Genomic DNA, 72,089 nt, shown 5'->3' with positions numbered 1-72,089 from the left:
GCAGCACACGGTCGGCACCAAGCCTAATAAAAGTCCATTCACTATTATTTTTTTTAAATTTTATATTATTATGTGACCTGTAAAGATAAAAGCAAGCTAGAATGATTTTTCGGAGTACTTTCATAAAATGTCCATATCTCATAAACAACCGGTATTTAGGATTTAAAAATTACCACACGTTCTTTTTTTATTCACTAAGTAACAGTATTTCTGTCTTGATTTTAAATACACATTAAGTATTGTTATTTAAGTTGTAGAGCATGAAATGAGTATTAAGAAATTCAAAAATACATCGGTTTGGTCTAAAAAGCCTTTCTTCAAAAGTCAAGTTTTTAGTGTATAGTTACAATTCAGAGCCATATTTCTTCTAAAAGAACCATATAGACGGGCACCTAAGTTAATAAAGAGTTATAAAACCTTATAAACAAAAAAAATAAAAACTAGTAAATTGAAGAATCTTTTAACAAGAAGTTTTCTTTAACAAAATATCATTGTTCTCTATATTATAATTATGGAGGTTAGATGTTAAGTGGTTATAAAACCAAATGTAAAAAAATCAATCTCCCAAAAAGATCTATTTCATTGATTTTTTCAATTTTGTTTTTAATTTTCTTAAAATAATGTGATGGAAAAGGTCACGTTATATGAAGTTACATAAAACTTAAAGTTAAATTTAATTGATTCGATTATATGTGACTAGATAAATTATTAGGAGAATCGGTGTTTTGAAATTGTGAACACAATACATATATTAGTTGTAAAAAATGCCCCACATCTTAAATCGACTTAACTTTATTTAATTTCGAAACTTTATTGTAACTTGGAATAACGCAACCTTACACCGTATATTTTATTTTAATTTTTCTTTTGAAAACTAAAAGCAAAATTGAAAAAATCAATCAAATCGACCTTTTTTTAAAGTTCAGTATTTGAAGTAGTAGTTGAATCATCTATAGGTTTTTATTTTAATTACACAAATTTGATAAAATTTAGCGTACATATAAAATGGTCGTATTAAACTTAATATTTTTTTCAGTAGTAGTAGTTTTCGCAGTACTAATGTCATCCACAGTCACTCCAACCAGCCCCTCAACACCCCCTACTGAATTATATATTTGTATCTGCAAATTCCAAATCATTTTTCTATTAGTTCCGGAGTTACACAATTCCTTGTTTTTTTTTGCAATTTCAGAAAAAACTGCTCATTATTTTACATTATTAACTTAGACCTCGTTGATCCAATTTTCCAACTAAGGTCAACTGAGGGGTGCGGCCAAAGCACGAACTGTATTTGGCGAAACAAAAACCTTCTTGAGTAGATTCAAAAGTTTTGTTTGAAATTTAAGGAAAAGATGTATGCAAATTTTGCATACAACTCCAAATATGTCAAGTACTAATAAGGACCAATGCTTTGACTTTTTTTTTTTTTTAAAGAGGGGTTGGTATGATTTTTTTTTCTCTAAATATGTGCTACTCCATTGAAAAAATATGTTATGGGTCTTTTCATGATTTTTTTTTTAATGATATTTTTTCAAAAAAGAGAAAATCTTTTTGGGTTTTCTTTTCCTAGAATGTGTCCATATTTAATTTAATTATGGTTCTTCTCTTTCTTTCTTTAAGAAAAAATATCACTTGTTGATCCAAATCCAAAATTTTCCACTGATTTTCTTTTTCCCTCCCCTTTAATGCTCAATGGTGGTCACCCTTCCTCCCCATCACACTGGACTCGGATCTATAGTATATGCAATATGCATATTTTCAGAAGTTTTATTTACCAAAGCTGTCATAATTATATTTTTGAAGATACAACAATAAGCATAAAACGTGCGTGAAAGAAGACAAGCAGAGGAAGGATTACAAATATATTTATATCTTTTTATTTTGCCTAGTTTTTCTAAAAATTTAAATATTTACTACTTCTTCATCTTTTCGTTTAGAAGACAAATCATTCAAAAAAATAAAAATCCCTTCTTAGCTTTTAATTTTTTACAAAGTGATCATTTTTTTTTCTTCAAAGCAAAAATTCCTGGATTCGGGGGGGAAGGGGAGGCACTGACCTCCCACCTTTATCTTTAGATACCCCCAGAAGAGTTACTCTTGAGGATTTGTTGTGGAGTTATACCCCAGTGTAAGGTCCTTGTTGTACTCGGAGAGGAATTGAGGATCAGCATTGCTGAAATTCCTGACTATACCATTACAAGATATCAAATAGGGTTTGTGTTTATTTTCTTTTTCCCCTTGGCTCCTCGCAGCTAATTTAATGAAACGTCATGACACCTATGATGCTCCCCCCCCAACATTCTTCAAATTGTCCGGTTGACCACATGTACATATTTCCGTGCGTTTTACCATACCAGCGTTTCATAATTATTTAAATCTGGGTATATTTACTATATATTCGTATTACTTTTGTTTTTACAATAATTAATTATGAGCATAATTAAAATCAATCCCATTAACAATTGCTCTTCAAATTAAAATTACAAAAATATACAAAGATGCATATGAATATTAATGCACTATGAAATTTATGCATTTAAATAATGAGGATTTAATCAACTTTTAGATCAAAAGATAGCTTTTTATAGTTGGCTTAAAAGAAAGGATATAGAGTTAAATTAACAAATTCCAGACGTAATTATTAATGAATTCATATTGTAGGGAATCTAGGGTGGGATTTTAAGAGATTTGGTGTAGTATATGTGGATATAATAATGTGAAGGATAAGGTATTATCCGAACATGAATAATATATGAATTTGTATCATTTATACATAATTAGCTATAGAACATCGGTACTGTTATTGTATCACGCAAGCTTTCCTCCAAAAAGAAACAGACAAAAGGGGCAACGTCATCTGGTAGCCAAATAAGTCAATCATAATAACTTCTTACTTATCAATATTACTTTGTAATACTATAAGAAAAGTGTAGCTATATATTTGTATATGATGGCCAAAATTTTTTCATAGAAATAATATGATACCTAATTACACGACGTGAGATCACCAAGAAATAGTATTTCTGTCCTTTTGGACACGGACCATTACTATAAAACAACTTATTACTCCCTTTATTTTTGAAAAATATTAAATTATGAAATATCCATTACATATCAAATGAGATGAGTGAATCGCAGCTGTTCTCAAAAAAAAAAAAAAAATTATAAAATTTTTTTATAAATCCTTTGCTATTCAATTTTTTTTTATTTACACATAGTGTTGTGTAGTTCGTTATTTATTTAGTTCAGTCCAGTCATAGGACCGATCCTTAGGACTGTTGGTACTTAAGACTGATCTTTAGGACTGTCGGTCCTCGCAATTTTTCATAAAAATATAGATTGTTTATTAAGGCAAATAAGATATATGAAATATGTATTAAGATTATTGCACATATCTTGCAAAACATATTATATTTTTCATGATGATACAATATAATACGAACATATTATATTGTTACTTAGTTATATAATTTATTCGCTTAAATAACAAAATAATTAAAAAGAGAAAAAACACCCTCATTGACGTCACGAGGGATCGATTTTACCTTCTTCAAGGACCTATAAGGGGAATTGGACTGGATGGGACCAAACTGGACTGGACCTCGGTCCTCGGTCCTAATTAAGGACCGACAGAACAATAGTAACACATTATAAATTCGGTTCATATTATTTATGAAAAATAACTAAACATATTTGTTTGTTTCATCCCCTAAGAGAGTATCTTCAAGTGTGAGTAATGTTATTGCAATACCATTTCCTTGCAATTTTTTAAAAACAATCCAATCTTCTAAGAAATTGATCGAGAGGATTGGTAAAGAGGGGGGAATAAATACATTAGGCCCTCTTAAAATGTGGTTGAATATCCTACTCCCTCGGATTGGCCGGGGATAGTGTGGGATTGCTAAAAACAGCCGCCAATTCATCCAATACATCCACGGAACCCCTCTAATACCAAAAAATAGTTTAAACCCTAGGTTTACATGGGCTACTTGGGGCTACCCCCTGGATACTTAAAAACCACTGCCAATGCATCCAAGGGACCCCTCATTTTTTGTCTTTTTACGCGCCATTTAACTCTTTTTTATGGATCCTACGTTACATGCAAATAACATTATTAGTATTTCATTAGTCATATCAGTAATTGTTTTTTCTTTCATTTTGTAATGGGTAAAGTCAATTTTAAATTTCTTTTTTGTTTTTCTTTTTGGAAAGGTTAGAGTTTCTAACGGATTTTTGTTGGAAATTATTTGTCTAATGGTGGGAGTAAACGATAAATCAAATAAAATTTTAATAATGATAATTTTGTTTGAACAAATATTTCTATTTTATAAATTCCTACATAAATACTACAATAAATTTCTTATAATAATTTTTAAAGACCTAAAATAGATGCAAATGATATTATGAATCTTTTAATTATACAGTTTTGTACGGGCAATTTTTGTAACTGGCAATTTTCCTGCATCGTAATTTTCTCCAGGGAAATCTTCTGCGTTCAATTTTTTTCAGGGCAGTTTTCGAGCACGTTCGCCAGCATATCTTCTTCCTTTTAAATGATTATTATTATCTTTATTTTGTAGTACTAAAACTCCCCAAAATTTTACATGAAATGAAGTCTAATATTAATAAAAAACGAGGAACAGATAAGCATGTGTAAAAAATCCAGTGAACCAACCTTTAGATATTTAGTGCTCGTTCAAAAATGACTTTACATACACAAAAATGGACAAACAGACAAACTTCGCTTTAATTTTTATTAATCAGAGGTTCCTACACATTTTTAGGGTATATACCACTTGGCGATTTTTTATGTTACGTAGGTCCCCATATTGAATTCTTTTAAAAAAATTCTTTTAAATGTTTTCACAACTTACAATGTGATTCTCACTTTGATTATGTTCTTTTTAAATGGGACGATTGTAATGAAAAATAAAATAAAAAAGATGTATTAGAAAATCAAAAATCCATGTACATGTTTAATTTGGAACGAAAGGAAACTAAAAATAGGAATATTATTATCATTTTTTTTTGTTGTACTTTGGTACAACTATATTTTCACTTATTATTTTACTTAAACATTAGTTTTAATTTTTTTACATATTAAATACAATATTATTCAATAGTAAACAGTAAAATCCTTAGGCAATGGTGCTCTTGTGCATCTAAATTTATATAACAGAACTGGAACTTTTGCAGTTATGTAATTAATTTTACACTTGATATGGGCTGGTATAAAAATAAGAAAAACCTTTATGCACAAGATGAAACTTAAAATTGAAAAAAACACCACTCAATCACTTGGTTTATTATACTAATTATATTGGTACACTCGAATAAAAAAGGTTGGGATGCCTCCAGTGATTACTTACAGAAGAAACATGTTCTCTCTTCCGATGTTTTACCATATAAACTACCCAATGTTAGTAAGTTGGTAACTACTCTGTACTTCATCCAAATGAATAGTATGTCAGTCTAGTAAGGCCTCTGATTATCTCACAGACCTTGGTTGGGGAGATAAATACAAATATTATTATTACCTACAGAAAATGACAAAAAAAGTAATGATTTAATCATTCATAGTAAGTGTGAATATGATGCTCTGATAACATTTTTCAAAACTTATTCAAGTTTAATCTGAAGTCTCTATGTTCAATTATTTGTAATTGATCTGTTTCTCGTAAGAAGTGTAGTTTAGCATGAAAACACAATTCAAAGAAGTATGAAGATGGAAAAACTATCCAAAACTTTTTTGCAATAATCCATAAAGTAAAAGAGAGATTTCTTTTTGAAACCAAAATATATGATATCTCTAAATAAATGTGACTTAAAACCAAGGTTAATAGAAAAACCAAATTATGTCATCCTGTAATTGGGCTCACTGGAATTGTCAATCTGATGTACCATACTGACTGCTCGACAAAACAGACAGATTTTTACGTCGTAGAGTATAACAGCAAAACTCTAACAGTGATTTAAAAGTGATTTATAGCTACTTTTGGTTAGAATTAAACTCTTTAACATCATTATTAAAAAGTGTGGTGGAAGTCAAACATTTGTAGAAAAAACGTTATGGTCAAGGTTAATAGAAATAGGTATAAGGTTAGACCATCATGTAATTGGGGTTACTAGAATTTTCAATCTGATGTATTGGACCGACTGCTGTGCAAGAGAAGTACATTTTGACAAAACACTCGACCACTTATAGTCTATGACGTCACTATTACTAGAATTTTCAATTTAATGTGTCGCAACGACAGCTGGGCAAGAAAAACAGATTTGGCAAAACACGCAGCCACTCATCTACTATGACGTCATTATTAAAAGCGTGGTGGAAATCAAACATCAGTCGTACACACGTTATGGTATAACCTTGTATTTCTATTGAAATTGACTTAAAACGATAAATTATTAAAAAGAGTAATCTGCTAGAGCTTAGCACATGGATGGAGTAAAAAATATGATAAAAAAATGGTGGCCTAATTTTTATTACTACATGTATATTATTTATCTGGGTTCCTTATTTCTGTGGAAATTGTCTCTGAAATATCGGGATCCCGTAATTAAATAATCAATACTGTAATAACGATTTTTTTTTTTGCTGTTTATACTTTAAGAAGTAAAAAAAAATACATTTTAAGGTAGTCCTACTCATATTATCTCAATTCTCATGTTTATAATTATGAATAATACCAGTTTATTAGTGCTAAAGAGAGATTTTTTTATGTTTTTCTGTAAAATTTCTCAAAATGTACGGGTACTGTAGTGATAAGGAGTCGAGTGTCAGATATGAGAGTTATAGAGTTACATTACAGACAAATCATTTTCGTTTTATCTATATTGGCCCCCATCAAGAAAATATTAATTTTACCATAATAAAAATTGCAAGCATGTCTTATAAATTTAGAAGTACAAATACTTAGTGATATTTTATATTTTGTGAATAGATGTTTGATATGTATTAAATTCACAATTCCATGATTTTTGGTTAATTAATAATGTAATGTAAGAAACAAGTTTTATATTTTATAATAAAGGAAAGTTAAAGAAGAATAAAATTGTAACTAGGTAAAAAATAAAAATATATTGAACGAGTTGGTTTTTTAGAGCCCACAGCTATGATTTTAAATTCCATAACAAGAATAAAATCGATAGTACATAATACCCGAGCAAATTTTTGATTTAGGTGGAGGCTTTATAATTGTGGATTACATGATCCGTCTAGTAGGCTAAAAGTCATTTATTCCATCATTTGATGCTTCGCAAGGTATTATTTATTTTCGATGCATTTATCACATCATTTGCAAGGCATAAATTTTTTGAAACTTTACACCAAGGGAATCTTTAATAAGTAGTGTTGTGTCAGTTATTTTTTATCTGGTCCAGTCCAGTCTTAGAACCGGCCCTATCTGTCCTTCGTACCAGTCCTTAAGACTATCGGTCTATCTTACGTTCAATACTAGAACTGATGTAAAAAGAAGAAACAAAGTTACATGACGTTATCAAAGCCCAAACTAAATCATTTTTAGGACTGAACTGGACTTGACGAGACTAAACTGGACGGGCCTAAAGTCTCCAGTCCTGTCCTAAATAAGGATCAACCTAAAATAAGTAGAGTGAATAATTTTAAAATGAAACTTATATTTTGAAAATAGTTAAATGCAGAATTTCCTATAAATATCCACTAGGTGTAACACCCTAAAAAATCCAAGTAAAATAGGATCTAGGATGGGGAAACTTAATAGGTTTTTCTAGATACATTCAATCTTGAGATCCAGGAGTCTTAACAAATTAACCCAATGTCGTAGGTAAAATTTATTCTCGATAAATTTTTTTATAACAAGACACTTGGTTTCCCTTTGAATTTGGTGAAGAAGTACTCTTTTCCCCTTTTGGTAGAAAAGTGCAATTTTATCCGTCAAGTTTTCTCTATTTTCCACTGCTAGTGGCCATGGCTCCTCACTTTTTTTTCTTTTCTAATGCATAAAGTTGTCGGACCCCACTATTATTTGCGTATGGGTCCATCTATCGGTCATAAGTATAATTACTCTTTTATTATAAATTATTATTGATCTATTTGCGGGCTGCTATGAGTGAGGACGAGGGCCGTGTCCGGCCCCCAGGCCACGAGTTGTCCATCCCTGTTGTAGGTATTCCTTACTTGTCAAAAATCTAACAAAATGTTAATGTATTTTAAGATAAGGGTTATGTAATGTTGAATATTAATGACTGTTTGAAAAACTACTTTCCAAAGTAGCTTTGAACGTTGATACACCTAAAGTAATTTTAAACCCTACCCTTTTTCCAGCCCGGAGAAGAAGTTAAATAAACAGAAAGGAACAAACAATGTTTTCTAGCGTATTCCGAGTTTCTTTACCTCATTTTCCACTCCATATGATCTTAAATAAGGTTGTATACATTTAAATCTGATCCCCTTATACAAATATTTTGTTGAAAGGCAATACATACTTATTTATTTGGAATAATATTCCCCCTCTTTAGATTTTGAGCCATCTCCGATGAATGTGTTTATCTAATCTACATAGAATATACTATAGATCACTTTCTGTGACGTCATACATTGCATCATAATTGAAGGAGACGCTATCTTGGGGGCTCATAGTTGATATTTTTACTACATATAACAAACACATTCCCAATATATCGGGATTAAACTTCATCAAATGGCTTTAAGAATAAAAAATACATATAGATATTATAATTAAATTAAAGTAATTGGTACTAAAAATCGTACTCCTTTATACAGGTTATTATTTTGTCTATTATTGAGGGGGAAGAAGGTCGATAAGGAGCGAGAAAAGTAGGATAATTACAGATTAATATGTAATTTATTTCTATTTTAGTTAATGTATGGTCTATAACAGTGGTTCTCAAATAGGGATATGGTTACCCCTTGGGGTACTTGGAGGTACTACAAAAAAATATTTTGCAAGTCGTACATAACTCAGGGGCGTCTGTAGTACATGGGCTGAAAGGGACATCCCCTCCAAATTAAGGAATTTTATTTTTTAATATATTTGATATTTAAAACTTATTTTAACTTCCTCTGAATTGCTATGGGTTTTTAAATTTTCTCCAAAAATTTAAAATTTGAAATTTTATTTCCTAAAAATTGAATATTTGAAGTTTTATTTCCTAAAAATTGAATATTTGAATTTTTTTTTAGATTTCGTTTATTGTGAACAGCTGTGTATTTTGAATTTTTTTTCAAATTTTTTTTTTGAAAATAACAATGGATTTTGGAATTTTTTTTCCAAAAGTTAATATTTTTTTTGATTTCTTTAAAAAAAAAAATCAAAAAACCAAGCCCAATTTTTGTTATAATTAAATAAGGATTTTGGAATTTTTTTTACAAATATTTTTTTGAGAATAACAATGGATTTTGGAAATTTTTTTGATTTAATTTCACCCCCCTGTCACTGAAGCTAAAAATGTTTTGTGCTTGAATGGGTGTACTTGGGTTAAATATATATATCAAAAAATGTTTGAGGAATCTCTACTCTACAATATGGAAATAAGATTGTTTTACGATGTAACAACATATTTTTTATACATTTTAGGGTCTGATATATCCACAAAACTAGGCAATAGAGGCATACACTTTGGATAGATGGTTAGTTTTTAAGTCCTTTTTTTGTTGGTTCCATTTTGACATCCAAAAGTTTGATATTTTTCTTAATAATAATGAAAAGAGGGTTTTTATTGATATAAATGACGGATATCAACAGTACTGACGTGAAATAACGACGCTCTCTAAAAGGGTATGTACGTTAGAACCATTGATAACCATTGATGTTTATGGTAGAAACAACACTGAATGTGTAGGCTTTTTATTAACGACACTTCATTTAAGTGCAGTAGAAGTAGGAAATCACATTTGCAAATATGGATGATAATATTTTATTCCTTATTGAAAAAGATTTATGTATTAAGTGCTCACTTGGCAGTCGACCACTGCCATTTTTTTTTAGTTATGATTATCAAAAGAAAAAGGTACAGCGATCATTATGAATAATGTAACATTTTTTATGGATTTTATAGTTATTTTAGCCTAGATGTCCGAATATTAAATATTTACTGATGACTGATAATATGCGAAGAGCTTTTGTCAATACGTATAGAAAAGCCTCAAGGTAGTGTTATATATATATACGAGTACATATACTAATTTTACGATTACATATTGTTTCAATTCTTTCAATCTTAATTAAATCTCCATCTAATAAATGATTTGATTTCTCTGACAGAGTGACAGCATCAACAGAAAGCATCATGTTTTTTTGAGATTGTTTTTTCTTGAAAGAAAGGACTTTTTGATGATTCTCATAGTCTCATGATAGAAAGGGCAATGCTACATCTAAATGCCTCGTTTTTGATAGAAAATATGTTATATTATGTAGAATTTGAATTCAGAAAGGTTCATTGTTAAAATGATTCTTTGAAAATTCCTGTATTTAATATTCATGTAACCGAATCATACTTCAAATCTAAAAAATAGTTTCATGGAGTAATAACAATAGCCTTTACAGAATAGTTTTATGTTTATCTTCAATTTAACATCCTACTTCTAACTTTATTTCCCCCACGGAACCTTAAAAATAATGTCGCATAAAAAGGAGTATACTCAACTTTTCATGCTCTCTTTAACAAATAAGCATGACATCCTCATTGTATTGACAACCTAAGAATGAAGCAAAATACTTTTAAACATCTATAACAAGTTTCTAAAATTCGACTTTTGACGTAAGGCAGGACTATAGAAACTGCATATTATATAACTGCACACTCCGTGGACCAATCGTTTTGGATCGACACAGTCCCACGCCATGTGATACACAAATGCATTGCATATCTACACATATCAATAAAGCAAAGTTTGTCTGTATGTTTTCCGTCATTTTGAGTGTATCTTAGGACTGCGTAGAAATTTGATGTAACTAATAACAAAGCAATTGAGCGTTTGCATAAAAATTGAATTAAAAAAATGAATTAATTCTTGTAGGTCCCCTCATATTTTACACAACAATAAACTGTATAGCTAACAATCATATTTAAAAAAGAAAAAAATAGGGAAGTACAAGTAATAAAAAGTTAAAATAATAAATGTAAGTTTAATTGAGGTTTTGCAACGAGTGTGTTTGGTTACAGCTCAGCAAAGGAGCGTTCTAGAGTCTAAAGTACTTCTTAGTTTATCAAATTATGAAAAAAAAGAAAAGGGGAATCCATATATTTAGGTTTGTAAATAGTGTACCTTTTTTAGTGTGGGGGTTTCTTGTTGACAACATGAACATTGGTTTTATTTTCTCAAGATGTTCTATTATTAATGCATTCTTGATAATTTTAGAAGGAACAATGACAAGGAGGAGGGAATAAATAAGAAAGTAGGCAAGAATTACTACGATGTCGGTCCTAAATAATACTCTGAGTCCCACAAGGACATATAAGGATACCTCTTCCACAAATCATTAAGGTTTTTCTTCGTTTTTTATGAGCACATGCAAATAGTCTATCCAATATACCAATGATATTTTGTATGTAGTAGAATATAAATTTCACTCTTCAGGTTGCCAAATGAAAAAAAAAAAAACAAAAAAAACGACAAAATACAATCGATTAGGATCCTAATCATTGATGAAAATCCAGTATATAATGGGAGTCTTTAAAAAACCCGAAAATCAAAATGGTAACCCTAACCATTTGAAGAATGTTTAGGAGGAGCGAAAACAATATTGCTCATTACGCTTCATTAGATCAGCTACAATCAGCTGTGACAAGAAAGGAAGGAGAAGAGGATATAAATAATGAAATTTGCTAAAATTACACAGATGTCAATCCTCAATTCTACTCTGAGTCCAGCAAGGACTTAAAATTATAACTCCGGAAAAAATTCTCAGGGTTTTATGAGCCCACACAAACATTCAAAAAGGGTTTGAATAGAATTGAATCTATTTAGGAAAGGATGTTCACTACTTAGGAATTAAATAATAATGAGAACTGTAGTAAGGAAATTAAAATTCCTTCTTTATACTACCAATTACAAATTAACCGGCCAGCTTAGAATACACAACTAATTACATCATTTCACATAATATTATAAAAGAAAAAAAAAGGGAGTACTTATATTTGGTTAGTAAATACTAAACATTCTGAACGTACGAGTGTTACTGTTGTTGGCAAACTGAACAATGTTTTTTCCTTCTTAACCTGTTTTTTTCTTTCTTGAGTGGAGAAGACTTTAGTATTGAGTAAGAACGTATGAGCATACTCATGAGTAATGGAGAGTAAGAGTAAGGATTTATATATTGATTTACATCTTCTATATTTTTTTTAGCAAAAGCCGTCTGTGCGTCGATGCCTAATTACAATGTACATGACGGATACAACCGCTAGTACATAATAAGGACATACATGTGGATGGTACAATGTAGATATATATTACCTTAAAATAGCTTAAAACTATTTATGTCATTGCAGAAAAAGTTAAATAGATATCTACTTCTATAATAGCTTATATTTTTTTTATCAACGATTTAAAATAAATGGCTTTATTTTTACTGCAATACATTTATGTACATGTGTATCTATTCATTTGCATGCATAAAGTAATATCATTTTTACGTATGAGTTATACTTTGAAATAAAATAGAATATTGAACATTTTATTCAACCCTTGGAATTGCAATTCGGTTTGTGCTTACAATGTTATATTTTGGGGAAATACTGGTAACAATACTTTTAGCCACCTTCAAGCCTTTATTAGAATCCCTTGGACTATTTTTTTTCTGAAAGCATGTGGGATAGAAGGCATTTCCTATCTAATAGCCAAATGTGGATGCTCTAAAGAAGCTGCTCACTAGTGTCGAGACTCAGTCCAGCACAGATTTTTTTTTTCGGTTCGGTCTGAAGTGATTTTTTCTAGACCGATTTTGCACAATTTTTCGGCCCAGACAACCGATATTTTTTTGGTCTCACTTTGTATACCAACTTTGATTCGGTTTCACTTTATGGACCGATTTTTTTCAGTCTCAACTTATGGACCAATTTTTTTTTTTTTTTGTCTCTTATATTATATTTTATATTTTTTTTTCCACCTCAAATGTTATTCATTTTTTTTTTGGTTTAATCTCAAAAGTACACGAAAAGTTCTAGAACAAATACTGTATACATACATATCTGAATTGATTTTTTTTTTCTAGACGGCAGGATCAAAATTAATCCGAGCGATCTGTTTTTACACTTGTATACCGTCATTACACTTGAAAAAATATATGATGTCATGTTATAAACAATTTATCTGTAAAATCGGTCAAACCCGAATTTTTCCTTTTCAACAATCTTGACCTAATTTGTATATGAGACCAGTCCATACCGAGCTTTTTTGTTGGGCCGAATTAGTTCGTTCCAACAAAAAATATAAAGGTCTTGGACGGACCTAGGATTTCAAGACCGAAACGCAACACTAATCTTCACCTCCACTACGCCTATAAAGGTTTATTAAGAATAATTTGTTGACAGAAATTGAAGATAATTCGTCAAAAATACAAATTTAATCCACATTTAGTTATGAAAAAATCATTGTAGCTTTTTGTGTTGAATGGCCACATATACAGTCATTTCCTAAAAAAAATTATTTATTTTTAGAAATTATAATTTAGAATCAAATAAATATAATTGAAGGAATGGATATAGTCGAATATTCTTTAGAAAAAAAGCCTATTTAACATCAATCAATCAATCAAAAATGTATTTTTTATCTTTTTCAAATGAATTTATATTCATGAAATTTATAAAAATGGAACAAATGATTAATTTATTAGAGTTAGCCATCAGCACTGCGACAAAACAAAAACTACTTTTAAACACAACATGATTTTGACTGTTTACCACATAAATGCCAATTTCCTCAGGGTAGCCATATTTTACTTTTAGAGCTTTAAAGTGATTAAAGATTATAATTTAATATGGGTTTTTTAAATTAACTTTATAATCACTCTATGAGATGCTGGCTTGTTCTACCTGCCATTAAATTTCCGTGCATTGTTTTAGAAAGTTGGGAGACATTTATAGTAATTAAAAAGTACACTTTTTTAATAGTGATTCTAAACTCCAATAAATTGTCCCCCTTCTTGCACGGCCCGTTATCATAAACAGTGATATCCTTTCCGGGCAGATGACCCCTACTCCTTATATATACCCATGAGTTTTATTACTTACAGTTAGGAAATGATTAACGCTGCTTTATAAATTAAAAAAAACTAAGACATAATTTCATTTCACTAAAATGCCAAACTTGTTTCTAATATGTCCACAGTAAATTTAATTTTATTTTTTCGATAAAATTATAGAGTAATTATATTTGGTGTCCAATAAGTTTATTAATTACAGCTCATAAAGTCCACATCTGAAATATGAGCTTTTTCTCGAGTACATATTTCGAAGACTTGTAACTCAACTTGAGCGTACAATCAAAGACTTGAGACCTCACTTAGACTCAAAAGCTAAGGCTCGATACTGAGAGTGAAATTCTAGCATAGGGGTTACCCATAGACTTGTCTTTTTTTCAGGAAGTCACTGAGGATAATAGACCAGGGTTTCTTGCTATTCCACATTTTTCTAACCCAATAAAAGTTCAGAACCTTTTATATTTCAGAGACGCTCATCACAGACAGTCCTCCACTATTCAATGGACCGTGAACCTTTCATATGAGATATTCTTTCGTTTGGAGAAATGAACTCTCTATAGCGGATATATTTTTAAGAGTGTCCTCATTGTCTGGAGTGTTACTCTTAGAAGATGAACCACTTTTGGGACAACCTAAGAATGTCATGCAGATATTTTGTCCTACATACTCAGGTTAAAATTCGTGAAGAAAGAGGTAGGTTGATTAAATCTCCTGACGATTTCCTCATTATTGTTTTGATACCTCTCATTTCCCAACCAGACTTCAAGGAGTTTGATGTTTCTAGTGGCACGCAAACTTGGCCATCCTTTTTCTATCAGTCCTCTATAAGTGCTCAATATCTCTGTTTTTCCTTGGATTAATATTTAATCCGAAAGTTGAAGATAACTTTCTGAGTAAGGTCATAATTTTTCTAATTGACTTCATTGTTTTGAAAGGGCTCCCGGCCAATACCAAAGTAAGGTTGTCAGCATAGCAGCTACATTTTGGATGTGCTGGGATCGCTGAAAATCCAATGATATGGTCATCTTGTTGTATATTTCGAAAAAATCTGCCAATCCCTACGATGAATAACAACGTAAATACAGTGTCCCCCTCCCTTACTCCTCTTCTGTTCATCAAAAATGACTCTTGATTCCCATACGTCACAATGGTATGGGAGCCCTCTAAGATTACTCCAACCTTTATAATTATAAAATCGCGTAATCCTTCCTGATATGGTGTACGAATGATGATCTCATGAGATAGCGTGTCAAAGGCTTTGGCGAAATCCAGAGTGATCACAGACGTGTTACTTGATGATTCGAGGAAGGTATGTATAGAAAAGGGAATGTTGTCCATTTCAAAAATCCGTACTGGGAGCAGTTCATATATGCGTCTGTCATACTACTAATTATATTAGTCAATAAATAGGAGAAAAAATTGTAAAAATAATTCTGCATCGTTAACGGTTGGTAGTTCTTCAGGTATCCAGGATCATTGTTAGCTTTTGGTATTAAGACAATCCGTCCTTCCGATGCAATTTCAGGAAAAAACCCAAGAGACATTACTCTTTTGTAAAAAGAGAGTAGAACAGGGATCAAGAGGTACACGTATTTTTTGTACAATTCGAACTTAAAGCCAGATGGCTGGGGGGATTTATTAAGCTTAGCATATTTGACATTGGCATTTTAATCTCAAAGTACGTCAAATGTATTTCAGTTAGATCTTTACCTGCCTCTGATATTGCAGCATCATCGCTTGGTTCACACCTCAAGACCTCCAAAAGGAAGCTGTATTTGTCTGGTATCTCATGCATTTATTATCCTTTTGGTAATCATAGTATGAGTAGAGTTTCGAGTAGAATTTATAGTTTTTTTCTATTTCTATTATTCTCTTGCCGTATACAATGCTATTTTTTTCATCGTAAGTTAGAATGCTCTTGGAAATAGATTTGATTTCGTTAAGGTATTCCCTCTCTCTTTTCGTAAAAACTGATCTTCTTAGTCTGCACAAAACTTTCATCCTGTGTTTAATTTCATTAATTGCACAAGCAGAAACACATCCCCTCATACTTGTTAATTTTATTATTGCCATTTAATAATTTTCTTGCACCTAATAAATGCACTCGGTGGCCGCCTATTGAGAATCCCTGCTATAAAGTATATGTTGAGCATTTTTTGGTTGATTACAATACTATTTAAGAACGGTCGATTATGTGCTAAAATGTTTTGCAAGATATACCATAGAAAGAAGGATATAAAGGGACATAGATTTACTATTAATAAACTGTATTTATTCATTTAAACATTGTAAATTGTATGTAGTCTTTTCGTATAGGCATTAATACATATATATCTAAAATCTATATTTGAAGATGGATCACTTAATCTTTCATTACAAATTTATATCTATGTATACCTACAAGTCTAATTTGAAAATAATGATAAACCCAATTATTTTATATTAACATTTATTACATACTTTACATTAGTGTCAAATATACCAAAATTTTAATCAATCTAATAATCTATGTAGTTTCAATGGAATGGTTACAAATGCTATAGCATCACGTTATTACAAGAGACAGGTCCATAAGATCGATATGGTCATGTGATTTACTTAGTGACAGTATAAAGACAATCGATTAATTATTATTAATAGTTTTACTTAAAGGACTCAAAGGAAAGAGGGACACTCATTATAAGAAAAGCATGTTTCTTTTACCTTCTCGTTGCTGATTGGCTTAAAATTATGAACTGTCATAAATGTCTATTCAAAGGTCTTGAAGGCATTTGAATTAGTACTAGTGATAATAATTAAAGGACTTTAGGGAAAGAGCGGTTAAGGAAAAAATAAATAATGCAATCTAGAAACAAGCAGGACTATGTTCCTAAGACTGACCTATAATATCGTGTTAATGCTGTGACGTATTTGCCCTTATTCTTCTCTGTTCACTAGGGGGTAACCGGCTATTTAAACTGGCTGTGTGCCTGGAGGAACATGTAGAAGCTTCTAATTTTAAGCTAATCAGAATGGATAACTATTAAATCCTAACATCTTTGCCTTGAGTGTCCACTCTTTGCCTGGAGTCCTTCAGTAGTAACCGGCATTTCCTGGAGTAACTGGGCATATACTGGGTATGTACAATAACTTTATCATAAGGTAACACAGTAATAAGTCTATTAAAATGAAGGTTCATTAGGGGTATAAATATTTATTTGTAAAAATTCAAAGTAGTATTTGTGTTTAAATTTTAGCTTCATAAAAAAATCATTCCTTTGCCATATAACTGCTTTACAGACTTTGGGCCTTTTTTCTGTTAGTTTTTGAAGATAGGCAGGTGTGATATCATTCCGCGTATTCTTCAAAATGTTCACTTACTTGCAGGGCACTTTTCCTAATCTTTTCTGTCGAAGTGTTCCCATAGTAGCTCTATTAGGTTCAAATCAGAACATTGAGCTAGCCATTGCATAATAGATGAGATGTGAGAGGCTTCTTTCTTCTCCAATAAGCTTTGCAGAGCTTGGATGTATGTTTTGGGACGTTGTCTTGTTTAAGTATAAACTTCCTTCCAATTAATATATGTCTAAAATGGCTTTGCGTCTCCGGGATAGAATGATAACCATTCTGATGGAATTAACTACCAATCTCTCATACTTGCTAGAGAGAATCATTACATATTAAATTAAGCCTGGCCGAAATAGCTGGATTAAAAAATATTGAATGGATCTTTTTTTTGGCATAATAATTTTCATTGGGTTTAAGTAATTTTTTTTGGATAAAGTCATAAACATTTATGGAAATGACGAAAAAGTAATTTTTCCAAACTTTTCTCGCCAGTGTAGCTACTCAATACTTAAGTGTTAGTGTTATGCCCTCAAGAAGGAAAAAATAATAATAGCAGCTTCATATTTAAAAAAAACAACAATATTGTTTGGATTGCTAAAAACAACAAAATTCGCACGCTAAATATTTCTTAGTATTTAGAACCTAAAGTAAATGTATATATAACATTTCCAATTATGACAATATCTGGTAATAAAACGCTTTTACTACTGATGAAGTTATAAGTCTTTTGCTACAGCTACCTCTTATAGGAAAGGATTCATGAGATTTTAGTGTAAGTAAAAATGGGTAATTTATAAGAGCCAAGGTTAATAGAAATACAAGCCGGTTAGACCATCATGTAATTGGACTTGCTAGAATTTTCAATTTGATGTACCATACTAACTCCTAGGCAAGAAACACAGGTCTTGACATATTATAAAATAAAAGCAGTTCTCTAATAGTAACAGTCAAAGAGGGCGATATATAGCTACTTATAGTAATATTTATTCTCTATGACGTCACATGTGAAATGTGTGATGGAAGTCAAATATGAGAAGGAAACCCTTGTATTTCTATTTATCTGTATAAGAGCTAATTTTTTTGAGGAAGAGATGAGTGCACTCCCATTCCTTGGTTAACCTGTCTCACTTGAAGTCACAAATGTTTTCAATTCTGTTTATCGTTCGATGTTTATATGTAGGGGGGGGTAGGAAGAAGAATAGCTGGAAAAGAAAATGACAAGAAGTAGATAAAAAATAATGAATGAAACTACCATTTTAATAACTTCAATTTTCTTGATTGTATACACGTTTTTGAAGCTTCCCTATGAAAAGGAATTAATTTGTAAAATCCCTTTTATTATAATTTAATTTCTGTGAGTTTATTTATATTTTATTATTTATATGCACTTATTGTTGATTGATGGCGATTGTCTTCGCCTGTTATGGTTGAGAATAAACATAATAGTAATGGAAAAATGAAAAAAACTTACACGCTACTTGGTTTATAGTTTGGGCATGAACAACATACGAGATGCTTCTAAAGAAGTTTGCCGAATTATTTGTGGACTTCCTCGTCCTCCCACCTTTATTATTTATTTTGTTAGTTTTGGCTCATATAAAGAAAACAGTCTGTTTTATGTTTTATTCTGGTGTGGAGGTTCGTATATGGCCAATTCAGAGCAAATGACAAAGATATTCCCGGAGTAGATCATTAGAGCTTGTAAAAAATCGAATTTGTCTTGGGAAAGTAATTAAGTATGTTGGAAGATACATTTTTAATTGTCCCTCCCTGTAAATAAGTTTATTATATGGGGTAAGTTACAAGGATTTGATAAACTCTTTAATAAAACATGATTAGAAAATTCAAAAGTACGTGGACAATATTTGTTATACATAAGTACAAAATGTACTACAATTTTTAAGGATCAAAATTCAATTCCACGCATAGTTCTTTATGAATGAAGTAAATAAAGAATAAAAATGAACCTTAAAAAGAGGTATTGCCAACTTTTTAGTTTCTTCTTACCCCAGTTTACTTTATCCATTAAGGATATCATAAACCCTTTGAATTACTTTACCCCAATCTATAAAATTGATGGTAGGTGAATAGGGCTATGCACCCTCCATGTAAAAGTACTCGATTTTATAGGAAAATATAATATTAATGTACTTGTGGATGGTTCTTTGAATATCCAAGTAAATTACTAAAACTTATATTTATGGACGAAAGTTAAATACTCACTTAGAGCCACCTTTTCAAAGAAGACTTCTTTAAATACATAATTATCTATGGTGTTATCGAGTTTATAATAGAAAACTAGACATTTTGAATCTGTATAATTTTAACTAGTTTTCTTTCAGAAGCTAGGAAAGCTACATTAACTAAACTTTGTACTGATGCTGGCACATGTGTTGCAATTTTTAATGTAGCCTCCATCAACTTTAATAATGGCCTTGATACGCCGTCGGAAGCTATGAAAGGATTGTAATCATGTTATTGACGGTCGTGGAGTTCAAATGATCATCAACTGAAGCGATGAGCTTTAAGATTCGGGGTCCTTGACCGAGCGCCAGCCTCGACATAAAGGAAGAAGACAATGACGATCAGGTTAGTATCTGGAGAGTATGGAAGTAACATTGTTGTCACCCAGAATGGAATATTGTTCTCCAAAAAGGATTGTTGTGTGTGCCACAAAACTTGAACTCGGGAGATGGATTTAGAAATACATCCATAATTTTATATTTTCAATAACAGGCAAAAAAAAAAATGTTTACAAAACATGTAGACGAGGTTTTTGCTAAACTTTTTTTATCAATATGGCCACCTTCATTATCAATCACTCCCCTAAACGTCGCCTGAAGGCCATGCATGATTGTATGACAAACTCATATGACAAGTTGTCCTATACAGCCACTATGGGGGACATCAGTGAGTCCACATTTGAGTGTGAGGTCCTGTTGGTTTCCCTCACAAAAGTACCCCACATATAGAAAAGCCTAGAGGGTTCAAATCTGGCGAGGCAGGGGACCAATTCTCTTTGAACTAGATTGGAGTCATTCTCTCTGCGCAGAACGTTTGCCACTTGGCGGTCGTAAGAGAAGGTACGGCGTCTGGACTACAAATGAAGTTATCCTTCAGGTAGTTGGTCCTCATCCATGGTAAGAAGGTGTACTTAACCAACTTATAGCATCTTAAGACTCCTGGCCTATTTTCTGTCCAGCCTTCAAAAAGAACAGAGGTATCTTTTTTCCATCAGAGGCCACAACGGATATTTGGTGTGGTAAACCTCTTGGACCTCTTCTTTTGTTTTCGCAAGCCAGTAGTAGTGATTCTGAAGGTTGTGGAATTGATCAACTGTGAAAATCATTTCGTCCGAGAAAATTTTCACAATTGACCGATTTGCCTTCGTCAATGTTATGATTTTCTTGCACCTGCAGAGCCTTCTGCCTATCATACATTCTATCAGAAGGTGGCGTGGGGTCCTTGTAAAATAAACTAATCCCAAGTTGTACTTTATAGCCCTCTTGAAGACCCTAAGCGAAGCAATGCATCAACTCAGTGGGATCTTCCTTTATATTTTTCTCCAAACTTAACAGGAATTCCATATCCCAAATTAAATTAAATCTTCTCCAATTTTTTTTCAACTTGCATACCGTAAATCAGGCTTCTAGAACACTTACCAATGTCCGTAATCTTCATCACATCAACACCACCAGCATCTAATAGATCTGAGATGCACTGCCTTTTTGCTTGTTTCTCGCTCATGATGATGAAATGACTAAATGATTAGTATAGTTTGTTTATGTAACAAGGACGGTGGAAACAGAATATCAAAAAATAATAACTAAACCTTTTCATGGTAATGAGAAAATAAACATTAATTAACAATCCAAGTTTTAGTACCCTTCCTTGTAGTACGTTTTGTTATTGCTCAAGATCCTTGAAAGGTAACCAAGATGTATGGTATTAATTTTTGGGTTAATTAAGAAATTGGGTTAACTGTGATTTTTGCAAATTCTGATAAATTATAAAAGACATATCAACAATCACTTACCTAAAATTTTCACTTTTTATGTCAAAAATTTGAATGTCGATAGTCTTTAAAACTGTAAGCATTAAGCAACCCGGGTTTAATGCTGATTTGATAAACAAAGAAAGACATTTAATTGTATGTATAAGAACAAGGTTGTTAGATAACCTATATTTTAAAGTTATAGGCAGTGTAACATGTCTCCTCACTCTCCTCTATACTATTCAGCTAAGTAAAAATATCATGTACTCGTTTTATAATTAATTATAACGAAAAATGAATATTATTTACAAGATATGTGCAATGTTCTTAATGTATATATCATGTATCTTATTCAGCTTAATAAATCGTCGATATTTGTATGAAAACTAGTAGGACCGGTCCTTAGACTGGAGTGGACAGAATAAATAGGATCGACATAACTCTATATTAATATGTAATCAATAGAACTTAAAAGCATTCTTATTTTGATGTGTTACATACATACATCAATCACCCAATCGATATAGCAAAGTCCTTTCATGACATAAAACTAAATATGTATGTATACATTGTGTATTTTTATACTTAATCCTTTATTTCCATGAAAAGGCATGCAAATTCTTACTTTTTATTCATCGTTTGTCTTTACTTATGTGATTATCCTGGCGTGTCTATTTACTAATAATGACGATGGGGTGATTTATATCACTATGTGGATATACAAAATCATATTTATTTCCTTCCCTCAGAAAAATACTTAAACCTAAGAGAAATCTTTGTAATAAGCTAGAAATTAAGAAATTTTTGTTTTCATTAGAAAATTTAATATTTGAATTTTTTTTTCCATAAAATTAATTAATTTTTGATTCTTCTTTTGAGAAATGTGAAATTTGTAATATTTGAAATTTAACTTTTGATATTTTTCGAAAAAAAAAAAATTATTGTTAGGAGCTGTAGATTCTTGAAATGTTTTTATAATAATTGAATATTTAAAAAAAAAAAAATCCAAAAATTTAGTAATTATATTTGTGTCCAAATAATGATTTGTTTTCTTTGTAAATAAATCTTAATTTTTCATTTTTTTTTTCTCAATTATTAAGTTTTCTTCAATAAAAATTTAATTTATTTGTTAATATTTTTGGATTTATAAAAATTAAATAAATTCCTCCAAAAAGAAATTAATTAATTAACATAACTTGAAGGACATACATTAAACTACATAATATATTCACACACATATTAATAGTTATGTACCAAAAATTATAATTGATTGGAATTAAAAATTACAACAATTATAATCAATTGGAACTATAAAAGCTACTATTGTTACAAACTTCTAAAAAATTTAAAAAAAGAATAAAAAACAACACTGCACATCCGTCAACATAAAAACATGTAAACTTCTTTATGAAGTCGTGTTTTTTCTTTCTTTATATACCCTTCGCTCGATCTACTCCTTTTCTCCAATATATCTTTTATATACGTTTTTTTCTGCTCGCAACAGTTTTTATTCTTCATTCGACTATTAAAAATTAGAGGGGAAGGGGAGATTGTATTAACCCAAGGTGACTATATATAAAGGTGAGGCAACAGGGATCTTTTAAGGTTTGTATTAGGCGACTCAACTGTCGTAGTGACGTCACTGTTGTGGCTGTTCATATAATTTAATTGAAGTGAAGTGCACTAATTTAGATATCATAAGCGAAAATGGCATCATTTTGAGGCTCAAAGTGTGTATGTGCCATGTCCAGCTGTCTGAATTAACGGAATGACTGTATTTTTCATTTCCTTAGAAAAATATTATGCTCCAGCGTCTTTGGATCTTAGTCTGTAGGAGAAAAGATCCAATACATTTTAAGTATCAAAGATAACGGAATGAAATTCATTTTAACCAGTCATCTAAATCAAGATTGTCTTCTCTCGGATTTGTGCCATCACAGGAAACAATATTCATTTATCCCCCGTGGAAGCCCTCAGACGACTAAAAGTAATTTTAATTGGAAAAAATCATGAACTTGTCTGAAGAAAATCTAGCTGTTGAAGAGGAGATAAATGATGAGGATGATAGCAAAATATTTACTCAATCAATAACAAGTCACTTCTTTTCGTCAAATATACAAGAAAATGAGCATGATGAAGATGCAATTGAGTCATAGAAAACTTTGCAAGATTCTGGACTTCTTGATTTTCCAATGATTGTTCAGATCAGGGTCTGACTCATATGGCAGGATTTTTGGCAAAAAATTAAAATTAAAGTATTTTATCCAAATCTAGGGGAAAAGACATGTAACTTCGGATTTTATGAAGAAACGTCTTACCCTGGGATTGAATTGGTCTCTAAGGGAGGCCTTATTATACCCTCGAATGAGTTTTTAAAATTTTGGCATTCACTGGAAAAACATTTTAATGCTTTTCATTGTAACGATGAAGACGCAATTGACAAAAAGCCAAACGTATTTGAAAGACTGCATAATCATCTAATTGAATTATATCCTAACTGGCCTACAGAAGTCATCACCTTTGTGAAAACAAGAACAAGAATTAGAGTAAATAAACTTAATAAAAAGCTCAAACTAAAGAAAGTTAGTGCTAATCTGAGAAAACTTAGACAGATTGGTCAAGTAGCAAATTAATATTTATTATTCATGTATGTATGTAAAAAAATATGTATGCTATGTTTTTTACTTATTGCTATTATTTTATTCACCACTCTTATATTATGTAATAAAATGGCAAATTAGATCATATACATAAATCATATTAATATATCTAACATACAGAAAGATTATTATTATTAATATGCAAATTAATGTTTTTTTTTTAAATAATTAGTTCTAAAATTGATTTTATTATTTTATAAAGTATTAAGCAAGGATATTGTCAAGTTTCATAACAATCGAAGTAAGAATTGGAAAGGATTTATTTTTATAGATATTAATATCAATATAAGTTCAATATTTTTCCTTTTAAAAATATTTGTCATGGTCCTAACTGTTGCCATACAACGAATTAAGTCTGGATTTAAAAAATTATTACTTTACAATTATATAAGACAGAGTACTTTTTGCCTCAACAGTGACGTCATTAAATTTATCCTCTTTCCTTGATAATGAAAAAAACACAAGCATAGAATTTTCTTCCTGCCTCACCTATATACATATATAGTCACCTTGCATTAGCCATTTAATTCGTCTTGGATTGCTGCAATTCAAATGACAACTTATGAGATAAGAATTTAATCGGTTCAATAAAGCTAAATAGTGAAATTGTATAACTAATTTGACATATTACTTTGGTAATATTTTGAAGTACTTAGGCTCCATAAGCATTAGATATTACGCAAGATACTAATTTATTTGCTGGTAAAGTAATTTTAAAGTTTTTATGTAGTTGGTGCATGTATTAAGCCATATTTACTTTATGCAAATTAGGAGTAGGTTTGTTTATTGACATGAGGTTGATCAGGGTTTAATTTACAAAAGTTATTATAATAAACTTTTTTTTATGAGTAAAAAAATAAAACACCCACAAAAAATGATCAATCATAAATTTGGTTTAGCTACATAACTGAGATGATTGTTACGTAACTATCTGTTGATTGTTTACTGCTACTGATTATTTGTTATCTTTGCAATTTGTGGGGTTGTCTTCAAAGTATGCGTAACTCTAGGAGTGTTGCCGAACATAATACCTGTTTAGGAGTCATTCTGACGAACATAACCTTTATTTTATCAAGCCCAGGAGCCTACCCGAAAAAAAATCATTCTTGGGTTTTTTAAAATTATAGTTCCGGAATAAATTAGGTACTTTAACGTTCGATTCAAATAGACAAACATAAGTTATGAATAACATTTTTTTTTTTTTTTTATTTTTAAAATTATTTGACCACTACCATTTTGTGTCCAAATGCGTCTCCGCAGCATGTGTCCGTGGAACGGGCAGGCTCGTACTAGTCTTATATATTCAAATATAAACACATATATCTTCCTCCTCCATTTTTGCAGCCTAGTAAAAGTTTTTTTTTCTTGTAGCTCTATCTAATATTAAAAATAAGAAGTGAAGGGAAGATTGTATTAACCATTTAATTTGTCTTGGATGAAGACTTGTGAAAGTTCAATCTGTTGAATAATTTTTTAGGTAGTAACATGAAGGGAGATTGCATTAGCCAGTTAATTCGTCTTGGATTGCTGCAATTCAAATGAACACTTTTGCCGCAATTCAAATGACCACTAATGAGTATTCTATTGAAGCATTGGATATTAAAACTTGAACATTTGAACTTTTTCTAAAAAATTTAATTATTTTTGTTAATACCAATAAATTTTTGAAATTTTATATGAATAGCTATGGATTTTTGATTTTTTTTCGAAAAAATTTAATATTTTAAAACATATTTGAAAATTTACTTTTTCAAAAAAAATCCAATAACCAAGCCCAATGAAAATATATTTCTACAGACGGTCCTGTAAACGTATTTCATCTTCTGTAAGTCTCAATTGAGTAAGTTGTCAATTTAATAAACATTGATTATTTGTCTGTTAGCACAATCACCACCAAGGGGAAATGAGACAAGAGACTAAATAATACTACAAGAAATGACGCTTTGTCAAAGATTTAATTAAGATCTGTGAAACATTACAAAGTGTAGGGCTCATGGAGGGTTCAAAAAACCAACATAGTAACTAAATAACATGATTGGATATTAATCTAAATCCTTCCAGTTGTACACACTCAATGTTAAATAGAGACTTACATATTAATATTAAGTCCTGTAGGGATCTTCATTGAATCTCTCAAACAGAAGAAAAGGAAATAATAGCCGAAATTATGTAGACGTTAGATATAACTTAGACTTTGCAACTGTTGCAATATTCTCTTTGTACAACTAGAATTTATTTGATATAAGTTTCATCGATCCTTGTTAAGAACACTACTAACATGAGAAGCTTTTTGTTCACTCGAGACCTACTCCCCAAAGGTGACGTATGTAACTTAATTTTTTGTTACACATTATGCTATACTCTTGAAGTTTCTTTTAAAAAGTTTTTGACACAAAAATGGCAACATAGAAATATCCTAAAGGTTGGTGTGAAAAAATCAATACTCTTAACTGTATGGGACTAACGACTGCACAACTTTTATTTTATGATGAAGGCCTCTTGCTTTTGTATGAACAATTGACGTTCGATACAACATAAACTACTTTTTTTCTTTACCGAGTGCCATGGTTTCTGTTAATTTAGTTTATGCTCAACTTTATGTTATAGTCTTGATATATCTGTAAAATGTGGGTTCAAGAAAAAAAATATATTGTTCAATGATGTTCGACACAGGTTAGCTTTTATATCTTGCTTTGATTTTGTATGAATCCCTGCACGACAAAGTTGATTAAAAAAGTTAAATTTATAAAGAAACGGATAAAGGATTTTAACTTATAAAGGCTAGATACCCTAACTTTTTAAAGTACACACGTCAAAGTTAAGAATAAAGCTAATGTTGTATGGCAAGAATTTTGTATAAAACATTTTTTTTTTGGGAAACGCCAAGAGTATATTATAAAAGTGATTTGACCATTTGCAATAGCTGCGTTCACTGCTGAAGACGGACTGTTTTATATCTAATCAGGTGTGTCCTCAGAATTATATATACATATATATATTTTTTTTTTTTGGGGGTGGGGGAGGGGTTTGATTTTTAGATTTTCTTTAAAAAAAAGTCAAAAAAATTGAAAAATTGAATTTTTATGGAGAAAAGTTCAAAATTTAAATTTCATATATTTAATTTTTTGAAATAAAATATCTATTATTACCTTTTTTCGAAAGATTTTTGATTTTTTTTTCCAAAAAATTCAAAAATCCACAGTTATTCAACAAAAAATTATATATATTTTTTGGGCAACAATTTGTAAAATTTAATTTCATAGTTTAAAATTTTTGAAAAAAAAAAAATTGAATATTAAATCTTCTTGTAAAAACAAAAAAGTCCTTATTTTGGGAGGGCTACATCCCTCTTCCACCCCTTGCAGACAGCCTACCTAATCATTGTGTGATAATTACTTCAAGAGGAAATATATTTCTATTGTATTCTACATAAATTATATTATATATTCATTTAATAGTAAAGATTTTCCATGATTGGATACAAATATTGATTTAACCTTAGGTTAAACTATATTTCTAAAGCCTTACAAAAAATAAAGTCGAGGACTACCTCATCAAGTATGGATTATTACTCAAGGGATCTATAAATAAAAATAAAATTTCTAGTTCTTGGATCTAAACGAGGTCATAGTCGTAGTCTACCCATAAATGTATATATACATCAGTAATAAGTATGTGATCATGTAATTATTTTTTATTACATCCATTCAATAAAATTTTAATTATTTCTTGTAAATTTTGATTTATTATCACGGGATCAATTATAATGTATTAGCATTATTTTTGTTGAATCCAACTGTTGGAAGACTACCACCAAATTAACTCCTTCAATATATAAAATATGTATGATCATTAGGGGGTGTATTCTTGTCAACTTTTACTGCATTTCGATTACTGCCAATGATGATGAAAAGTTGGCTTGTGGTGAGAAAATAACTACTGAAAACTTTCATTGTTAATCGGTTTCATCTTTAAAGGTTTGAAAAAAGCTAAATTATTTAACAAATTTAATTTAAAATAAAGCGTTGTTTATTATTTTGGTATCGAAAATTTTTAATAGAGATTTTTCAAACTTTTATCGAGAATTGCGACCTAAAGATGAGATTGTACAACAATTAAAATTTGCATAAGTTATTTCCTTACCAGATGCCATCTTTTCAAAAAAATGTAATCAAAATTCGTTAAAAGTTGAAAAACTTACCACTCTCAAGAACATTCTCAAAACCTTTAATATAGACATTATATACAGACAGAGATAATTTAGACAAAATAGAGTGCGTCCTTCCAGGGAGAAACATAACGTTTTGTCATGCAACATTAATTACTAGAGAAATAATAGGATACATGTAATTATATTGTTATTAGTCTAAACTCTTTGATATTTAAGGAAAATACTGACTCAGATGTACATTAGGGTGCATCCAACGACTCATTCAAATTTTTCTAAATCAATTTTCTTAACTGTTCTCTCTAATGTGATACTTGGTGATTTATAAATGTAGGTATGTAAAAAATCAGTAAAATTGGAGGTGATCCTGCATAAAGAGACTAAAAAGGAAAGAGGAGACAAGATGGTTAAAATAAAAAGTAAATAAAAACTTTCACGTAACCTCGATAAAAAAATATAGGTTTATAAATACCCTCTGTAGCTCCGTAAATGATTAGGGTGATGTATTTTTGTTATAAAATAACTTTTATATTTTTTTAGAGGATACTTATGATTCAAATACTATGAACTATGGTTTTAATTAATAGTTTATGTTACTGGTTTATTCTAAAGAAATATGCATAACCCTGTCCAAAACGTTGATTTGTATTAAATTACATCAGATGAATCTTAGTCAAAAGATGTGATAACAATGATCTGTGAAAGAGATGAAAAAGTGCATATACTGAATTTACATTTAAGTACTTTTTTTAGTACTAAAAATTGTTGTGGTAAAAAGATTTAAAGCCAACTAAATCAAAATATATTTTATAGATTCGGCTCCGGTGTCCGTTTGACTTTGACTGAACCTCTTGAACAGCTTGACTGATAAGGGCACAACCTTGAAGAAGAGTCACATTTGAAAGAAAAGGTAGAAAATAAGAATATATGGGCGTTTAATACACCTTAATGGGCATATAAAGCGGATTACCCCAAACTTGCAGTAGTATTTAATTAGGATTTTATTCCAGTTATTTTTAATTACTCAATCAAACAACACCTGAAACAAAAATAAAAAAGTTTTGTTTGTATCCCATCCATCTAAGTGTAAAAAAGGAGGGGGACAACCAAATAGGGAACCCGTGTGCGATCTTCTCTGCGCCAGTTTAATTGCTGAGGAGGCTGATGAGACCCTTGGTATCTCCATCTGGACTGTCTACAACTTAAAAAAGTCCAATACACTTCTATACATCCACGAAGAGCCAAAACTTCTACAGCAAAAATATGCCTTATTTCTGACATGCCTCTATGTGGCTCTCCTCTGGTCCTGACATTAACCCCCTAGACTTTGCAGTTTGGGGCGTCTAGGAGAAGAATACCTGCTGCATCTCTCATTCAAATTTGGATTCGCTACGAGCTGCCATCATCATAACAGCGTAGTACGTAGAGGACAAGGCCTTCATCGTCAAAAGATACTAATCTGTTAGTCAGTGGTTCGGGTGGTTATTGAATAAAAAAATTATAAAGAGATAATGTATTTAAATAGAAGACGAATGAGTTTTGAGTTGTCTTCTCTTGATTCCATAACAATAAAGTTTTTCCTAATTTAGTAAGGATTTTCAAGTTTGGATCCCCTACTCTGTAGATTAAATACATATGTAATTAAACTCCCTCCATTCATTGCAGATCCTCCAAATCGATGTTACATCATAATATCCTCAAGACATCCCTGGACACAAATTTGTTATAGAGTTCTATATCTTCTTTATGTACTTAAACCATGCCTTTATGTATGATATCTTTGACATCCAAATCAATAAAGAAGTTATGAGAGAAGAAACATGGAAATTTACGACTCACAACATTTACTTATCGTATAATACTAAAAAATAAAAAAATCTCAACTTTTATTTTATTATTATTTCGGCTATAAATAATTCATGTTACTTGGATTTTCTTTCTCTTTTAGAGGGATGCCAAAATACTATCAAGTTTGATTTTCTTTACACCCTCACCACACATGAGAATAAAAACCTAACATAATATTATATAAAAATCCCCCTCCTTTAAACAAATCCCCCAATAAATATAGTGTACATAATATACATTCTATGTACTAATATAAAAGGAAAAAAATAGACTCCGGAAGGAGCAAGTTCTATCCAAAAAATCACTTCTTCCACCATGATGACTAATCTATAAGCTAGCTGGAAATTTAATATTATCCCCTTCTTACTTAACGTCTTCATCACTCAATATATGAATGTATCTTAACAATGTGTGAGAGGGTCAACTTCCTTCTATGCTATTGTGTCTCCGTTAGTATAGTGCTGTATTGGTCCTTATGTTTGACTGAAGACTACAGTCCCGTCAGGTTCAGTATCGTTCCTCATCTTTTTTTTAATGAGTTTTAATAATGAGAGTACAAAAAATCGGTCCTAAAACTGGACTAAACCGAATAAATGCGGACTAACACTGCTCTACGTGAATATCAAGTTAGAAACAGGGCTGCGGAGTTGTTGGCTTTTTGGAGGAGCCGGAGTCAGGAGTAGAAAAAATCTGTGTGTCTTGCCCAGCAGTGGGTATGATACATCACATTGAAAATCCTAGCAGGCCCGATTACATGATGGTCTAACCTTGTATTACTATTAACCTTGCCAATTCACAGACAATAAGTATTATGAGCTTAGATAGGGATTCTCTAGTATTTCATTGTCATGCTTTTTTTTTTATCCCGGGATGCATTAATGAAGTAACTTAAGCCGTGAGACACGCTATTAAGCAACTTTTTTGATGTTATTTACATATATAGATATTAACAATTACATAAATTTTGCAGGGTACTATTGTGGCATGGTGCACAGATTGATTTAAACATTTGTAAAAAGAAACAGGGAAATAACTTAATTCTGTGATGTAGTAAGCAGCATCAAAGCACAGTCTAAAATTTTTTAGGGAATTAGTTAGTTTTACATTTAGACATGTGATTCTAAATGTGTTATTCAGAGGGAGATGATGTTTTAATGCTGTTCAATATTTTCCTTTGACAAGTGCAATACTTTTTTAGTTACAACCTAAATAGTTTTTTATTTTCCATAGCTGAAATCATGATTATTTCATTCTTGAGGAGAGAACATCTGAGTATAAAGTAACTAGTAGTGCTTGTGCTCATGAACGACGGAGAGTTGCAATGATAATTTGTTGAGGGAGTTATAATCGGATTTTATTTTTATTTTTTTGCGTTCCCGGTTTTTTTAAGTTAGTAAATGAAGAGGGAATTTTTTTTTCTTAAGCAGTTATCTTTACTATTTTATTCCTCATTAGTGAACTTAATTGTTTACTACATACAATTTATCACTGATATATACAAACAAGATTCATAAAAGACAGAGGGTTACCTTGAGGATGGATATGTTGCTAAGTTATTATTGTAACTCCTTGATGGACTAAGAGTAGAATTGAGGATCGAGAACAGAGTATTTCTTGCCTACTTCCTTGTTTATTTTCCTCACAGCTGTTTGTAGCTGATATAATCGAACGTTATGATAGCTGAGCTGCTCTTTTCCAAAATATTCTTCAAATTATCCGGGTTACCATGTTGATGTGTTTCCTTCTTTTTTTTAACATGCACAAAATACACAGAACCCCTATCACTGGTTATAAGTGTCCGTCCTCGTTTGACTCAGACCCGTATTGAGGATGGACATAGAAGTAATTTCTGTATAAATTATTACTAGATATGGAATTACTCTATTTCCTTTCTCTTGTAACTAATGAAACGTCATGACAGCTAAGCTGCTCTTCTTCAAATTGTCAGAATTGCCACGTTAATTGTCGAAACTTTTTTTTTTTTACCGGGAGGTCATATTTTTTACAACTGTAAACGCGAATTTTACTTTGTAAAAAGCGCTTTCTATGTCAGAAAATGCACCAAATATATCGATATTGTTTTTTATACTACAGCGTAGGGAAGCAAAACGTGGACTCGGGAGATAGATTTAGAAATACATCAATAATTTTACATTTTCAATAATAGGGAATAAAATAATGTTAATTAAATATGTAGACAAGATTTTTGCAAAACTTTTTTTACTCAATATGGACACCTTCATTATCAATCACAGCCTTTGCACGTCGCCTCAAAGCTCATACAGGAGTGGATGACAAACTCTTCTGAGAAGTTGTCACATGAAGAAACTATGGAGGACTTCAGTGAGTCCACATTTGGGTGTGAGGTCTTGTTTGTTTCCCTCTCCAAAGTGCCCCGAATAGAAAAGTCAAGTGGGTTCAAATCTGTTGAGAAAAGGGTCATATCTCTTCTGAAAAAAATCGAGCCATGTCATCTAAGTAGAACTTTTGGCACTTGACGGACGTGTGACAGGGTTTGCCATCCTTAGTCCACTCATAGTTCCCTCGGGTATTTGGCCTTCAACCATGGCAAGATGGTGTACCTAAACACCTTATAGTAGGTTTTTTTCTCTCCAGCCTTGAATAACAACGGAGACATCTTCTTTCCATCAGACGACACAACAATGGGGACCATTGTTTAGGCTGGATATTTGGTGTGGTAAACCACTTGGACCTCTTTTTTTATATCCGCAAGCAAAGGGGTTTCCGGCAGAGTTGTGGAATTGATCAACTGTGAAAATGTTCTTGTCCGATAAATTTTTCAAAATTGACCCATTTCCATGTGAGGATTTTATTGCACTTTTCCCGCCTCCTGGCTTTCATACCTTCTGTCAGAAGATGGTGTGGGATCCTTCTAAAATAAACTAATCCCAAGTTGTGCTATATATCCCTTCTGATGGCCCTAGGAGCCACAGAGAAGTCAATGGCGAGGTAATTCATCAACATAGTAGAATCTTCTATTATTTTCTTCTCCAAACTTAACAAGAACTTTGTATCCCTCTTTAAATGATGCCCTCTACTTCCTGACATCCTGCAGAGGTGTTCTCTATTTTTTTAAATCTTGGCTAAGTTAAAAATCAGGCTCCTTGAACACTTAACAATGTCCAAAATCTTCATCACATTAACTGCAGCATTTAGGAAATATGAGATGTGCTGCCTTTTTCCTTGTTGCTCGCTCATGATGATGCAATGACTAAATGATTAGTATAGTTTGTTTATGTAAAATTAAAAAAATGGTGGAAACAGAATATAAAAAAATAATCGATAAACCTTTTCATAGTAATGAAAAAATAAACATTAATTAGCAGTCCACGTTTTGTTCCCCTACTCTGTATATATTGTAAAGTTACGATTGCAAAATAAGTAAAAAAAAGCGCTGCTGCCTCGTAAAAAAAAGGAAATTCATAAAAAGAGAAAAACAAGGGGAAAATGAACCATCATCTTCTATGAATGTATTAAGTGAGTATTTTTGCGAAAACCGCCGTTTTTTCCCCTTGTTCATCGCGAGTGCGCTTTCTCCCCCTTATCATATCGCGATGGTTTTTCCCCTTTTTCTACTTCTATTTTTCATCATCATCCTTTTATTTTTTCACAATGGAAAACGCCGCTTCCTCAGTTACTTTTTAAACAGGAGCTCGAAGAGAGAGAGCAAGAGAAGAAGGGAAGGAATCAACGTACTTATTTAAAAAGGAACTTAATTGTATGGCTTCAATATCCTTTTTGTCAAAACTGGATTTTTTCTATACATAACAATATAGAATATTGTTTTTTTGAATCAATTGAGGACAGAGGAACATTTTTATTTGTATCTTTGTGCATATTTACATAATATAATATCATGGCACGAGACTCTTAAAAGGAAAATGTGAAATCCATCAAGTGCCCTCCTTCTTGTTTAACAAAAAAAAAACATTTAAGATCATAAATAAACAAATAAATATTAACATAATCTCTACTTGGATTATGTTTTAAAACGACACAATAAACAATGACATTGCTCTTCATGTAAACGGAAATCAAATATGGGATTTGGAAAAATACTATTTTTTTTCTACCTTCTTCATCAAAATGGTAAGTACATTATAATTATTATAATCTATTAGCATGATTACTCCCATGTTTGTTTGTCAAATTGAATTCTACTGGGTCGATAGGAAGTTTTGAAACTAAAATGAACAAATGATGTATAATTTGCTGTAGATGCTTTTGATGTAGGCCTCTGCCATGGTATCCCACTGGTCAAAGTCTTTTAAGGCCTCAATATTCGTGTGTTGCATTCTGCAGGCTAGATAACTCTACTTGCCACCAGATTTTTGAACCAAGGGGCCTTAGATCTGGTGACTGGTGAGGCCAAGAATTTGATAGAGGAGGACCTTTTTCCTCATCCCTGCTGTCAGGAGTGATACCTTTTGGACTCGGTGAGAGACATTAACCGCCTCTTTGATGCACCTTGACACCTTAAGACATATACGTCAATAGCCATCTCCGTCATGGAAAAGTCCGGCTTTGACTGTCGCTCCAGAATTCAATTTTCTTCTACGATCAATCCTGAGAAACTCACTCTTATCCAGACGCTCCTTGACACGGTTGTCTTTGAGTCATATTGTGACAAAATACTCCTTTTAGGGGCATTCAAGCAAGGCTGCAATCATTCGCTTTCGTTATTCTCGCTACATGATAATACCTAAACTAATATTTTGAATTTAGCCTGAATAAAAAGGACTCCGGGCTCTCTGTAGAAGGTGGAAAATAATCAAATTGTTGTAGTAAATACTGAGTTAGTAAGTTTTCAAACTAGTCTCAAAACTTTTGCACGACCCAGTACACACCCTATTATATGGTGGGAAAGAGATAGTTATGTAGAGTTTAGTCTAGTGCGAAGTCCCACTCCTTAAATTAAATGTATGCATCAATTTTTGATAAGAACTAAAAAAAAAAACGAAGGGGAAACTTTTCCAAACTAATAATTATCTTTTCAATACTTCTGCGCAGCCAAGTATGGAATATATTTATCGAAATACTGCACAGGCAATTAAGCTAAGTACTTGGAGATAGAGAATGAGAGAATATTGTCAATATCTGTTGAAATATATATATATATATAAGTATGTACAAAGGCATTCGGAATAAAGGGGACAGATGGGCCATTTGTCCCTCTTTTTGTCGTGGAGAGTTAAATAGGTTTCTTTTCGCGCAGGGTTGTAGACCATTTGATTCCATAATTATTTGAACACACTTTGAATCTGTTATATAAATAGTAATGACGCATACTTTTGCGAAAAAATAACAACCCTGATTGCGATTCTCACTCTGGTTATCTGACAATCTCTTTTTCTGTTTTTACCTATGTTTTTTATTTATTTCGATGTATGTACTTTGTATTACCATCTCATATTTGTCGCTCCTGTTTATCACACAATGAAATCTCTCCATCTTACACTGAATACATGTATCATGCATTGTACTGATATATATATTTTTCTGAAATTCACTTTGTCTGTCGTTGATAAACTGTGGAACAGTTAAGGCTTTAACCCTATCGTATTTCTTGCTATTATAAACATTGAAAGGCTTCGTTTTAATTCATAAATTAGTTCCTTGTTTTACATACCCTAATTTTTCTTGGTCCAGTTATATTGGCAAAGAAATAAAATATATCTTTTTAAAGTATGATATTTATATATAAATAATATTTTTTTTTAAATAAAATGTCAGCATATAATAGTTAATATATCCAGACATTTTTATTCATTTTATTATATAGTTTATTATCAACCCTGAATTATTCAATCTCAAGTCCTTTTAAGCAAGTTTTCTCTATAAAATCGCCCTCTTTTATCATATGTATCACTTAGTTTCTTGCCACCATCAATTTCTCACTAAGCATAATAGATAAGGATGAGCGCGGTGCTTGGCCCATGATGTCTTAATTTTTAGAGAGTCCTGTCACATTTTCTGTGAAAAACTGTGAAAGCTCCACTTTTTAAAAAAATATTATGAGTAATATTTATCCTGATTTAATTAGAATTATTTATTGTGTAATTACGTATCTGATATATCCTTTTTCCGTTTTAATTTTAATTACATACGAATAGCATTAATTGTTACATTGATATATAAATATATGTTCTGTAATATTCAATTAATGTAAGAAGATTATTTCCTGATGTACATATTTCATGTTTGATTAGGAATTTGGTAAATGAGGATTTAGCTTTTCGTGTCCACAGGATTGTTTTTTGGAATTGTATCCTCTTAACCATCTAATACATTTATATTACATGAGAGGATTTGTAATTACTCCAATTAATTATAATAACATGTTCTGTCAATGCGTTTCTCTAAGGGATTAAAAGTGTTTGCTTTCTATAACATAACTGGCAAGCTTAACTTAAAAAGCAATATAAATCAATATTTTTGACTATTTAAAACCATTACTTTAATAACTTCCAGAGGGAAGAAAGTCCTCATACTGCAAGTCCAAGTCAAGTCTCAAGTCTTTCTCCACAATTCCAAGTCCTTTTAAATATATCTTTATCGAATTTAGTTACACTCCTTGAATATGTTGTATCTAGTCCGGAGTTCATTTAAAGCGCGTAATTATAATATATGGGGTTGGTCCATAGTATTGAGGTATTTCCCAAGTTTAGTATAAAATAGTTTTTGAGTCCAAGACGATTACCAAGTCTCAAGTCTAATTCCCAACATCACACAATTTCACTGTTCATTATATTATTATTTCAAAATCTTTGTCATATTTTTGCAAAATGAATAATAATTGTTAAATTTTGCCCAAATTTAAGTGATTTTATTTATTGCCATCATGTACCTCATCAAACAAATGACAGTCCATCAATTAATAATTAGCCGCATTTTAAGCTACTACTCTGTTCTCGATTCTAGGTCTAAAGGTCTAACAGGCCTTCTTCACGTATTCCTCTGACATGTCAGCCCACTTCTTCTCCATGGCAGCCTTTAGGCCATCCATGTTCACATAGGAAATGGCAATGACCTTCCTATCGATAATATAGCCAAAAGAGTTTCAGTCTAGTGTGGAAAGAGGCAACAATACAAAGGGCCAGAAAGTCGTTGTCTTCCACCATTTTTGATTTTTTTTCTTGTGAATCCTTGCTGAGGTAGTAGCCCTTCAACAAGATCACTGTCTATATGACCTTCAGCTACATGCCTGTGCCGATCTTGAGGCTCTTTGCAAATCAAAAGGTCCTGGAAGCCCACTGTTTTTTTCCAGTTTTGTCCGCCACTTCCAGACTTCCTCTCAAGACTCTTGTTGTCGTTCTCTAGCAGGGACGATGCGGGAGATCACGTCATAACTCATTCCTACTTCAAGATTTATTTTGGACTCCATCTCTGTTGTCCTTGGTTTGATCAATAAATTTGCTTTTCAATTTTTTTATTGATCCTTCACTATTTGATATTACGGGGGGAAATCGGTGAATTGCTTTGCAAGTCAATGAAGCCTTTCCAAATTTTAACTTACGATTCGCTGGGACATGTTGTATGTATGTACTTATATATTTGCTGATTCAATTTTTAAAATAATTACTTTTTAAGAAAGAAGTAGCATTATTTAAACTGTCCACTTGAGGAAATATTATTTTTATAATTTTATTTGGTTTCCAGCTATTGTTTTTGGTTAGAAAGATACATTTTTGAGAGTACATTGGTCTACCTACCTATATGTGTGTGTACACATATAAAAAGACTCAAATAAACTATTTTAAAAAAACAAAGAAGGAAAGAGGTACTTGGAATTTCTATTTGGATAACAAACAAATACAACCTTTTAAAAATAAAAAGCAACCTATGTTTACTTTTTACCGAATAAAAAAATTAAATGAAATTTGCTTTTTGTCTATATTATCTCAACTGCAATGAGAGTTCATTTAATATAAAATCGCAACGATTTAAGGTATTTTGACATATAATTGAAGCAACTATATGTAGCGTTTGGGTGTTGTTTAATAAATAACTTTGAGTGCATGCTCAGATAGCACTTTGTTGGTTGTTTAAGTATCTAGCCAGAAGTGGCAGGTGTGAGTTTAAAAATAAAATGGCATCGAACAACAAAGTATTTATTCCACAATTGTTAAAAAAGCAAAGTGCCCTTATAGTGATCCATGACGGACGAGGCAATGTTGCGATTCCAACCTTTTGAAACCTGTACGGGTCCTTTTCATTGAGAGTCAAGAAGCAGCTGGATTAGTCTGTAATTGTCAAAACAAAATATCCGGGGACATTTATGTTGTTGGAGACTCAAAAAAGACCCCAGTTGCCTCATGGTCAATCCCAATTAGTGCAACAAGTTCTTTGAAGATCATGTCAAGCCCTGGTTTGAACTGGGAAGCAATTCTTCTGAAAATAGGACTCTGCTCAATATAACAGTACCAAGAAAGTGTTGAACTGAATATCATATTTATTCATTTTTATACATTGTTGCACCAAGTGTCTGGCCTCCAAGCTCACTGGACCTCAACCCCATTGACTTATTTGTGTAAAGCGCAGTTGGGCGACACATCAACGAATCCTCCAGCCTCATAAAGTCCGAGTTAATTCCCAGGATACTGGAGAAGTTATGTTTTTTTATTAATATCGGATTATTCGTTTAGGAGAAAATCCTTTAAAAATCATGTTGGCTGTTGAATAGAGGGCGCATCCTGTAGACTTATGCATATATGTATGTCAATTGATAAAGTGACTAATTCATAAAAATACAGCCTAGTAGTAGTATTTGTTTACACTCATTGTTTGTATATAAGTAACATGTTTTTGTGAAATGAGTTTCTGTCAGTACTCCCATGTTTGATAAGGATGCCCAATTTACAAAAGTATACATATAAATCCACTCTGTATTTTTACTTACTTCGATTTAATTAACTCTATATATGTAAAGCAGATCTACATCCAAATTCAAATTCAAGGAGGGCCCATATTTTTTTTGGAGGAGTTCAATAGCTTGAAATGACAATTTGAGCTGTTTTTTTTTAGTTTTGAAATTTTTATATAAGAGTCCAAAATTTGAAATAACTAAGTCCTTGATTTATTACTCCTTAAGGAGTATTTGAAACTTTAGACAAATAAATCAAACTCTTTCAGATTTGAGTTTTTATGTGCCTTTGTATATATTTGTTCAACAATGCACAGTTGGTAGGATTAGTTTATGCTTATATAATCCTCCTCCTTCCCACCCTCTCAATCGTGTTGGATCTTCTGATGACGTCACCATAACAAAATTTATCCCTGCCCTACATGACAGTCACAGATCTGTGACATTTCAAATATATCACATGGTTATATAAGGTTTGATCACAATGGAGCATAAGCGTTCTATATTTATGTTAGTCTATTTGCAAAACAATCGAAAGGGCGCCATCTTGCGTCAAAATATTCTACTCCCAGAATTATAATGCTATTTAATATATTTATGATTTGTAAATTCAAGCCCTTCTTAATTTATTTATTTTGGGCACTCAAGCTAAATACTGTCGCACCCCCTTGCAGATAATATTAGGTCGGGGAAAAGTAATTTCGTATTTTTTGCTCTATTTCAATGCATTATAAGATGTGTTACAATCATCCGATTTAAATCATGTATGCTCTGTTCCGTTAGATAACAAGTTTGCAACGAGAATCCTACTTCATAATGCCCTTCTTGTAAAATCCCTTGTCCTATTGGTAAAAAAATCGGACAACCAATTTCCATAGGCCTATATTGATGCCAAATTTGTACCCCCAAGCGCGTTGGCTATAGAGAGGAACATGTGTTAGTCCCTTGGTGCCAGGTCCAGACTGTAGGGTGGAAGCATAAGCACTTCCCATCTGAGCTCCCAGAGCTTCTGGCGCGTCATCAAAGATATGTTTGTGGCCTGGCGTTGTCTAGATGATACACGATTCCTCTCCTATTCGAGTTTCTTTTTGTATCCATCCTTCTGCAAATGGTTCAAAATGGTTTTATGATTGATGTTCCTCTCCTGGGCGTTTCTACAACCGCTTCCATGACGGTCTATCTCGATATTTTCCCTGATTTTATAGATATTTTCAACGACAGGCCTGCCAGTGCGTAGTGCATCATAACCCTCCACTATGCCAGAACGAAATTGCTAGAAACCACACAAACCAAAAGTATCGGCCCCGCATAAATTGCAAGTTTTCTTGGTCGTTTTCAAAGTGTTTTACACTTTCAGGGTGTAAAAATGAAAAATATGGCAAATTTCTTCTTTTGAGACCTCCATACTGTACGCACGATAATTCACGATTAGTCAGCCAAGTATAATACTGTTTAAAAACATGTGTAGTATACACTGACCCCTTTATAACGTATTACCATATGATCTGATGTGCCCAATATTAAACAAGATATGCTTAGTTAAAGAAAAGATGGTGACAAATACAAAATTAGGGGTTGTGAGGAAGTTGGATTTATTATTAGGTAGGAGTATTTTTTATATGCGAGGGAACTGTTTTAAGGTATGTTGATGGAGGAGAAAACAGTGACGTATACGTTGACTCTGAAAGGGCCTTTGTAACCCCACGATACTACCTTCAGCTCCTTTGTTAATGAGAGGAGATGAAAACTGTAATTTGGAAATCTTCAAACTCATGTTTGATATCCATATCAACTGTTTCATATACTATGTTATTACAGTTAGGGTATAGTTCTAGTCTTCAATAAAATATCCCTTCTTTCCTACCTAACTTTTTCCGTTTGTATTTGATAACATCATTTTTCGTTTTTTTCAAAATAACATGAGTAAATTGTAGACCCATCTTAAGAATAATTAACCTATTGATGTTAGGTTGATGTATATATTGAAGAAGGGAATAATCTTATTCCCATAACAAGGGTCTGAGTCCGCATAATCATATCATTATTCATTCTCTCTTATTATGAACTATTTATTCCATGGATAAAAGGAGGAAATTCTAATTTATTGCTTTCAGCTTAGCCTTTAGCATTCATCTCAATAATAATCAAAACACTCATAATGAACCAGAATGAATTAAGCATTAGATTTTGTCTATGTGTAAAAATGAGTTGACTCCATCGTTGTTTGTCCTTGCATACTTAAAAAATATGACTTATTAGGTCAATATTATATTTCATAATCCTTCTATAAAGGAAGTTGTTAGAGTTGTAAATTCTAAGGATTTACTCGGATCTGAATTTCTTTGCATTTGGCTTTATGAATAATGTTATTTATTTCCTATTATACTGTTATCATTATTATTTCATTATTGAGATGAAAAAATCGAAGTAATAAGAGTCATACATAAGTGTAAGTCCTAAGAGAAGGATTGATGATCGCCATCGAAGTAATTCCTGCATATATATGTATTTGTTTTACACAAAGAGTAGGATTTGTGTAAAGGTAGGAACAATTCCTTCTACGAAAAGTCTGGTTCGAGTCCTCAAATTTCTTTTGTGCTCATTTCAAGTCCATAATCATAAAACAGGGTCCATAGATAACACACTATTACTCTTTTAAACTGAATGTGCGCAGGTTCGATTCCGGTCGCTCATAAAGGACATATACATTATGTATATGGAATTTGCAGACTTCTCCTATGTCTAGTGGGCTATTTTTGGTAATCAGAACTGGCGCTGTAGGATGAACCAAACGTTGGGTTAAAGTGCCTGAGTAAAAGCTCATCAGATACCATGAAAGGTGTTTGTTGCTTAAGACAGCAGGATGGATGCCATGGAAGTCAAAATCCGCTCTGATGGAGTAATTGTGATACTAGAATGTTTACTCATACGTAACATCTGACTGCATATAATCAAAGGAACATTTAAAAAATATATACTCATATAGGTTCTAGGCATTTCTGGAGTTCCGTATAAAATACTTTTCGAGTCCATTTCGAGTAGCAAGTCATGAGTCCAAGTCTTCCCCTCTGGATGTATGTTTATTCACTTCCTTTTATTGTTGTTTTTTTCTAGCTATTCTACTAAAACGCCATGACAGCTAAACTGCTATTCTCCCAAACATTCTTCAAAATGGCCGGTTTCCCGGTGATTTCTGTGTGTGTGTTTTTTTTTTTTTACATAATGTCACTTCTTATAATTTGTAACTCTAACCAATCCCCTTTTTTATCAACGTGTCTCATTATAACTAATGTTTTGTTAACTGTAGAAACGTATAAAATGCTTTAAACCGCCATTGATCTATTTCATGAACCATTTATAATTAGAAAAGGTAAATTTGCTGTCATTCATTTCCTTTTAATCCAAGTAATACGTTTCAATTTATGAAAATGATATATACATTAATAAAAAAAAATTAATTATTGTTTCTTGTTAAATTAATTATCAATGGGTTGAGTTTATTCTACATACATGTACCATTCATATGCATAATAGAGTCATCTATCTAAAATAGATGTATGAGCTTTATATTGAATAATGTTCCGTTACTGCCTCTTTTGATGAAGAGTTTTTGTTATTACTAATCTACTTAGTGCTTTTTTATCTCTTTATTACCAAGATATTATTATTATTTTCATCGAACTGATTTGTGAAAGAGGAGTCAAAGCTATTTCTCTGTTTTTTATTGTCTTTTAAACTAATGAAGAATAAGTCATTTAATATAATTAGAACAAAATTCAATGGATATGTATTTAAGCAATTTCAGAAGATAGACTTATTATAGAAAGAGCTGTTCCGGGAACGAGGAAGGACTTTTAAACTTGGGGTAATTATGAAAATAAGATTTTATTTGCATTACAACCTCACAAAAATCTATAAATACTCTTAAAATGGCCTTTCAATTATATATTATTCACTGCACTCAAAACAAATTGAACAAGAGGAGTTCATATTTAGAAGATAATTTCCTAACAAATAAAGATATAATCAGACTAAGGGTATTTCCAGTGGTGTAAATACCAGCAGTATGTTTCACAGTTAAGTCTCTCACTTGATAAAAGGGTTGTTTTGGAATGAAACAACAATATGTTATGAATTGATTAATTGTTTTAGGTAATTATTTCTTAGTTACATATATAAATAAAGCAAAATTTGTCTGCATACATTCTGTCAAAAAAATACAAGGAATTGCTTTTTTAAATTGCCCGCGCAAAGGGATTTAAAAACATTTTTCATAGGTAAGCAGTACTGTCTTTCATTATGATTCCAAGTTTGAGCTCAATCTCTACACCAGGTTGCTTGCAACAGCTGGATAATTAAGTCTACCTTACTAGTACTCCAAGATTTTTAGAATGAACGAAAATATTGAACAATGATTTTTCCTTAAATTTTGTGTTGCCAAAGAAATTTCACATTCTGATGCGTTGAAAATGTTAATAAAAGCTTTTGGTGAATCATTTTGATCAAAAACCCGTGCATATGTGTTGTACAAAGTGTTCAAGGAGGGCTGTGAGATCGTTGAGGACATGACATGTTCTGGACGATCTTCGTCCTCTACCACCGAAATGAACATCGACCCATTGAAGGAAATTGGACAAACGATCAATAAGTAGTACTATTTACGCATACAAAGGCGTTTGTGTGAGAAAATCCGTCAAAATTTTATAGATTTTTTTTTTCTTGAAGTAACTCTTCATCGGAGAAGACAATCGCCAGGTAGTCATGATCTTTCAGATCATTAATAAGACTTTTACATCGCTTCATATAGAATTGAAAATGTTTTTTAGTGAAGAATAGCGTCTCTTCAAAACCTCTTTGACCACCTCCTAACAGCATTGAAGACCATTGACACGATGTTCTTACTTTTCTTACAGAAAATCAGGTGCTACAAAGTAAAAAAAAATTGCAAAATGCTCCAAAATTTGGCTAATATAGTCTAAAATCGGAAAATGTGACAATACTGATGGAAAGAACCAAAATACAAATTTATAAAGACTTTCTTCTTTTCTTCATATTGCAAAGTGAATCCGAATCTTCGACATGCTTTATTTTAAAAATAAAAAATCAGTTTGTGTTGTTCATAAAAGAAAATTTTTAAATAATTTAAATTTTCATTTTCGAGACATTGAACATGAAAAAAAAATGTAAACAAAAGTTGGTACTCGATAGCGAGCAATACCTCCCTCCTAAAATCAAACTAAGTTCTGTTTCTCAATTGGTTCCAAAGTTATGTTCGATGATGTATTTTATTACATTTTGTGTTGGATTAACCCCTCAAAATTGAATGGTCTCTTACTGTGACCAAGTTTAATCTTCTTGCTAAGTTTGAACAAGATCAATCGGTAACTTTTGCCGTAAACCTGGTGACGTTCATATGTAGTTTCTATGAATACGGTCGTCGTATTTTAAAGTCTACAAGGTAAGGACTGAAAAATTAGGTAGTTTGAAAAGCCGTTTTCACTTCTACATATTTTTATTTTGTGCCACTTTTATGGCAAACTTCTTAATTAAAATTTAGTAAATCAACCATTTCTACACTGTCTATTCAATATGTCCCCCTCCATTCTGAATGATGGCTTCAATACGGAGACGAACAGAATTACAGCTGGTCTTGATTATGTCCAAGGAGCAGTTCTTCCACTCCTCCTTGATCACGGCCTTCATGGGATCGACATTCGGGTGAGAAGTCTTGCTTTTCTTTCTGCCCTAGACACACCAAACGGGGAAGTCCAGGGTGTTCACATTGGGCGAGGCCAGAGGGCAGCCATCTTCTCCTTGCAGAAATACTGCACCTTCTTGGACGTTTGTGCTGGGGCGTCGTCGTGGGTAAACATGTAGAAAAGTACTCTTTAATCATGGCAAGAAATATTACCAGAGGACATTTTGAATTGTGCAAATACATAACTGCAAGACTTTTGAAACTGAAGCTACACAGTCTTGAAGAGGATTCTAATTTTTGAGACCTCACTCTGTATAAATAGTTAGATATGGATAATGTCATAATTTATTTTATGTGACTGCTGGTCGGGTATTTCAGAGACTCGCTTAATGTATTAAAATTTATGCTTGGCAACTGGATATGACCACTTAGCGTAGTGATACGCACAAATCAGGCAGTCCTTAAAGCAGGGTCGACTGTATTTATATATTGAAATAAAAAGTACATTACTCAATTTTTGTCTGTCCCCTTCTTTTTTGTGTTATTGCAATGATTTTTGCTTTGTTGCATGGAAAAATATATATAAATATAAATTGTTGTTTTTTAATTGGATGAGAAATATATCCATAATAATAAGTTTTACTCCTTGTATTTTTCTTCTATCTCTTTCTCTCTTTATTTTCCTGTCTAATTTCATATATAAAAAGTTTATTGTCCACCAAAAACTGTTTTATTTTTATTTTCTTATTTATGTATTTATTTTGTTTTATTGTTTCATAATGAAATGTACAGATGAAATAGAAGGCGTTATCCTCAACAATGTCGGAGTCCCTTCCTACGCTATCAATGGAAAAGATGCCACCCTTGTATGTGACTATGATCTGGAGGGACAGGCTCTCTACTCTGTTAAATGGTACAAAAATGGTCTGGAGATATTCAGGTACTCTTTGGTTTATTGCCTGTATAAAAACGCTGCTTAAATACAAAATATATGTACTATACTACAAATGTAAATCCAATTTATTTGACGTTGTGTCTACAGACATAAATTTATGATAAAAATATGATATATACACATACATCATCCCATGACAGATTTGTGGATGAAAAGTTACATATTATTTGACTCTGTCAGCAAAAAATTTGGAAATGGTTAGAAATAAAATCCATGTTTTATGTGCGCATATAGTGCGTCAATATGAAAACAATCCTGAACAAAAATCCAGAAAAGGAAAAAATCCTAACTTATGGTTTTACTTTGTGGCATGTGTTAAGATAACCAAAAATAGTTGCTACAGTTTAAATTTTTCATTTTATTTATGAACCATAGTTGATTCCCAATATGGCCCCTTTCAAATAAATAAATCTCATTCTTTTATTGTGGGCATCAATTTTGGGTACTTTATGTGGAATTTATGGGACACCAAATGAGTTAACTAAATAATTTCCTGATAGAAATTGACGATTAATTCAAAGAAATACAAATTTAACCTATCATCTGTTTTGACAAAAATCCTTTTAGCTTTTTTTTGTGCTGACGAGTCAAATATTTAAGTTCTACAGTTTATCCTGACCTGGGAAATGATCCATCAATGAGACCCCAGAAACCCCAATGAATGGAAAGTAAATTATAAATACTCTCAAATTTTATTTTTTTATTTTATATTTTAAGAAGGAATTACTTTTTTTAACCATCCATGAAAGATCAAAAATTAATTCATGCTTCCTTCTACTGCACAACTTTTTGGGGTTCCGGTCTAAAAATTATAAACCGGTCTGAGACTATTATGATTTTTAGGTGACCGAACTGATTAAGTATTTTTAAGAAGTTTGCTCTGGACCGACCTTACAGATAAATTTGCTTCACATCGGTCTTACAAAAAAATAGATCTCCTTTAAAATTTGGTCTAGAACAATTATAAAAATGAATTGTTGATGAAATAATGTGCGTTAAAAAATGTTAAACACCGGTACAATAACGTCAAATGAAGTTAAATTTATTCGATTAATTATGTTCATATAACTCATATACCAAGATAGGGGGAAAAATTGGTCATAATAAGAAAAAATAAATATCACAATCCAGAATAAGTCATTTACAAAAAATTTGTTTGATTAAATTATGAAAATATTTAAATTATATTTGAATCAATTGAGTAAGACCCACCCTTATATTTATGCTCCATTTACAAAAGGACAAGAAAATAATTTATTATTAATCCCTCGTCTTCTAAATATATTTACCATCTGAATATTTATATAAATAAATTTTGCCTATTTTATACAAATACAAGCGTATAGCTACGTTTTTAATTAACTATGACTTAGCTATACCATAAAATACTACGTTATGTCGGATTTTTTTATAATGAAATAAATATATGTAATATTTTTTTTTAAAATAATACGACACTGATAGTCGGGAAGTATTTAAACGATAAATAACAGATGGTGTGATCGACTTCTTTGTCTAACTAAAAAACTGATTTTGGGCCCTTTTTTGTTTCTTATTTGTCAAAAGGTTGCACAATACAATTATGGTAATGATATGACAGATTTACGGTCCCTATTTATGATACAATTAAATTTCAGTCTAGAGTCTGAGATAGCTGTCTAAACCAAAATATTGGTCAAAATCCGTTCAAGAAAATTATTTGAGACCGAACGGAAACAAAATTACACTACTTTCTACGTGAGAAAGTTCAGTTATAATTACATATCAATTTGTTTGTTTAATATAGGACCTTCGTTTCGCATAAATGGAAAACAATTCATAAATAACTTTATCAAAAGTATATTATCAATATATATATATATGTATGAGTTTGTGTTGAATTAATTACATAAAAGAAGCTTATATGGTTAATTTATTATATGCGAGATTTCTGCAAAAATTTTAATAGGTGTGTTACTTTGAAGAAAAAAAAAGGGATCCAATGAGACCGATCCTAATATCTACAACATTTTGTTATAATTTCGATCAAATAACTCATATATGTATATATATATATATTCATGGTAGATTGATAAATAAGTTATTGATATATGTATAGTGGCTTAAATCGCAGATATCGTACATAGATTCATGTAATATCCACATATTTTATATATAGTATCCTCAAGTTGCTTTAAAAAGAAAGAGAGAAAAAAAAAGATATAAAAGGATGAAGTTATTTGTAAGATTTTATTTTATTTTTTTAAATTTTTATACATATAACTTTTTTTTTATTAAAAACATTTATACATAAAGTATATTAAAATAAGTGATTTAGACAGAACATAAATCTAAAAGAAAGAAATAAAAAGTAAGGAGGGTGATATATTTAAAGAAATATATGTATGTATATATCAGAATAGACTTATTCCAACCTGACATAACCACAATCTTTTGCTCCTTCGTCCCCCCCTCCTCCTCCTCACCTCCTCCTCTTTATCAACTTTCAGAAAAATATTTTTATATATATGTATAAATAAATGGTTGTAATTTAAGAAAACAGTGGTATTTAAACTCTGGTCAAAAAAGTTTGAGTTTTTTACAAATATTTTTTTACAAATATTAGTTTTTTGACAATAAATTCTGATGTTGTGTATTTTCCGGTTCTAGGAAAATTACTCACAGGAAGATTATCATCAGAACATTACAATATGTGGAAACATTTCCCGCAGTTATACTTAAACATGGACTAAAAAGCCCCAGGCTTTACGCGTAATAAAGTGATTCATCTACACATATGTCCAATCTATAGTAGGTCTCAGAATCCGAAGATAATTTTCCCATCTACAGAAAAACAGTTCAACACATGTAAATTGCGGTCGTCATTTTTTGGGGGGAAATTAGTAATAATGGGACAATTAATCGGAAGCGGGAAATGTAGAGTCAGGTGCTTTTCTAAAATTGCATGGGGAAAATAAGGCCTTATGTATTAATTCCTTTTCCAAGTTATGAGAAAATAAAGTTGAAATATTCCCGTAAAAATACCATGTGAATTTATGCCTTTATCCATATTATTTTATAAAAAACCTTCATAAAATTATGTATTTTAAATAAAAAAGGTCAAAAACTTAAAAGAAACAAATTGAACAGAAACTGAACTTTAACAAACGTGTTCTAAAAATTTGGGCTAGATGCAGCAAATGTTATTTTTGTGGAATAAGTTTTGTAAATGTAATGCATATTGGCTAATATTTGGGACCGTACCGAACGTTTCTAAGCGTGAATGATCATTGTACCATACTGGCTTAGCAGTTAGACTCACTAGTATGGGTATAACATCAGTCGACCTACAAATGTACTTATCACACACTATATATAAAGAAATAAATAATTATTTCTGCATGATAATATCTAAATAATAAGTCCACCTATAATAATTGCCAGTTGCCAATAAGAAAGATACAAAAAGGCAAGCGACCACATCTTCTTTCAAATATTTGGCATTCCTATTATCAATCGAGGTTGCGAATTGATAAAAAACAAGAGAATTGAGGAACAAACATAAACACAGTTATATACAAAAAGTAAAAAGAAGGGACATTTTGTTAATTTAATTGTACATCGCAATCTTTCTTCAAATACATTTTCTAGGTCAGATAAAGTAATAGTGTTCAATCAGTCCTATATCAACTAGACCATTCTTTCAACTCGTGTATTATTATTCATGGAAATCGTTCGCAGCTTAGCATTGGTATCAATATTTATGGGGTTTTTTTTAAATTTTTATAAAAGAATTACAAATTTAGATACTAAAAAAACATTAAGCATATATTGAATAAGAGTATGCATATAGTAGATATGTACATTATATTTGAATTCCTACATTTCTAACATGATGTTTTGCCTTGTGTAATTTGGCTTTAAATGTGACTTTGAATTTATTGCTCAATTTCAAGCTATTTACATATTTTCATGATTAAGTACCAGATTAGGTTATTAATCGAAAAATGTATATAAGAACGTTTGCTAAAGGATGCTTGAGGCCTCAATTTTGAAGTAAAAAAACATAAAACTTATTTTAGGTTTGTTCCTCACAAGTATTAATCATTTGAGAGAGTCCGTACAAGCAATTCATGTGCTAAGAATAGAGCATTCAAAATGCTAAGAGACCCTGCACATATATACAAAAATAGAAAAAAATTTGCATGTCATGTTTACAAAATAACGTGTAGGGTGTGCTTTATGAATAAGTATATTTATTTTACTATTATACCTACAGAGATTTATATATATTTATTAGGGGGTGGTTTTTTTTCAAATTTTGATTATGGTTGGTCCAGAAAAGTTGTCAATTGAAAAGAAAATAATAATTGCAAAGTTTTATTGATCTACAATGTCAACTCTAGGTCGCATTTATTGAAATTAATCCATTTTTTGAAATATTAAAACATACACAATTAATTACAAAACAAAACATACCAGAGCTCTTTATCTCACGTACAAGTCGAGAAAATGACACTTGAACGTGATCGACAAATTTCCCTTCGCGTATGCCTTGCATTTTGGTGTCTCCAGGACCACCGTCTACCCCGTCAGCAAGTACAATACATTTGAGAGAAAGAAAGTTCTGCGAGAAAGACCAAACTGGAACCGGAGGAGATAAAGACCATATCTTAGGCTAATCCCCTCAAGAGGACCCATGCAAGACACCAGACTGTCCAGTGATCTATCAAAAAGTGGGTGGAAAGAGCCTTGTGAGGGTAGAGAGGTCACTTTTGATACCAGCAATGACAAAAACCCATCTCTTCCGTTGTAAGACTCTTTTGAATTAGTCTTTTAAGTTTTTTTGAAATTTTTTTTATACTTTTGGCCCCTGTACAGCTCTGATGTCAGCTTCCCTCAACATACACCCGAAAGGCATACAGTGTCCTTCATTAAAACACCAACGACCTTAAAGCCACTTTCAGGCAGTACTGGGAGGCCATGACAGAGGACTATATAAGCAGCGGGTGCCAGGCCTTCTGCTGCCACCTTCAAGCCATCATTACCGCTAAGAGCGGTTACATTAATGGTTAAGAGTGTCACAGCTATTGTCATTATTAATTTTGTTGAAATTATATTCTTAATTAATAAATTATATCTTGTTGAAGTTTAAATGTTCAGAGTGTTTAGATTCTAATGGACCATTTGATAAACTGATTATGATAGATATTATTTTAACCTATAGAAAATATAAATATATATATTTTTTTTTCAAAAGCCCTTTCTTTTGCAACGGAGCAAAAAGAAAGAACAACATTAAAAGTCAGGCTGTAATTTACAACGTTATTAACTTTACCTTTCGCTCCTATTCCATTTTTAAATAATCAATTAAGACATAAAGTTTGATTCTTTCCCCGAATTGGAACAACTCCTTCTATTGAAATGATCATTTTTGAAAGAAAAATGAAAATATAAGTATAAAAATGTGTTCATATATTCCTTGACTTAAAAATTAAATGTTAGCATAAAAAAGGTGTTCATCAAAAAAGATACAGAAGAGTATCTAGTTCTTCATATCTAACAAACATAATAATTAGGGAATTATTTAGATCATCACGCGCATCGTTCGCAAAAACAAAAGTTCAAATAAATATACAGGGCACAAGCAAACTAAAAATATATATATATTCCGCAAGTTGGTGTGACAGTCTGTAGCTTTTGTTTGAAAAAAAATATGGTGCATCCTCAAAATATATTTTAGAGGGCCCTCTATATGAGTAATATCGACGCATATTATGTTTATTAAATAATATTATTGTTCAGGGAGTTGTGGGATTTTGCCACAAGATGGCGCCACTCCCTGTCCCTTTGTTTACAAACGAATTTAAGTGAAAAACGCTCAGCCTCAATTAAATATTAATGGGTATATTTTGACTGGTTTTGAATAGCGATTAAAATCTATCCTTGTGTTGCTATAAGTTAAAAAAAAAAGATAAATTTTTTTACAAACATAATTTACTCATGTAAAAAAAGTTATAAAATGTAGTAAATCATATTTGCTCATAGTTGGAAGATAATTGAAGTAAAAGACAAAATTTTCAAAACTCCTAATTTGTTAGCCATCATTTTTCTTTTTCTAAAATGCATATGAGGCGTATGAGCCAAAAAACTCGAAAATCCGAGTAGATATTCATCAAGTTTATAGACTCATGCAGTATCTTTATTTCGTTGGAGTTCAATTTTTCTATATGTAAACGTTCATAAATACAATATACATACATATAGAATACATTTAATATCCATTTATGAAAGAAACGATAATTTATATTTTTTTGAAAGAGGGCCATTAGTTTTAATTAGATCTTTATTTTAATTTGCAAAATCATTATGATATAAGCATTTAGGGAATACTAAAGGAGGTTAAACATTGAATATTTTCTTCATTGCTTTTCAATATATGTATATTGTATAAACTACTTGCTCATAATCAAAGGAAATCAGTATAAATCGTTGCGGATAATCGTATAATAATATTTGCTATTATATTTCATTTTTTATTTTACATCATTGCAATGGATTCCTATCTCATTAGTACATAGTTAGAATACATTCATGCATGAATGCTTAGACCTCCATTATAATCTCCCGTTTTAGGGATACTTTTTGAATGAATGCGAGAACAGATCTCAATGTTAATTTATGAAAATAATGTAATTAAATTTCAGTAACAAAACTTGTCGGATGCAAGAGCATCTTTTAAGCACTCTTGTAAAAAAAAATTGTTTCCGGCCAACCCCGAAAAATAACTTTATAATCAATGAATGCGAATTTTTTAAATCAATGTAATGATAAAAAACTCGCAAATGTCGTCATCATTCAACCCTTTTTATCCTTAAAACAATAGTTGTACAACGTGTTAAGTTTATAAAGTACAATTTTAAGGTCATATAAAAGGTCAAAGGTCAACTTCTTATATTTTTAAAGTTTGTACTATGGTATCAAAGTTGTAGGGTGACTTGTGAATTCGATTTTCTTTTAAATTTTAATGATAAAACTATGTTTGTAAAGTTTCAATGTTCAAAGGGCGTTTTTTGTCTTCTATAGTCATTTGAAAGTTGTTGTTTTTTTTCAACGACATTCCCTATTTATAAAGGGATTCAGAGGTTTCAATTTTAAAGTTATGTTGCTGAATTACAAAAGTTACATTTAAGTTCATTTTCTCAAGTAAAACAGAAGAATATAATCCTTATTTTTCATTTTGAAAAAACACAAATTGTAGCCCAAGGAATTACTAAGTAGGGCTAAAATTAAATTTTATTTTATTTTTGTTGTACCGTGAAATCATACAACTTAAAAATTAAAAATGACCTCTTTAAACAAATTAATATTAATATTTGTAAGAGTTATTTATATTTCTTATTTGAAAAAATATTAATGTATATTTTGATTATCAAGCAATCAAGGTTTAATGATAATAAATAAAATGATACTCGCTGTAGACAATGAGAGTAGAAAATTTGGGATATAAATGTCATTTCCATATTTCTTAAGATCAAAACAATCAGACCAAATCATATACAGTGGTATAATCTTTATGAAGTCAAATTAAATGTCGTTCAGGCTTGCACATAATTGGTTGTGTGATCTTGTGCACCATCCTGTTTGAACAAATAAGACGATTTGCCCGATTTTTTGGTAATCTCGATGATCTGTGGGATCACTTTGGACTTCAAAATGTCCAAGTATTCATCTTTATAACCCTGTACTCAATATCGAAGCAAAGCTGTTGACCCCGAGCTGCTAGACGATATCTGAGGCGTCATGGGCGGATCAGATCAAAGTTGCAATCTCCAACCTTTTTGAGCTACATTTGTTTGCAATATCCCGTATGAAAGATAATGACAACAGATTTTAATTAAATGTGCACAACTTTATTAATGAAATTTTTTACATCTCTCAAAAATACAGTTAAAGAAATGGTGCAAGATTTATTCACACTCAGTAAATACAAAGGGATTTTTTTTGTTGACTTATTGATTATAATTGAGAAACCGAATTTTGCCATTTCAAAATACAAAAAAAGGTTACTAGTTTTAGCAACTTGAACTGTATCAAACTCACAGCTACCTAAAGGGCAATGGTTGTACATTTAATGTTCTATGAAGACTAATTTACTTTTAAAATATATGGGAAACTTTTTCATTTAAAATACTAGATCTCTTTGAAGCTTTTAAAGTAGGTTGCTAATAAAAAAACTTAAAAGAAAGAGGAGACAAGAATATTAGAATAACATCGAAACAAAAAAAAAGCATGTACCTCTATTATAATAACTCATTCACACACTTTTAATCAAAAAAATTACTTAGGATATGACTTGTAGAGGGCGAGGGGAATAAACTGGCCAAAACCCCCCATTTCTAACAATAAAGTGAATCAAAAGATTTGGGGTCATATAACAAATTAAGACTGCAATATTCGATCCAAAATTTGAGACACTCTCATTCACATAATATTATGTTTTTTCTTTTCCCCCTAGATATTTACCTTCAAATAATGTACCCGTAACAACATATGCTCGTCCAGGAGTCAAAGTGGATACGAGTCGCTCAGATGAATTCCGTATAACGCTACGTAATTTAAACTTGAAAAGTACTGGTCGATACCGGTGTGAAGTGTCCACCGAGGCTCCTACATTTGCTACAGTCTCAAGTTATGGTGATATGATAGTGGTTGTAATTCCAAGCAATGGACCTAAAATCCATGGTGGAAAAGTTAGATATAGGCCCGGAGATGCGGTGAATGTGAATTGTACTTCAAGAAAATCAAAGCCTGCGGCAAATCTTGATTGGTCCATCAATGGTGAGCCTGTAAGTTTAAGAGATAATTAAGATATTTACAAATCAAAAACATTTGAGTAATATTACGTTTCCTAATTTTGAAAGGCGAACGACTCGATGCTGGTTCACTATCCCATTCATAATACATCTCACGGACTTCATACATCCACCCTGGGTCTCAGTTTCAAAGTTCTCCGTGATCATTTCCACAATGGGGACATGAAACTCAAGTGCACAGCTACTATTGCCTCGATATATTGGAAGTCAAATGAACGCTCCGCTGAGGGACTTAAGCGAAAGAGAAATTCTGCACCATTCTATAGTGAAGAGTATAATCAAGGTAATTAGAAGTGCATGTTTCAAAATCAATTATCTCTTAATTTTGCGTATCTACATTTTGTGATATGTGAAGTAATACTCCTAACTCTAATTATCAAATTAGCTCTCGATCAGATGTAGGTTGTATACATTAATAGAGGTTGGACTGATGATCAAAATAGTTTAAACAAGGGAGAGCAACATAACTTCCTATTTGCAAAATATGTTTTACAGGATATATATTTTCTACAAAAAGATCCAAAAGGAAATTAGTATCATGTCTTATAATTGTGGAAGATTAGTTAATTATTTAATCAGTTATTGGCTTTTGTGCAAAGGTCTTGCATATTTTGGTTTTTCCAGAATAAATCCAGATCCAATTACACGATTTTAATAAACCGCAACAATTTGAGCTCTTTTGTATCCAAGGAGTTATTTCCGAACAAAGAATTTTGCAAATTTTAAATTATGAAAATGGATTGATTTTTGTATCATAGAAAGTGAAGCAATTAACTGATTTTCATCAATTGAACCAATATAAACTGAGGAACTAAATTGCAATTAGTTGAATTTTATAAAATATTTTGGTAAAACATTTTTTGCCAATATTTATTTTGGACGACAAATGCACGTTCCTCCCTACTCCAACGCATGATAGAGACTGGCTGTATTTTCAAGAAAACTTTAGAGGCTTGCCTCTAAAATGAAACCAAATGTATCCCGCTATTAATTCTACTGCCTAATTGCCACGCAATAAAAAAAAGTTATGTTACTGCATCCTGTTAATTTTGAATTACACACAAATGTAATATTCCCTTTATAAAGAAAAAAGCAGTCATCTCAAAGTCTAAAAAATTAGAATTAAGTTAATTCCTCTCTTAATTGTTTCGAATTATATTAAATTAGTTTTATAAATTTAAATTGTATAAATGGGACAGTAGCAATGAACAATTAAGGAATTTAAAAGTAGGTGATTAGAAACCATTTACCTTGCATTGTCTCATAAAATTTTATCAGTTCTAACAGTGGGATGTACAATGTACACCTCATTGTACACTGTACATACATGTAAAGGAGAGCAGAGCTAATTGGGGCGCAGAGTAATTTGACGTTCGCCATTCTCACAAATTTCTATAAGCTTTGCTCCAATAACCACCTTTTAGTTCTGCATTAGTTAGTATTACAAATACGTTATACTAGTAAATTTATTATGCCATGATTATTTAATCAATTTATGTATTTTTAGCGGTGGTACTTAGCATTGCTGGGTAATATGGTGTCCCCCTAAAAGTCAACTTTTGCTTAGTATAAAAGATACCCCCCCCCCATAAATTATCGGTGTTAATCTCCGTTTTTTTTATCACGCCAAAACTACTCAATACTTTTATCAATTCGTATGAATTCTTGCTTCAAGAATAAAAGGATGATAATAAGATACCAGTTTTTTTGTTTTTTTTATTCAAATTTTAACATTTACTGTAAATGCATATGAATTATGCATACAATAGAGTACTAGGAAAACTGCCCTAGAGAAAATTGCCCCTGAAAGATTGCCCTGGAGGAAAATTACCAGTTAGGAAAATTGCACGCGAGAAAATTGCCTGTATTTTGTTCAGACTTCATGATCCATAATAACACAGTATAAATTCGCCTAATATTATTTATGACAAATATTTAAACATATTTGTTTGCTCCATCCACCCAAGGGAGTACCTTCAAGTGTGAGTAATATTATTGCAATATAATTTCCTTGCTATTTTTTAAATTCAATCCAATCTTCTCAGAAATTATTATAGAGGATTGGTAAAGAGGGAGGAATAAATATTTTAAGACCTTTTAAAATATGGTTGCTTACCTTCCGCCTTCGGATTGGCCCGGGGGTAGTGTGGGATTGGTAAAAACCACCGCCAATTCATCAATACATCTAAGGAACCCCTCTAATATAAAAAAATAGTTACAAGCTCTCAGGTTGTGCGGGATACTTGGGAGTATCCCTGGATCCTTAAAAACCACCGGCAATGCATTATATACATCCAAAGAACCCCTTTAATACCAAAAAATAGTTTAAGGCCTCGGTTTGCAAATTGAAAAATGCTTTTTTTCTGTTTTTTTTTTACACCATTTAACTATATTTTCTCATAGTAGCTACGTTACATGCAAATAATATTATTTGTATTTCAATATTCATATCAATAATAGTTTTTTCTTTAATTTTTTAATGGTTACCATGAAGTACCACGCGTAATCCGAGGGCTTGGCACTATTTTTTTTTATATGAGAGGTGTTCCTTTGATGAACGTGATGGTTTGGCGGTTGTTTTTAACTATCCTACACTATCCCCGGGACCCAAGCCAACCCAAGGACTTTGAACTAGTTTGTGATGTTAGAGGGATTTTAATAATCCCCCACTACCCCCGGGACACTAGCCAATCTGAGGGTGGAGATAATTCAACCATATTTTAAAAGCCCCTAAGCTATTAATTACCATACTTCCTCATCTTATACTTCAATAGCCTGAGCAAAATACGGGCAATTTTCCTAACTGGCAATTTTCCTCCAATACAATCTTCCACGTGCAATTTTCTACCGGCAATTTTCCATGCAGGATGTAATATATAACAATAACAAAAACAAACCGAAACAGTGCACTTGTAATACAAGCACACGCCAGTAATATTTCATTAATCCAACTACATTATTATTTCTTATATCCAAAATATGAACTATATCAGGGTTCACTATATACAGTGCACCCTGTATATACGTTCGATGCTATATGCACAGGCCCACAACATTTCATTATTAAGACTACATAGTTGTTTCAGAAGATAAAAACATGTTTATATACAGTGCACCCCGTAACTCTTTTTCATAAATTCAGACCCACACACTTTCCCTCATTAATAATGATAATTACATTATTACTTAACATTAGAGCCCCCTTTATGTAAGAAAAATATTAATTTATCCCTTTCACATATAAGGTTTCATAGAGAATAAGGGTCTCCACAAATATAATTTATATATTAATTTGCCTATGTAGGGTTTATTTTTATTTTTTATTCATGAATCTCAGATTCATCATTTTTAAACCTGAAATGCACTCAACTAAACATATTTTAAATCATTTTTGAGTATTAAGTATTATTGAAATGATAGAATAATGGATTAATTCATCTGGATTGTACATGTTGGAAATATCTAATGTAGGTACATGCGAGGCTTTTCTTTTAAACTGTATAAATACAATGTGTAATAAATATCTCATTGATGCTTCAATGACTTGGATGGAGCTTCCTGTATTTCCATTTCCATCGTTTTACCCCTTTCTTTAAAAAGATAGGTTCTTCTAATATTGATATCGTGCTGTTCTTGTTTTTTTCTTCTGATAGAGGTCAATGCTCTCTTTATATGCACATAACATGTACAATAGGGTGGATTGGATTGAGTAAGTTTGATTAACTTCTTATATCCAAAGTATATAAAAACCACCATTTTTGGAAATTTATGTAAATAAGTAATTTTGAAACTCCACATTCGTGTTTTATTGGATCCAGCTTTTGGCAGGATTTTTAGCTAATCATTCAACGAAAGTTTTTTTGATCCTTGCTTGCTAATACGTTTGAATTTTGAAAATAAGAATGAATTATATCATTAATATATATATTGTAGGTTACCAACATACTTTAATAAAAAATGTAGGGTCACGTTGATTTCCAGAATTTTCACATCCCTATCTATACTAATAAAGAAAATTTCATCGACGCCTAATAATTCACATCAGTGCCAGGAACATTCACTAGTATCTAATAAGGAAGTAATTCTATAGCATTGAGCACGAAATTGGCCATTAAATTTTTCGAATCGAAATTATACTCTAAAAAAAAGAGACTTTATAGGCCAAATCTACTACGATTGAAAATTTTAAAGATCATTTTTGTGTTATTTGGCTTAAATGTGGGTTTTAGCCAGTGTACCTTCCAATACTTATTTTATAAAAAAGTCAATAAAAAGACCAACAGTCCCAAAACAGCCAACATATTCGTAAAACAGTCATCAATAAACCAACTTAATAACACAAGAAAATTCCAAATATAAGGTCATTTGTAAAACAATGTGATAAATAAGTTAAACACTGATCTGCTCCTCATTTAGAGTCAACTTCAGTCGTTTTATTGAGTCTAATTGTTTCCTAACAACAAAGCATTTGTATACGTACTACTAATGTTGTGTTGAAGACTATAGTCAAGTCCATTTTAGTCGGGTCCATTACTTCATTTCAGTCCTGAAAACTTATAAATTTCGGGCCTTGATTTATTTATTTTATTTTTATAAATGTTTTATAAATTCTTTTTTAATCAGTTTTGGTACTGACAATCCCATAGACTGATGGTCCTAAAGACCGTTCAACGAACCAATAGGACTAAGACCGGACTAGACCGAATAAATAAGGTCAGACATAACACTATGTACATATTGGTACTTATGTATTATGAGTTTTAGTGAGATTGAATAATAGTTTTGCTCTTTATTCTATTTTTAAATAGGTTAGAATTCCTTACTTCCTTCCGGCCGATATATTTACATATCATTAGGAGGTTATTCATTGAAAAGTTCTCTTTCTACTTATTTAAGTTTTTAAGTTGTACTACTTTACACTTTCATGCATTCTACTTTGTAGATTCTGTTTAGAAATAGGGTAAATAAATACTAATAAATTGAATTCAATATTGTGCTAGATGGCGCCTAAATAAATAACTCAATTCTTTAAGCCTTATGGTACAAAATTTTGAATAAAAACTGTCAAGAGAGCAAGATAATCTTATGTTAGAGTGACATCAAAATTTGACACTCGAATAAATTACATGATATAACTTATAACCAAAGCTATAATACAAATTAATAGAACGCACCTGTTACCTTAAGGTAATTTTCTTGGCTTTTAGAAAGCCCCCTACAAGATGTTGCATTTGATTACCCCATACGACGTTACTTAATCTTTTCCCCTCTATTTGTAGAAATCACTTTGTCAATTCAATTAAAGGAGTAAATGCATAGAGGTTGTGTAGTTATTTATTGTAAAATTCACGGGAGCCTCAGCATTCTGTAGTTGAAGAAAAATCTTCTCGTAATTAATTTAATTTATAAAAGACTTATCACGTTGTCATAGTTGCACCACATGGAAGTGGATGATCAAAATATATTGGACAAAGCCTTAGCCGATGGTGGTTGTTGGAGTACACGAGTATTTAGAATGGAAACTTAAGAAACTGTTGATTTATGATTAATAGAATATACAATTTTGATTTGAACATTTTGACAAAATGAAATATTATCGGGTCTAAAAACCTAGTAGCCACATTTTGAGTTTTTAAATATCAACAATTTTACATGTTCTTCGAAAAAAATGAAATAAAAACACAAACGCATATTTTTGTGTTAAGATGATTGAAAAGACAACAGTTACGGGCTTATTACTTTTTTGAAGTATTTGTACTTTGTTTTTTTGTGTGAGTAACAACATGCCTTCAATAAATCTTTATTAATATAACAAAGTTTATCTGTATGAATGAATGTATGTTGTAATGAAAAACAGTCAATTTTTAATCTACGAAATAATGTAGTCATATGAATATACATATTTTTTATCTAAGAAATAACAATGTACCGGTAGTTGCATAAATACGCGGACTATTTGAGGCAAATAATTAAATGTGTAATAAAATTCGTATGACGTATTTTTTTTGAGAATTATATAATAGATAATTTTTTCTTTTAATAAAATTTAATATAACTACTGAATATAACCGCCATCAGCTGCTATGACACCCTCCAAGCGCCCGCTGAAGGCCTTGCACACATTGATGATGTAATGGTCTTCCATGGCTGCCCATTGCTCATTGACGCAGCCTTCAATGAGTCCAAATTCGGGTGGCGGGTAGCACAGGCCTTCTTCTCAATTTGCCACCACACACTGTGGTCAAGGGGATTCAAATCAGGTGATTGAGGTGGCCAAATGTTTTGTTCCAAAATGGTATGTTGGCAGCGACCAATCCTGAGTCATTCTAGAGGTATGGGCAGGTCTTTCAGATCTTTTCCCACCTTGACAAGCTGGTGGACCTTGAACACAGTAGTCCTGGATAGTCTAGTGTCCTTGATTATCTCCTTGACAGACCTACAGTCAACGAAGGAGAGTGGCAACCATATGACGTTTGGCCTCGTCATTCATCGTAAACGACTTTGTTTGATGCGAGTAAGAAAAAAAAAACAAAGGCAAAAGATTTACCGAGTTACTTGTGCTGGAATTTTTTATTTCCAGTCACGGAAACTCGAGATATAAGCGTTTAAAAATTAGTCGGCGTATTTATGCAATTACAGGTATATATATTATTAATGAAATTTCGAAGGTTTTTTTTACATATAGTATGTAGCTAAGGCTCAGCCCAGTAGAACTCTAGAGACTACATACATTACTTCCAAGCTCATCAGCCATAACAGAAAATTAATTTATTTTCAAGCTTGTATTATTATTCCCTCATTCTTGATGAGAGAACATCTAAGTGTTGAGTAACTACGCGTGAGTGTGCTAATGAAATAATATGTTTGAATAAAAATGTCGGATTTCTGGAAGAGTTGTCTTTTATAATTTTAAAGCAACATTTGTCTTTTAATCGACGCATAATCACTCCAGACAATGCCGGATACTTCACCTGCGTTTTCATAATAACATAAAAAGTGAATAACACAAGTTAACAAAAACAAATTACTTTTGAATTCATATTGAGGCATAAATGTACTTGACACGCTAATTACGAGTCTTTACTTAGCTTTTTCCGTATCAAATTTAGTTTGCCAAGAATTTTCAATTTTTACCCTCTTGATGGAGAAAAAAAAATGAACAATAGTGTATTATTTACCAAATTTTATTTGGACTTCAATGTATTTGCTTCTATTTTATAAGCAAATATATCTTGAGAAGTTGCAATTTAAAGGTTAAAAGGCTACAATATTTTATGGGTTTGATTGAAGAAAAAAAAAACACCTCAATTTTTCAATTGTTTTCTCGCCAATGTAGTTCATTAAAAGCGTAAATAATACGGGTATCTACGTGGTCGATTAACTATAATTAATTGGTCTATTAGAATTTGATGCTTGAACACTTGAATTGAACAAATAAATAAATAATGTCACTTACTCGCTATTATTTACTCCCTTGCCTCTTGATAAATGTATTCACCTATATTAAAAGATAAATGAGGCACAAGAGAAGAGCAGGAGATAGATCATTACTAATTTATCCAAGAAAATTACTTTTTTGTATATTATTTTGAAATTAGACTTGTTATTCCCCTTTAGGAAATAACAAATTCAATTTAAATAAATATATTGATATTGATTTCGATTCTAGGAATATTACACTCAAAAAAGTTGTAATTAATAGAAAATTGCAATCTCTGTATAATTGCCTGCAATTATACAATATATGTAGTGATGAAAATTGCGTGTATTTTGGGCATGTAAAAAAAAGGAAAGGGAAAATCAACTTGTTCACCAGATAATTTGACGAATATTTTTAAGGGGAGTAGCTTAGTTCTCATGACGTTTCATTGGATCAGCACCAAACACCTGAGAAAATGCGGGAGAGAGAGAAGGAAATAAGCAAGTATATGGCTAAAATTCCTCTGATGTCGATTCTCAATTCTACTCTGATTCCCACAAGGATTTATAATTATACTTCGGCAACAACTCCTTCAGGTTACTCTACGTCTTTATGAGCAGATACGAATGTTTAATCAGGTCTTGATTATATAATTGACTAATGTATAAATAATAGTAGAAAGAAGGTCACTAACCAGGTGTTTAATAATAAAGACAATAGCTGAGGTGAAAAAATCCTTCTTCAGATTACTAAGTATTAAAAAAAGAGCTAAAAAACACACTCGATATTCATTATTATATTTAAAACCTACATATCTATCTTCAATGAAGGATCAAAGTCATTTAGATAATTTTATATATTTTTACTATAAAGATTTGACATTATTACCATTTAATTAAAGGAATTAAAGATAATTCAGAGGCACACGTGGAAGACGGTTATAGTTCCCTTCAAAAAATAGGAAGGTTCAAGTCAAAATTAGTAAATCAACTCACTATTCAAAATAGTTATAAGTTTAATTATCAAAAACTAAGATAAGATAAGAAAATTATGTTTATACGACGGTAGGCCATTCATTTATATAGAATATGATTTTAAATCTGCACCCTTCAAGTAAAAAAATTAAGTATTACATCTACTGTCGTATATTGTGTTCTCTAAACAGATTCTAAGGAAAGAGATGACATACAAATCAATAGACGAATAAAAAATATCACATTGAATATTGAGAGGAATAAAATTGTCAACTTACACTAGGAACATCTTTTTACTCGTGTTATTGTTATGGTGAAATAAAAGTTGATGAAAATTTTCTAAATTTCTCATATGTGAATAGAAAACCCGCTGAGTATTTGCAGAATAAGATATATCAGAGTCTCAATGCACTGTGTCGAAAAAGGGAGGATGTTAGGGGTCAGTCTTATGCCATTAATAATAGCAATGGTCTGCAAAGAAGGATCTAGAGAGACGTTCAAGAAAAACTGTACTCGCCATGTCATACCCCAAAATTGAATTTGATTATTTTAATTCACATGTATATCTAATATATTATAAAAAATAATGATGAAAAAATTAAAACTTTCCAATTTATATAACGTTTTTGAAGTTACTTAAATTTTTGAAATGACCCACCAGTGGCTCATTTCGCAAGCAACATGCCCCCCCCCCAAAAAAAAATGTTACATGCGCACATGTAATTAATATGCAATGTGAATAATGGCTTAAATATTATTGACTCTTATTGCATTTCAAATCATAGAAACTAATTTTAAAACCAAAAAGTATTACTGTCTTTAAAAGTTAGTTTAGTTTGGTAAAAAAAAGTTATAAAAACATTTTATCAAATTGGCTTGTGGAAAATAATAAATAATAATTTTCAAGAAAAATATCATTTTTCAAAACTGTAATGTTGTTGAGCGACTTCTAAAACTATTTTAATAATCTTCAAAAATTGTAAGTCATGGTTTCTTTCCCAAGTACAATACTTAAAGTCTATTTGAATTCTATATTTATGAAAAAGAAAAAAGTTAAAAATAGACCAGTATATAGCGATTAATTGACCGATTCGACCCATTTAAAGATGGAACTGACACATTTAAGGATCCGTAGATAGTTTTCCCATCCATATGAATACTGTTGAACATAGTTAGCAGTTGTCAAAGCTACTATTACAAAGAAATATTTGATAAATAGATGGGGATCTTGTTTTTTAAAGCGGCAGTGATGGTTTTTATCACCTCAAAGTCCTAAGATTATGATATATAGCCCATTGAAATTGAGCCATTCTATGGTTTTTTGTTTTGTTTGTTTTTTGGAAGTAACTGGAGTATTGTATTTTTAAAACTGTTAGCCTACACTAATTCTGTCACCATTGGGTGAAATTTTGTTATTTTATACCGCTCCCCACCCCCACTCCCCATTTGATTTTTCCACAGAAATCAATCCTCTGTGTACGATTTATTAAACGACCAATACATGCATGGAATTATAGACAAATAGAATGATTACCTATGCTGCTTAGCTTTTTTCCCCTCATGAAGGAATGGAGTAAAAAAGGACGTGGACTCTTTCCCCCTCCCCCTTTTTCCAACCAATCACTTCCCTCAATTGGGAATAAAAATTATGCTTGATTATTCCAAGTCTCTAGGATTCCATGATGCATCCAAAATTAATTATAATCGCTCTATATAAATATAATGTGACATTATTTCTATAATTTATTTTTTAGGTCCAGATTTCTTCAATCTACTAAATGGACAAAGCTCTCTTTGGAAAAGCTATATTGCCCCTTTGATTGGCCTTGCGCTCCTTGGATCTCTTTTCCTGGTTTGAATTCATCTCTTTATTATACATCACCACAATAAAAATTAATTTATAGACCCTCAAGTTGTTTTTCTTTATTTTCATAACTCTCCCCTTTAAAGGATTAAAATTATTAAATATATAAAAATATAATAATTATTTGTTTAGTCACGGAGCAATTTTGTAATATCAGCTTTTTTCACTTCTTTTTTTTCTTCTTTGAGTAATACAACCCCCCCCTTCCAAACTAATCATCATAATTAATTAATTTCTTCTTTTTTTTTTTAATCCCATTTATACACAACGTATTTCAAAGCTATTTCTTCAATAGTCTCTTGTTTTTGTTTAATTAATACTATTATTTATTTACGGACTATTTCAATATTTCCAAAGTTTCATAATTATAATTATTATCATTGAATATATTATTTATAACAATGTTGAAAAGTATATTTTTCCTTCGATTATTACAAATATAATTGATTCCAATCATTATTAGATACTATTTAACACACTTACATCATGTGAACAATACTATTTTTTATGTCTCTTCAATATTTTTTTTCTATATAAAATATATTTATTACAAAAAACCAAAATTCACTTGTCTCTCCTTGAAGGTGAAAAAAATAATGGTATTAGATGTGTTAATCGTGTTTTTGGTGGGTGAAAGATCTCGTAAAAGATAATGAAAAATATCAATAAAAAACCGTCAAATGAAATTAGAAAGTAAATATATATATTATTACAATTTAGAGATGGTAATCTAATTTAATCTTGGCAGTTACATATATGTATAATGTGCACATCTAATATGTTTGATATATAAAAAGTACCCAAGCATGTGTCTATGAAGTAATGAAGAGGTTTGACTCATCCAATTCATTCAAATTTTGTTTGTTTATCTACTGTGTAAATAGACGAGGAAAGGGGCATCTATTTAGAAAAATATTTGTTTTTTAGCTTATGGAAGAGAAGTTGGGCAAACCTACAAGATGTTACTAATATAGAAAGCTTTTTGACAACCCAGAAAAATACATACATATAAGGGCTCCGTTGTCCAATTTTGGACATCAATCTGAGAGACAAATCCATTATCCAAATTAAAATCAAAAATCTAATTATTTTCCTACCATGTACATTCATATACACTCTATATACTGGGTCGTTCAATAGTTTGTTGGTCATTTTTAAAGCTTAATATCTGAGTGTTAACTATAATAATTTTATTCTTTTTTCTTTCCACAGAGAGCCCCAAGTCTCCTTTTTTTATTTATTAATTTAAATTCAAATGTCCCCAAAAGTAGTTATAGTGGTCAAATATTGCTAAAATACAGTCTTTTATTGTCTCAATGATCGCTTGGATAAGGGTAAGGATCTTGGGGAAGGGCCCATTAGTAGTTGTTCAAGAAAATGGACTACTAAAGCGGTAGTCAAAGCCTTTAAAGAGCAGTCCGAGCTCTCCATGACAGAAGTAGCCATGAAAATCAATGTTCCAAGGTCCACCATATCACAGAGTATAAAAGAGACTGATAGTGTCTCTCTACGAGCACTAAAAGTACCACTCCTGATAACAGAGATGATGAAAAAGTTCCCGGATCTTATCAAATTCCTTCCCAGTTAAATTGTTAGCCACCCAATTACCAGATCTGAATCCCCTGCATTATGTTATCGGATAGCAAAGTTAGTTCCAAGCCTGCATAATCTGACAACAAAATATTATGAGCTTAAAGGACTCTGTGAATATTAAAGGCCTACATCAAAAGCACCTGCAGCAATTTCTTCCGCCACCTAGAAGCCGTTATTGCTGCCAACGGTGGTAATATTTAACATAAATCATCCAAAATATCATTGTTATAAATTATATTAATAAAATTGTCATGTTGTTAATTAATACAAAATTATACATTTTAATTCTGTTTTCTGTTGAATTCGTTCATTTTAATATAAAAAAGTACAAGACCGGGTATAAGCAAGCTATAAACAAAGAGGTGAAATGCGTTGGATTAGATTTCTTGGCGTATTTAAATCTTATTGTCTAGCAAGATGTAGTTTTGTACAATACTCCAGAGGACGTTACTTTACTGTTTTACTTCATCACGTATGCAGAATGTACCTTGTTCAGTAACTCAATGGAAAACTTGATCGGGAGAAATTATTCTATTAAACTCAATGTGTGTATATTGGATACTTGCCTGTTTCTAGAGAAGGAAAGGTACTTAATGTATATGGGCTTCAAATACAATTCCTAAGTCAGGTGGAGCAATTGTAATACTAGAATGTTTAATTCTACTTAATCAGTGCACCTCCGTCTGACAAATTAAAGAAACAATAAAAAAGATGAATTTATACAGACTTTATGTAATTAGTTATAGAGTAATAGTGAATGCATCTAGCGGGTAAAAAAAAGGGTTGCATGGATATTTACTTTATAAAATGACTAATCATAAGTTCCTTATTTCGCCACTTGGATGGTTTGTGTACAATCAATAGCTTCCTTGATTCATAGAATAACAATTTTTTTCAAAAGAGCCTATCTTTAAATAGGTGGAAACTCATTCCGTTAACAACATTTTTAGAAATACAATTTTATTAGACAAAACACTTATTCCGCAATAATCTCTTTTTTTTTTTTTGCCCTTTCAATCTGTTATTCTCAAATTTTGGTACAGGGAGGCTTAAGTAAGGAAGTTTGTAATTTAAATAATATGGTTTTATGATCCACAATGTTTACATTTTTTAGAAGAAGATAATCCAAATAAATATTTGCATGTGGGTAATTCTAATTAAAATCAATCAAAATAAGGATATTTTTCACAGCCTCATCGTCGATTTTTTTTTATTTGGCAAATGTTTTAATATAAGTTAGAAACTCAAAAATCCCAAAATTGTAGACTTTTTTATCCTCCGGTTACTGATTTAGAGGCTTCTAAAGTTTTGTCCTCAACGTCGTCTACCCTATTTTTAGATTGTTATATTATGAATTTTTTCGAAGATGTTCCATCTATTTTAAAAACATTTGTTTTTGTTGTATTTTATAGTACAAAACCAACAAAATGAGTTTTTCCCCATAAGGTCAATATTTTGAGCTCTAAAAAATGAAATATACCATTTTCAATTTCACTTAAATTTTTATATGTTAATTTGTAATATTTCTTAAACATATACAATAAGTTTTTAGAGATGATTGGATTCCACTTTAAATACTACAGTTGAATATGTGTGCGTAGGTAAAGAAAATTTCTGAATATATCATTTATATACATACATATATCAGATTGCATTGTTGGAAAAAAGAAAATGAGGAAATTGGATACTGAAGAGGGGACAATTAACCCTATAAGGATGAATGTAAAATGCAGTGGGGGAAATTCTTAGTAATTATTCTTCCCTTTTACAAAGTACTTCATTAATAAAATATATTAATCTACAACAAAATTAAGCGAGAGTTTGATTGATTTTAAGATAAATTACACACCTTCACAGAAAAATATTTATTTTATTGCATACTTTTGAAAGAACATTGGTCCATATAGGGCTAATAAGGTGGATGGCGTATTATTCAAATTAATTGAATTTTTAAGTTTCAAAGTAAAACAATATTTCTAAATTGGATAACCAACGCTCTAAATATTTAAATGACTTAAGATTTTGTATGTAGTGATCCTTTAAAGAGGCACAAGTCACTTATAAAGAAGGAAATACGAATGATTACAGATAACTTAGCCGAAAAATGATCTCTGGAATCAAGAAATATTTCCCCCTATTATGAGAAGAATCTAAGAATGGAAACACCTCTCCAGCCAGATATAAATTCCAGAAATATATCAATGAAATCTAACTCTTCCAGGGAAAGTCTTTCAGAATGATTTGATAATTCAAAACTGGCAACTATGAAATTAAATTATTGTTCATATGATTTAAGAGAAAAATGTTGCAAGAAACAGCTCAGAAAGCCTCTAATAAAAAAAGTTGCAGAAATATCTGCCGAAATGGACTCAATTAATGCTAGAAATACCCAACAATCGGATCAAAATATTGAACAACTACAAGTTAAATTTAATGTTTCAACGACAACAAAAAAGCGAAAAAATCCTAATCATGACTTGAGTATTTCAAATTCTAAAAAAAGGGACAAGAATTAATTTAGACACTGCCCCAGATGTGCTTGATTTTTATAAATCTGAAGATATAACCAAGATAATGCCGCCTGGAGAAAAGATACCGTCAGTGTTTGTAGGAATGTATGAAACAAAAGCATTGTGTAACCTACGAGAAGTTTATAATCTTTTCAAGGAAACTTTTGCTCAAAATAAAATAGGATTTTCCAAATTTGCAGAGTTTAGAACAAAAGAATTTATGCTGGTTTGAGCTTCTGGCACACATTCTTTGAGTGTTTGTGTTATTCATGGAAATATAAAGGTCATGTTGCACGGAACACAATTTAAAAAAATGTGTTTGGGACATTATTCGAAATATAATGATTTTATGTTGCAGTTACTTGATGATTTCATTTTTTTTTTCTCCAGTGCAATCCTTCTTCCTTAAAATATTGCCTTGGCAATTGTGATATGTGTGGTGACCAAATTAAAGAAAAAACAAAATAATATCTCAAACTATGGAAGATAACAGTATAATAAACTGAATCACTTAGAGAAGGCGTACTCATACAGACAAATATCTAATTGATAATGATGTGAAATCCAGTCAAGAAATTCTGGATAATTTTGTAGCTGCTCTTCAAAAATATCCATTGCCGTGCTTTTACCGCCAAAATGCAATCTTTGAGTTTTAAAAGTAAAAAGGAAGACTTAGGTGATGGAGATATGGTTGTTTTTTGTGACTTTGCAGATAACTTTTATTAACCATTTATTAGCTACATAAAATATTTTTCTGAAAAATGTTTTTTTTTTTTTGCACCAAGTTATGGAAAGAGACCATGTGATGGATTAAGAGCCACTGTAAAACGATTTTGTATTTTCCACAAGTACTGAATATGATGAAGTTTATATTCTTAAGTGAGGGGGCACAATGGAAAACTCACCATAATTGGCCCAAGAAAATTTCACTCGTTTATCTCAGTTTCAAGCTGTTCGTTGAGAGTAAAACATTTTACTGCTTCAAAGGCATCAATTGTAAACAATGTTGTCAACAACAAACAAATTCTTGATAATAAAAGAAGTATTGGATATATCACATTAGAATACGACTAAAACTGTTGGGTTGGATATTGTGAGGTCATCACATAGAAAGATTAAACCTGTATTTATATAATATTAGAATATACCTTTGTATAGAATGTATTTGTATTAGTATCAATAGAATCGTTTATCAATAGAAACGTCGATAACTCAACAGATATTTTATGGAAAAAGATTATGGAAAAAAAAAATAAAAAAAAGAATAAATTTCCTATTAGTGACGACGGTGTGTTTAAGCATGCCAATATTCAATGTAGATAGAACATTAAATTTCTCCATGAATATTTTTTTTTTTTTAAATATTTTTTTTTTTGCTATCGATGCTTAGGATGATCTTAATTATCCCTTATTTGATTCTACTTTAGAAATTAAGTATTTTAAAAATTGAGGTTTGTAGCTTTATTTAAGGAACACAATTAAAAAATATGGTGCTCCTCAATGCTTAAGGATAATATTTAATAACTTTTTTAAGACATGCGTTTTTAGTCAGGGAATGTGTGCACAAAATTTGAGATTTATAATTCTTTTTTTTAATTTTATTTAAAAGAATTTATTTTAAGAGTTAAAAGTGTAGAATAGTCAAACAATACGTTACAAATTTTGAGACATATAGATCAAGTTTTTATTTTAAAAATATCACTTTAATAGAAAGAGGTGTAACAAAGTGTAAATAATTTTATAGTCTTGGCCCTTATAGGTTTAAGGGTGAGCTACATCTTAATAATATGCAAATATCCCAGACATTTTAATTGTTCCATTTTTGAAATATCCTTACAAACATTGAAGTAAAAACTGTAACAGGGAGAATTTACAATGTAACTCAAGATTAACAAAAGTATACTACATATGTTCTGAACAAAAAAATATCCACAAGAATTCAGTAGTTTTTTTTTAATTTAAAAAAATAGTAAACGAATAAAATGATATATATTTAAATAAGATTGTCACAATAAATACACATAAAAATCACTATTTTAAAATTCGTATATTTAAAAAAGTAAATTAGTAGACAAAGATATAATAAAAAGTTTCAAATAAACTGTGAATATAATTCCTTTGAGAATTGAAATGTCGAAATAAGTCATTAAAAAAAAACTAATAGTTATTGTCCAAACTCATAAGTATTGAATTGGAATTATTAATCATACTCAACAAGAAATTCAAAAATTCTGCCGATTAGTAAAGACGACATTACTCGAGAACCAATCAGCTGATCCGTCTGCTATTGGTGTCAAAATGTTCAACGCGTCATAGGCTTTTATTATTGTTTACCATTTGTAGCGATAGCGTCATGTATATGTTTTTACATTTTTGATTTCTTTTAGTTCAAAATATTGACCACATGATGTTAATAATAAAAACTCAATTTTTGGGCTCATATAATTAGATATAACAATATATAATAAGACCACAATCTTTTAAATGGTTTTTTGAAGTAAATCGATATCCTCAATAACCTTAAAATACAGCGATTTAAAAAAAGTGTCGGTGACGTCGAGGTGGAATAATTAAAAACCTCAATATTCTTAACTGGGGGGAAAACAAAGGCTTAACTTTTTTGCTAAAAATTGAAGATGGTGGTGCTATTTTTGAGTGATTTATTTGACTTCTACAGAAAGCTATAAATGTACGTTGAAGGGAATTTTAGTATTTCTAAAGAGACCATTTTATATATTTGTGGATCCATTAGACGTGAGGGGTCAAATAGTAAAGAGAGTAAGATTATATCAGAATATGTAAGTATTTGAAAGATCTTCAAAATAAAAGACTGCTCTTTACAAATTGATAGAAAATTATTTGTATGTATTCATCAACAATAGTAAGTAAGAATATGAGAAGATAATGTTTCAATGGAGAAGGTTTCTGGATATATAAAATAGATTCTATATTATATAAAAAAATAAGGATTCAATACCCATTTTACAAAAGGAAGAATATGTTTAACAAAGAGCAAAATTGTTTCATCCACGTACATATATATTTGGATTTCTCTCTCTTAGATAATTTTCTAAGGATTTATTTGGGGTTTTACACCTACAAGAAATTCCAAGGAGATTAGCCATTTAATTATTTCAT

At 31.1% G+C, this 72,089-nt stretch overlaps 1 protein-coding gene across 1 annotated transcript; it reads left to right on the top strand.

The window, feature by feature from the left end:
- The first annotated feature begins 33,840 nt into the window (after positions 1 to 33,840).
- On the top strand, positions 33,841 to 65,411 carry LOC121121777 (uncharacterized). The gene is made up of 5 exons (XM_040716755.2): positions 33,841 to 34,308; positions 45,573 to 45,720; positions 54,233 to 54,563; positions 54,639 to 54,873; positions 64,739 to 65,411. The coding sequence occupies exons 1-5, from the start codon at positions 34,260 to 34,262 to the stop codon at positions 64,840 to 64,842; spliced, it is 867 nt and encodes a 288-aa protein (XP_040572689.1). The 5' UTR covers positions 33,841 to 34,259; the 3' UTR covers positions 64,843 to 65,411.
- Positions 65,412 to 72,089: the final 6,678 nt, after the last annotated feature.

Source organism: Lepeophtheirus salmonis, chromosome 7 (genome assembly GCF_016086655.4).
Source record: "Lepeophtheirus salmonis chromosome 7, UVic_Lsal_1.4, whole genome shotgun sequence".
In the NCBI taxonomy this organism is placed as follows: Eukaryota; Metazoa; Arthropoda; class Copepoda; order Siphonostomatoida; family Caligidae; genus Lepeophtheirus; species Lepeophtheirus salmonis.
The sequence above is the reverse complement of the archived record's forward strand: the minus strand, read 5'-3'. Positions and strand labels throughout refer to the sequence as shown.

Excerpts from the sequence above, each read along its gene's own strand:
- LOC121121777 (XM_040716755.2), top strand. The coding sequence starts at position 34,260 with ATGGGATTTGGAAAAATACTATTTTTTTTCTACCTTCTTCATCAAAAT. Across the intron at positions 54,564-54,638 it reads GGTCCATCAATGGTGAGCCT|GCGAACGACTCGATGCTGGT; the intron begins GTAAGTTTAAGA and ends TAATTTTGAAAG. Across the intron at positions 54,874-64,738 it reads TAGTGAAGAGTATAATCAAG|GTCCAGATTTCTTCAATCTA; the intron begins GTAATTAGAAGT and ends TTTATTTTTTAG.